The sequence below is a fragment of the Adiantum capillus-veneris genome, chromosome 30, assembly GCF_014529385.1.
Source record: "Adiantum capillus-veneris isolate H3 chromosome 30, ASM1452938v2, whole genome shotgun sequence".
Lineage (NCBI taxonomy): Eukaryota > Viridiplantae > Streptophyta > Polypodiopsida > Polypodiales > Pteridaceae > Adiantum > Adiantum capillus-veneris.
Genome location: NC_140960.1, coordinates 81,486,476 through 81,558,564, shown reverse-complemented (window position 1 = coordinate 81,558,564; position 72,089 = coordinate 81,486,476). Strand labels below are relative to the sequence as shown.

The window sequence follows — 72,089 nt, the reverse complement described above, 5'->3', positions numbered from 1 at the left end:
ACGCACAAATCTCCCACCTGTGCAGAGAACACCGCACACAAATGCTGAGTGCAACACGCAATCTCTACCTAGATTGCATAAATGATGCGCATAAAACTCCTGGGAAAATTTTGCCAGAGTTTCGACGCACAATGGCTATCAACACAAAAGAATGATTGTCTTGCAAGCTCAATACAATGAGCAATCAATGCGCATCAAACTACACTCAACATACATGCATAAGCTTTGCAAACCTGTGTCCAACAAATGCTCGCAAAGAGTACCACAGGTGACCATACATGTCATCCACAACCAACCTCTGCACTTGCTCACAAGATCTACTGCTCACCACATAAGCATACATAGAGCATTACCCTCTCAAATACCATGTATGCAAGCCACAACACTGCAGAAGAACCACTCAACTGCAACTGGCAACACCTGTGGGAGTACTAGACTCAACCTGTACCTGGGAGTCAAACCCGATCTTGTAACACCTGCAAATGCTCACAATCGAGCAAATCAAACCAATCCACCTCATATGTGCTTGCTACCTGCAGTGTGCACGGGTAAGCTGTTGCAACAAAGAAAACAACAGAGCCCAAAACTGTCATGAAAAACAGTCTCTGTGTTTTTAATTTCAGACCCACCTACACTCCGAATCAAAAAACAATTCCTTCTACAAAGTCGTAGAGCTTAAAGCCAGCTCCGTTTTGAACCAAAAAGTTTTGGAATCGGAGCTTTGTAGCTCAAGTTATGAGCAAAACAGTAGACTGTTGTCAAACTGCCAAAAACTGAACGACTTTCTTATGTGCTTCTTTGAGCTCATAGAAAGGCTCAAACTCACTTCCCACCTCGATGCGTGAGCTGAATGCATCAATCTCACAATGCTTCCATGTCTATGGAAGCTCCAAGCTCCAATCTGTCTCCGATGTAGCCGTTGCAAAGCTTGCCGAGAAGAGGGAAAATGTTGTACACAATGGGCTGATCTGTAGAGGAACTGTGGACTGATCTGTGAGCACTAGGAAGCTCCTGAGAGCTCTCCTGCAAGCCTCTGTATGGCTATCCACAAGCCTCCTCTATTTCTTTGCTCAGATCTGTGACCTCTCCGCCATAGCCGACGAGTTCATCGCAAAGCCGTCCATCTACGCTCTCACACCTGTCGCTCTGATACCAATTGAAGGGGATCGGAGAGTACCACAGACGGAGAGTGAGAGAGAGAGAAGGAGACAAACGACACACAAATATGGGTGGGGAGACTCAAAGAGTGAGCAGCCCCCTATACACTTATGCTATGTATAAGGTATACAAGTCAGGCTCTGGGCGGCCGGGCAAGGCACAGGCGCCTATACCCCAACAACATGCCCCCCTTCCTGATGTAGATTCTGTCCTCAGAATCTATTGTGTTGAAGCTCTTTCGTGAAGGTGGAAGAGCATTTGAGATGAATGTCCTTAGCTTTCTTCAGTCACTACAAACTCAAACAAAATTGGCACATTAATTGCATTCTTATATACAATTAAAAAGCATATGCAGTTGTAGACAGAAAAATTGATTGGTAACAGAATACTAAACCATTTGTCAGCAATAAACATCAAATTGTAATATAATCAACACATAAAGAGTTGTAAAGGTAAAAAAACTAAACAAGGGTGGGGTTACTAATTTTAACGTTCGAAAGGGACTAGAGGTCAACTATTAATACCATGGGCAAGCTTCTCAATTTTCTCTGTCAATTAAGCTGTTTAATCGCGAGAGCCAAGTATTTCATGTCTGAGGGCTGACTAAAGGCTATACCTAGAAGTCCTTGTAGTTAAGATACGATAAAAGGAATTGCTCATGAAATCATCGCCTGATTTATTTCTTTTTCTTTGACCCCCCAAAGTCTTTTCACATTGATTCAATTTTGATGTGTGTGCTTATTTTGTATGCCTTGGATTTTTTGCTTTTCAAAGAAAAGCACCCACACTGGGAACCTCTAGGGCTCTAGTACCATAGGCGATACATGTGAGTGAAGTACCAAATCAAGCTGAGATTTCTCTTCCCGCTTAAGATTTTACATCGTGGCACTTTGATTTATTTATTTTTTGTTCGTTTTCAGCATTTTAATTTTGTAACTTTGGGGGGTCATATAACACTGTTACCATCCCCAGGCTCATCACATTAGTAAACTCCCTTTATAATACTTAAGCTAAAGGTCAAGAGGGACTAAGCCCACTAGAAAGCCCTAGTACATTGCACACAATGCTGCCTAAATCGGATTAAGAACCTAAGTAACCATTGATTATTAGGAAGGCATTCCTCATGGTATTAAGAGAAGACCTCTAACGCCTAGCTTGGTCAAACTAGTTTAGTTGGACTGCTTGATTTTTAAACCTAGACAAGTGATTATGACAAAAAATTACATTGAATTTAATGTTTGGTACTAAGCAAATGTGTTGAATATTATGCTACCAATCACAATTAAAGCAAGCAAACATGGATGCAAAAAAGATAAGGGGCAATGCTAATGGACAAGAAACACCTGTTTGTGTTGATGATCGCACTTGATTTGAACAGTTAACGAGAGAAAGATTCCATGAAGGTCCAAATTCTAGCAACAGCAACACATTCCTGTACACAGTAGGAAACACAAAGAATACCTCTAGGAGGCACATGAGTGGGAAGAGGTACCAACCCTTATTGAACACAATTACCCTTATTGAACACATTTAAACAACATAAGGAACCCTAACCTAATTATTTGCACTCCCCCTAAAGAGTCAAGGGAATAGGATATTGTAGAGATTGGGGGGAACCCTAAGGCTAAACCCCTATCCTCGTCATCGAGAAAAACAAAGTCATCATCCATATGTGTCATCTGTGTAATCATGTAAATTGCCTTCATCATTAAGGGCACCAATGTTTACTAAGAAGGTCACTAGACGTCTATAGTCATCTTGGTCAAAAGGGTAGGCTTGTGCAATGGGAGAAATGCTCTCTACTAAGTATGGATCAATCGTGTTCAAGAGACGTATCAGCCATTCTAAACTCGTCAAAATTTCTCTCACATGCTAGCGTACGTACCAAATCCCATTCACAGGCAAGCACCGGAAAGACCATGTGAAACACTTATGAAAAGTAATGAGGGTACCTCTCAGCCAAGGAAGGAGTGGATGACTCTAGCGTACTAGCCATATATGTACACACAAATAGATGATGGTTAGAGTGCAAATATTACAAGGGTCGTGTCAAAAGGTCGTGTCCTTGTGCATAATGTGTTTTTATAATTTTGTGTTATGTATAGAACTCGTAGGTTTCCAGATTTTTGTTTGGTGGCTCTTGCTCTTTTACTTTCTTATTTTTGTTTTTTGTGAGTATAAGGCTTTATATATACATTCCACAGGATTAAGAGATTGAGAGGTCAGGGAGGAGGCTTAAGAGGAAAAGCAAGTGAATGATTGATGCCAGCAAACACTCCCCCCTTCCTTGGGTAGATCATACCTTTTGGAACGGTATCATCACCTTTTCAAACCACTTGTTCCAAGTTGTTATGGGTGAAGGCTTTAACCAATAGTTTTCGACCGCCCTATGTGTTTCATCTAGTTGCAAGGGTGATAAGGTACTCTCCCATGATTTTATTTGCAATGTTGTTGTAGGTGGTGAACTTACAACGGGAGGTGCAAACTCTTCCTTGTTTGTATGGATATGTACAATGGTAGGTGGAGGTTTTGTCAAAGCTTTTATTTCCGTATAGGAACTATATGAAGAGCAAGAAGCTTCATTTGATTTCCATGTTCCTGAGCTAGGTGGAACAAATCGTTCTTTCTTTGGTACCCAAACTAGCTCTCGAGCGGGTATGTAGCATTCCGTGATTTTTGTTTTTCCGCAATTGTAAATTTGTTTTGGAGCTACAGGATTGGGCTCACATGGGTCAAGTGACAGATAAGAGCACAATTTACGTTTTGGCACCCAGATTTGATCATTTCCTTCATAGTATCCTTGGGATTCCAACAGTTTTTTACGAATCCAACGCAACATTTCTTTACTTTTCTTAGGGTGAGTGGGACGTCTCTTACCAGGCTCCCGTCTTTTAGCACTAGCTACGGTCGCTAAAGAAGCTTTAGGGACCCACTTGTATGTTTTCTTTGTTATATTAGGATGGGTCTTGTGTGGCTCAAGCTTTATTTCAACTACAATAGTTGAAGCTCTAGAGAGTTGTGGGCTATGGGGACATATGGTTCAACCTCTTGGACATGCAATATTTTGGGTTTTAATTACCTTAAGAGGCAATATCGCAGGGACTATGGCTTGAGTGAGACAGGTCTAAGAGTTGGTTTCTGCGTTGTGACACCCCCAGTCCCCCAATCAATAGTGCATTTGGTGGCTATCATCCACGTGCGTCCTAGGTTTATATTACCCTCCATAGTTCCAGCAGGCATGACCAAAAAGTCTTGAGCTACAACCCCATTGTCATAACTGACATAAGTGTGCCAGATTCCAAAAACCGTAGTTTTTTTCTTGTTGACACCCTTGACTTGGATAATACTCTCAGATAGAGGTGGCTTTCCCAACTGACACCATACTCTATATGACAACATATTATATTTAGCACCCATGTCCAATAAGGCGTTATATAGCACTTTTCTAAAGGTGCTATTTAGCTCAATAGGGTATCATAGAGGTGTGTCAGAGTCCAACCAATCATCCTCTATTGGAATGTATGTGTAACTCCAAGGTTGGCCTCTCGTTGGCGTCTTATGCGTTGTTGTCGCTCTTTAGCCTCAGCTTGAGCTTGTATCTACTTCAATTTTGTTTGTTCCTTGGCTGCCTTCTTTTGATAAATGGCACGTAGCTCCTCTTGGCTTAAAGGATCATAATATCTTTTAAATTTGCTCCCATTGAGGAATCCGATGGTTTCAACTTCATCAAGAGTCTCCACACGAATGGTTCCTTGTGGGGTGATTTCACATACTCTATATGGTCCTTTTCCCGCATATTTCAACTTTTTCTTTTTGTTACGCACTCCATACATAAGGACTTTATCACCAACATTGATATCCTTGTTCTTTAGATGACAGTCAAACCATTTCTTCCTCCTATCTTTCTCCACAAGTGCGTTTTGCACAGCCAATTGCCTTTCTTCATCTAACCTCTCAACGATATATAAGCGCTCAACTAAAGGGTTACCATCCCAACCTTCTTGTGAAGCTACGTGCAGACTAGGAATTACAAACTCTCATGACATAACTGCTTCTTGCCCATACCATTTTGAATGGTGTACAATTAATAGCCACTTTGTAAGAAGTACGATAAGCCCATAGAGCTGAAGTCGTCTTCAAAACCCAATCTGTGCAATGAGCTTCCATCGTCTTGGTCAAGATAGAGATTAAGGTCTTGTTGGTACTCTCAGTTTGGCCATTTGCTTATGGATAATAAGGTGTGGACTTATGGTGAGCTATCATGAAGTTGGTAGCGAGTTCTTTTATCACTCCATACATAAAATGAGTGCCATTGTCACTCACAATTTCAAAGGGACAACCAAATCTTGTAATAATTTTCTCAAAGAGAAACTTGGCAATTGACTTTGCATCTGCCTTACTTGTCGCCCTGGCTTCCGCCCACTTTGTCACATAGTCAGTGTGGAAACGATAATATATCGAGATTGAGTGCTACGAGCTGCCGGACTAATTGGGCCTACAAAGTCCAAACCCCATTTTTCAAAAGGTAAAGTCACTTTAACAGGATGTAAGGGTATCTTATTCTTTCGTTGTGTGATCTTGTAATGTTGGCATTCATCACATCCTTTTGCAAAAAGTGATGCATCCTTGAATAAGGTAGGCCACCAATAGCCTGATTGCAACACCTTTCTAGCTGTTAGTTTCCCTGAGAAATGTCCTCCGGCTATACCCATGTGGGCTGCTTGCAGTATGTACAAATACTCATCCTCACGAGCACAACATCTAAGAATATCGTCCCCCTAGCCTGTAGAGAGTTCCTGCAATGAGAGAATAAGGTTCACATTCTTTTAACAGTTTTTGAGCTACATCCTTACGAAGCTCTCTGGTTGGAAAATCATTAACTAGAAAGTTCACAATTTTCTCACTCCATTCAGGCATGCTCTCGACTAGGAATAGAGAAGTATCAGCCAATTCATCATTGACTCCAATAGGGGCTTTACCATTGGGTATGCGAGACAAATGATCCGCCATGACATGTCTTTGACCAGGTCTCACTACAACGGTAAAATCAAACTCAAGGAGAATTTACAACCATCGTGTAATTCTTCCCGTGGAACAAGGTTTATTCACTAGATACAACATGGCTTGATCCACATAGAAAACAAAATTGTTGGCAAGAAGGTAGTAGCAGAATTTCTTTACTACATAAATCATAGCTAAACCTTCTTGCTCTTTAGTGGTATAGTTTCTCTCGGTATCATTCAATTGACGACTTGCAAAACTAATGGGGTAGTCTAGTTTATGTTCTCCTATTTGAGCTAGAACACACCCAATAGCAAAGTTTGATGCATCAATATGCACATGGAAAATTACACTCCGATCGGGCACTCGTAGAATAGGACTGCTAGTCAAGGTCTTTTTCAATGACTCATAAGCATGGTCACACTCCGCAGTCCAGTGAAACTCAATAAGAAGTTTGTACAATGGACGAGCTATCTTGACAAAGTTTAAAATAAACCGTCGGTAATAACCAACATGACCTTTGAACTCCTTTATAGTTTGTAGGTGGTGGCAATTCAACAATGGCTTTAATTTGCTCTCATCTATGGAAATCCCATTTTTGGACACTATATGCCCTAAAATGACTCTATGTTTAACCCAAAATTGGCATTTGAAAGGGTTTAAGGAGAGCGCTACAATCTGCATTCTCAAAAACTTTTTGTAAGCATGATGATGTTCTTTCCAAGAGGAATAAACACAAAGGTCATCTAACAAAGCTTCGCAAAACTCCCTCAATATATTCTCTAAAAGCAGTGTTTATTAATCTTTGAAAGGTAGCAGGGGCATTGGTTAAGCCAAAAGCCATAACATGAAATGCGAACACTCCAAATTCGGTTATAAAGGCTGTTTTAGCTTGGTCCTCTAGCGCAATTGTGATTTGATTTTAGCCAGAGTACCCATCTAAAAAGCTATAAGCTTCCTTCCTTGCAACTCTTGCAAGCACATGTTCTGAATATGGCAAGGGGTAATGGTCCCTCTTAGTGGCAGCATTGACCTTCTTGAAATCCACGCACACTCTGAGTTTCCCATTCTTTTTTGGCACAATCACTATTGGAGGCACCCATCTGAGTGCTCAATAGGGTATATGAATTCACATTTCACAAGCTTCTCAATCTCTTCTTGAACAATCTTTGCATATTTAGGATTCATTGGGTAGGGTCGTTGCTGAACTGGTTTAGCCATGCTATTCATGGGGATTGTGTGTTGCACCATGCAAGGTGGAACACCTTTCATATCATAATATATCCAAGCAAATATATCCCTGGATTCCTTGAGAAGTTCTTTAAGTACACACTCCTCAGTCTTTGTCAAATCTTGGGCAATGAAAACAAGTTTGGACTCTTCTCCTGGGTCTGCTAACTCTATTTCCTTAACTATCACTGGACCGTCATAAACTCCATAGCTTCCATCGATATTTTTTCTTTAAGCCTTTGAATACACAACCTTACGTTCCTCTATGGTGTAGGATTTGAAATGTTCAGGTGCAAGGTGTAAGTTTGTGGGGTCCTGTTGTTCTACGGACTGTGATCTCACTTTCGATTCCTTTTGTTGTTGAGCTAACTTTCGATTTTGTCGTCTCCTTACGATACGGTTCAACTTTGGCTTCTCTGTAGCCTCTAGTTGTGCGATGTCAACAATGGGTTGTGGACTACACCACATAACGCTTTGAAGGTATTTACCCCAGTTATCTACCAACTTCTGGTGAGCATCACATGCCCCTATATAATTAAGCCATTCTGCGATAGATTTCTTTTCACTTATTCTAGCATGCACATTTGCTCGATATCGTCGCCTCTTATATCTCTTACTCTTCTTGTTTAATTCTCGATTACGGCCGATCTCTAGTGAAGAGTCACTAGATGAATCATTACTTGTGTCTTCTGCTCCCTTGGATAGATTGTCATCTAGGTTACCACCACTGGGCCCTAAATGGTTTGTCCCCACATTTTCACTAAGATATAACTCAGATTCTTCGTCCTCAGAGTCAATTTCAATTGATGATTCTAACCCCAAATCGTGTAGGCTATAGTCTTGTGAGATGCTATTGTTCCAATGCCAGTCAAACCTTCATCTTGTAGGTCATCAAAAGCTATATGCATTGCTTCTAGCATATTTAAGCGTACGAGTGGTGGCATTTCATCCCCCTCATTACCCAGGTCGTCCCCCTGTTTCCTCAAGTGTCTATGGTTGCTGCTAAGTTGACCCAATCCACATTGTCTGACTCAATCATCCCAGGTAGTACATCCATATAAGGAGAAGCTTCCCCAACATCAGTGTCCATTTTACATGTGTAACAATACTGCAATGGGGCTGAGTGAATTGTGGTATCAGATCTATGATCAATTATAAACCTGTTTCCTAGAGGATGTACTCGACCAATTACAAGATCCACTCGAATGACAGAATCTTGGAACTGCAAGTAGACATGGTTTTTAGACCAGTCATGCACCATTTTTGCTTCCCTCATGAAAGGACGTTCGAAGATCATCTCAAATGCCATAGTGTGCTTGGATAAATCCATAACAATGAAGGTATTTCTTATTTTATGTCCAAAGACCTTGATCTTGAGATCTTCTAGCATCCCAATAGGTTTGACAATAGACCCATTGGCCATCTTTACTACTATGGTTGTGGTCCTAAGGTGAGGTCTTCCCATAGTTTCCCATCAATTTTTAGTCATAATGCTAACCCCGGTGCCACCATCAAGGATTCCCTTCACAGTTAATCCCTTGGTAGTGATTGGTATGATTGCATTGGATTCATCTCCCTCAAAGTATTGTCCCAACTTGTTAACAAGTATTTCTACAACAAGGTTCTCATCTAGGTTGGGTTGTGGATCTAATCGTTCCTCCTCTATTGGCATCTCCCTAGCTCCATCCATCTGTGCAAATTGTGGTAGCCCGACCTTCAGTTCTCCATTGAGGAAATCTCGAAGAGCTAAGAATAGCTTGGGGTCTCCATATAGTTTGGACACGATGGTGGTTCTAACTTTTGAAGCCATGAAATCCATCAATTTGGCAATATTTAACGGCACCTTTTGGGCATGAGTCCCTTGACAGGGGAAAGATGGGATCTCCATTTCTCTGATAGGGTCAGGTAGTCCCTCTGTAAACATTCTTTCCAACAAGAAGTAAGTACGCCCACTTTCCCATGACTTTTAGTCACTTTCTTCTTGGATGACACTAGGTATGGCTAGGGGTCTATGGACTTTGTGAGGGTGTTGTTGCGTAGGGAAAAATGTGTCTGTAATCTAGATCTGCCTAGGTGTTGGTTCTAGATCCCTTTGGGTATCTTCTACCAAACTCCTTAATTGATTGACTCGCTCAATCTCCTCTGTAGGGTTTGGATAAGTTCCCATCTTTTTCTTGGATCCTGGCCATTGTGGTTCATGACAATCTTCCTTGTTGGTTTCTTTCTTAGTGGTCATTTTGGTCTCCATAATTTCACCTGAGTCAGAATCCTCTTCAACGACGTTCATATATACGGGGTCGTCACCAGTCCCTATGGTGATCTTTAACTGGGGTCTGACTTCGCTGCTTTTTGCGATCTTTTCCTTCATGTTTTCTTCTTCTTCTGAGATTGGGCAATTGGGGACGTGTCTCTTTCTTCAAGAATATAATTTTGTTTTCGGAGCATCGATCGTGTGAGTACGTTTACTGGTACCACATGTGTACTTTGTGATGGCTCCTCGGTAGCCTCAATCAAATTTAATGGCGTGATCTTTGGTGCATTTGGATTATTCGTACATTGGGCAATCAAATGATCTATGCCACATTGATTACACACGAGTATCAGCATTGTAGATGTACTCGCTTGATTGGTTTTCATTAGTGTGGTGTTCTTTTGTAGCCTAATAGGACACTCGACCACACGATGTGGACCTCCACACTCATAGCATTGAAGAGGTGGTCTCTTGGCAGTGTAATTGATATTTTGGCTTCGTGCAGCAAGAGCAACTACTTGATAGACAGGTTTGACTTGTCCCCAATAGTCCTCCATGTAGTATTGTGGACTTTCTTCAAGCGCATCAATCCCATAGGCAATATTAGGGTCTATATCTTCCTCACAGCCTTCCAAACAAGCAATAGATTACTCACAACCCACTTGATTCACAGACGTGATTCTCGGATGTGGTGGTTGCGGTCCCAACACTGGAGGTGGTAAGGGTGTTGTTTGAACAACATTTTGGGCCCTAGGGACCATGTGTTGTGACGTTTGTTCAAGAGGTGGGGCCGACATCAATGCAGGCACTCGAGGTGTGTCTGTCCATGCTAAGGTTGGTCTATTGGCCATCGCACGCTCAAATATTATGCAATCCTTAGCTTGATGACCATACCTCCCACATGCATTGCAATTCCCATTGAATTTTACTCTAAAAGTAGGGCATTCACTGGTACTATGCGGACCATAGCATATTGAGCACCATTGTTGCTCCCTTCTTGGATACATATGATTGTTTTGCGGAGCACGATTGTCTCTAAGACTCTCTTGAATGGCCTTAATGAGATTTGTTAAAGTCATCTTAGATATCTTTGGCTCCTTAGAAATAGGCTTTAGGGTCATTGGCTGATGCCCCGACGCTTGCGAGCTAGTAGATTTAGGCTCAACAGACACTCTTTCTCCTTGAATCATTAAATTATGCTCCAATTGGATGGCAGTACACTGCAACAAAAACAAAGGTCACAAATTCTTCTCAACAAGCCAGACACCTTCTTTCTCTACCTTTCCTACATTTCATAATGCACCACAAAGCAGCATAGAGTGCTATTCCAGCTTAATGCAGGGCATTTCCCCAACAACGGCACCAAAAATGTGCGCGTTTATCGCTGTTACCATATACATGTGGTAGTGATGTGTGTGAACACACTAGGACCGCCGGGGCATTTTTTCCCTCTTTAGGAGGTTTTTTCCCCCGTGCATTGTATATACGCCCATCACTCTAGGGCTATCTATCTTTCCATTGCGCACTAAGTAACACACTCTCTATTGTGTGCCTTGAGCTTCCTTCGTCTTCTCCAAGCTGTGTGTGTTTCTCTGCAACCCTAATTCCAACAATTGGTATCAGAGCAGGTCACGTCCTCCCGGGCTTAGTCGCCAGCTGCTCCAGCACACGCCTGCTCACTTTCTCCGATTTCAGTGAGCTTTGGCAAGCGTTCGCAGGTCGACAAATATTTTGGGTGAACTCGAAGAGCTCGGTCTGCTCAGAATTTTGATTGGGGCTCATTTCGGCCTCCGTTTCCACTACAGGCAGTACTGCACAGGCTATTTCGTCATTTTGTGCAGATTTTCTGTCAGTGCCGTTTTCTGCATAACAGGTGCCTTATAGTCTTCTACGGTTTGTGCTATATAGCACAAGTTGTTCCCGCTCCATTTCTCCTATTTTCGGGCAGTTTTCACATCAGGTGCAGCATTTACCATGGCTGACAACAACAACACAGATGTGTTCAAGATGTTTGCTGCTGAGGACAGGTTGGATGGGGACAACTACCCTATGTGGGCTTATATGATGCAACATGTTCTTGTGTCAAAAGGTGTCTGGAACATTGTGCAGGGCATTGATGTACGTCCTGGTTCTGAAGATGTAGGCGATGTTGAGGATGTTGCAGGTCTTGCTGCAAGGATTGCAGCTGTTAGAGTTGTTTTGCCTACAGCAGAACAAGCTCGTTGGGATGTTAAGGATGCGCAGGCTCATGCATTGATTGCGTTGTCTGTGAAGCGCACCATTATTCCTCACATCCGTTCAGCAAAATCTGCAAAACAGGCTTGGGATATTCTAGCAAGTCTTTATGCAAGCCGCAATGAGGCTAAAATTGCTTTGCTGCGTAAAGAGCTAGAGTCGAAGATTATGCATGAGGAAGATGATATGGACACTTTCCTTGCTAGTGTCAAGGATATCAATGAGCAACTCATTTCTGCAGGTGAAGTCATTTCTGACAGTTCCCTTGTGCAGACTGTTCTTGATGCCTTACCAGATTCCTACCATACTTTTGCTAGTACTTGGAGACTGATGACCCAAGGAAATCCTGAAGTTGTCAAGTTTGATGCATTATGCACATTGCTGTTGCAAGAGTCACTTTCTAGAAAAAACAGGACTAGGCAGCGTGCAGTTGAACAGGCTTTTATTGCTTCTCAAAGAAAGGGTGGTAACAGTAATGCAGCCACTTCTTATGGTTCTGCTGCGAGTGGCAAAAATTCTGTTCCTAATGCTTCTACTGGCAGCACTTCGTCTGGCAATTCTGGTGATAAGGGCAAAAAGAAGATGCGTTGCCATTATTGTAAAGCCAATGATCACTTGATCAAGTCGTGTCCTAAGTTGAAGGCCAAAGAGGCTAAGAAGAAAGAGGGTGGTTCCACTGCAAATGCTGTTCCACTACAAATGCAGCCATTGTTGAGTCTTCTGTGAAAGGAGATTGTGATGCTGATGTTGATGCAGAATGGGCTTTTAGCGCAGAGTGCACTTACAATCCTGCTGTCCATGATGCATGCTTGTCAGTTGCTGCAGATTCACATGTGTGGTATTTCGACAGTGGTGCTACAAAGCACATTACCTCACATCGTGAATTGTTTACCTCTCTCGAGTCTGTCCCTCATGGGAATTCAGTCACTTGTGCCAACAACGCCTCTTATCCAGTTCAGGGAGTTGGAAAGATTGTGCTCACTGCTGCTAATGGCAGTTCCTTCACACTTGTTGATGCACTTTATGTACCTGGGATCAAGAAGAATCTATTGTCTGTATCCGCACTTGCTAGACTTGGACTTGTAGTCAAATTTGTGGATGACAGATGTACAGTTCATGATCTCAGTTTTGGTGATGAAATTGTTGCATCTGGGCTTTTGTGCCGTGGGCTGTATAAGCTCACTTTGTATGACAAGTGTGGACAAAATTTTGCAAATGCTGTTGCAGATTCAAGGGCTATTTCAGATGCAAAACTTTGGCATGCACGTTTTGGTCATCTGAATTTTGCCAGTTTGCTGCGTTTGCAGAAAACTGATATGGTTGCTTCTTTGCCGCCTCTTGAAGCACCTATCAAACATGTTTGTGAAGGCTGTATTCTGGGTAAAATGCAGCGTTCTAAGTTTCCAAAGGATGGTTCAGTTAGGGCTACATGCAGGTTGCAGCTTGTGCATAGTGACGTTTGTGGGCCCATGCAAACTCCGTCCTTGGGCAATTACCTGTACTTCGTGACTTTCATTGATGATTACTCCAGGCATGCGTGGGTATTTCCGCTTAAAGCGAAGTCCGAAGTTTTTATGTGCTTCAAACAATTTTTGGCTATGGCTGAAAATGTCTCAAAATGTACTATGGGCACCCTCCGTTCCGATCGAGGGGGGGAGTATATGTCTCATGAATTTAATGCATTTCTGGCTAGTCGTGGGATAAAACACCAATGTACAGTGCCTTATACACCTCAGCAAAATGGTGTTGCTGAGAGGAAAAACAGGTCACTAACGGAAATGGCACGATGTATGGTCAAAAGTCAAGCTTTGCCGCATTCTTTTTGGCTTGAGGCCATCATGTGTGCCACTTATGTACTTAACAGGTGTCCTACGAAAGCTTTGCAGTCTATTACTCCATATGAAGCATGGCATGATAGAAAACCTTCTATTGAGCACATGCGTGTTTTTGGCTGTTTGGCATATGCTTTGGTGCCACAAGTGCAGCGCAGAAAATTGGATGATAAGGCTGTCAAATGTATTTTTGTTGGTTATAGTGCTGAAAGCAAAGGTTACAGGTTGTATCATCCGCAAACAAAACGTATTTTGGTTTCACGGGATGTAGTGTTTGTGGAAGATTCTGTTCAACCCTTGCTGTCATGTACTAGAGACAGTAATGTAAGCTCACTGGACATTTATGACACTTTGTTGCCTCTTTTCAGTGGTGGAAATACGAATGTAAGTTCCAATGAGGCAAATGTACAGCCTATGGGGGTTTCTGAAAATGTTTTAGAACAGCCTATTACTGATGCAGATGTACATGATGTACTTGATGAGGAAAGGGCTGAAAATGAGCAGGCTAGAGGTATGCCAAAATGGCTGGTGCACACTTTGCGTGACAGTAAATTGGATGCACCTTTATCTAGTCGTACTCGTTCAGGCTCTCGCCATGCATCTTATGCATCAGATTGTTATGCTTTGGCTGTGTCTAGTTTACATGATGTTGAGGAGCCTCTGTCTTTTGATGAAGCACAGAATTCAGAAAATTGGATTGCTGCCATGAAATCAGAATATGATGCACTTATAGAGAATGACACATGGACTTTATGTGATTTGCCTCCTGGCAAAAAGGCCATTGGTACGAAGTGGGTTTACAAGTTGAAACGCAAGCCGGATGGTGAGATCGATCGCCATAAGGCTCGACTTGTTGCAAAGGGTTATGCACAACAAAAAGGCATAGATTATGAAGAGACTTTTGCTCCCACTTGTCGTATGACTACTGTGCGTTTTCTATGTGCATTGGCAGCTCATTTTGGTTGGGATGTACATCAATCAGACATTGTTACTGCTTTCTTGAATGGTGACATATTTGAGGAAGTTTATGTAACGCAGCCTCGCGGTTTTGTCATAAAAGGACAAGAGGACAAAGTGTGCAAATGTAAGAAGGCTTTGTATGGGTTGAAGCAATCTCCTCGTGCTTGGTATGAGAAAGCTGACACTCATTTGGTTAAACGAGGCTTTCGTAACAGTCCAACAGAAAGCACATTGTATGTAAAGCGTGAGGATGATGTATTTCTCATTGTGGTTCTTTATGTTGATGATTTGCTGATCACTGGACCAAATGAGAGACATATTGCTGAATTTAAGGCTGATTTGAATGCTACTTTCAAGATGAAAGATTTGGGGCTGTTGCATCATTACTTGGGTATACAGTTTAAGTAGTGTGATGGTGGTATTGCCTTGTGTCAGAAAAGTTACATAGAGACATTGCTATGTAAGTTTGGACTTGAGGATTGCAAACCTATTGCCACTCCCATGGAAACAGGTTTGAAGTTGAGTCTACATGATGCTGGCGATCCTGCTGATGTCACTCTTTACCAAACTGCTGTTGGCTGCCTCATTTATGTATGCAACACGAGGCCAGATATTCAGTTTGCAGTCTCGCAGGTCAGCAGATTTATGCATAGCCCAGGGTCTAAGCATTGGCAGGCTGTCAAGAGGATTTTCCGCTACCTTAGTGGCACTTTACATCTTGGCTTGTTTTATCCCAAGGGGGGATCATTGCCGCCAGACTTACATGCTTTTTCGGACTCAGATTGGGCTGGTTGTTTTGACACGCGAGTGTCCACAAGTGGTTTTTGTTTCATGCTTGGCAGTTCATGTATATCATGGTTGAGCAAGAAGCAACCTACTGTGGCCACTTCGAGTTGTGAGGCTGAGTACAGGGCAGTCTTCACAGCTACGGTTGAGTGTGTATGGCTCAGACGCCTTATGGCTGACTTGGGTGTTGGACAGGACACTGCCAACACTATCTACACTGACAGTCAGAGCGCATTGGCAGTTGCGAGGAACCCAGTTTTTCATGCTCGCACAAAACACATTGAGGTGCATTACCACTATGTCAGGGAGAGGCTCTCAGCAGGAGAGATCAGCTTGGCTTATGTGCCAACACAGGACAACCTTGCAGATCTTTTCACAAAGGCATTGTCTCGTGAGAAGCTTGAAGCTTTCCGCAAAGCTTTGGGCTTACTCCCCTTTGTGGACTGATTCTGTCCTCAGGGCATGGCACTTCCCTTTACTCATGTGCCAGCTCTCGTTCACCGCATCACTCCAGGGGGGATTTGTTACCATATACATGTGGTAGTGATGTGTGTGAACACACTAGGACCGCCGGGGCATTTTTTCCCTCTTTAGGAGGTTTTTTCCCCCGTGCATTGTATATACGCCCATCACTCTAGGGCTATATATCTTTCCATTGCGCACTAAGTAACACACTCTCTATTGTGTGCCTTGAGCTTCCTTCGTCTTCTCCAAGCTGTGTGTGTTTCTCTGCAACCCTAATTCCAACAATCGCACGTGTCAAAGAAAGGGACTTGCCATACACTGTGTGCAAGCCACAAATGGCTGCAAGCACACAACCAAATTAATCTAACAAGATCAAGAGAACAAGGGTGTGTCACTGACCGCCCTACGCTTGCCTTCGTGGAGGATTCCTCATTGCGAAGAAGAGGGAGCTACCGCCGTGCCGCGCTCAACCGCCTCACCGCCATCGTGTCGTTGCAATGCTTGATCACTCTCTCTCTCTCTCTCTCTCTCTCTCTCTCTCATACACATACACACAAGGAGATAAATAAGAAGATAGAGATGGAGCAAGAGCACTCTCCAATTGCACAAATGAGAGAACAAGTGATTTTTAGGTTTATGTGACTTTTATATGAGCTTTTCCATTCACACTTGGGCGCCCATGCTTAGCCAACCAACCCTTGAATGTTCTAGTTAGAGTGCGCCTCTCATCGGCTATCACTTATACCCTTTTCTTATTGGATCGAGAAGCCCGGTCCTTGACTCAAAACAATGTAATGTCCGTGGATGTTTACTGGTCCGACGCCTATTTGCCAAGGTCAGTACCAAGCGATAGGTGGTGTCGGGCAGTCTCCAAGCCTCGTATTCGCTCGATGTTGACTACACTGTCGCATGTCATTTCTTTGACACCAAGGTCAACACCAAGCAATAAGGAGTGTTGGGCAGTCCCCAAGCCTCATATTCGCCCAGTATTGACTCAACTGCCTCTTATAATGACTTTGACACCAAGGTCAACACCGAGCGATAGGTAGCGTTGGGCAGTCCCCAAGCCTCATATTTGCCCAGTACTGACTCCACTGTCTGACTTGTTGGTTAACACAGATCCACTGCCTTATTTATTTATGACAATATCTTATGCAGACACGCCTATCCTATTGAGATAGTGTTAGACCAGGGAACTCATTTCATTAATGACACAATGGAGATCCTAATGGAGATATTTTTAGTCAAACACAGGAAATCAACATGGTATTATCCCCGATGTAATGGCCAGGCTAAAAGCACCAATAAAAGAATCAAAACAATTCTCACTAAAATCGTTTAAAAGGAACCACATCAATGGGATGCCAAACTTCAAATAGTGTTATGGGCATATCCCACTGCTTACAAGGTCAACATCGGAATGACGCCATTTAAGCTATTTTATGGAACAGAAGAAGTAGTGCCAATGGAACTCGTCATTCCAAGCTTACGATTGGCAGTTGAGCATGAGATAGATTTTAATCAGAATCTGAACTAAGGACTGGATGAATTGCTACAACTAGATGAGATAAAACAGAGGGCTTTATTGGAACAAGAAGTGGTGCAACAAAGAAGGAAGCATTGGAATGACAATAGGATCAAGGTCAAAGAGTTCCAGAGAGGTGATTTAGTACTATTGTACCAGTCCAAACTGGGACAAAAAAGCCAAATTTGAAAATAGCTAGATTGGATATACTTTAATGGGATAGTAAGACTCAGATATTTGTTGGGTTTAATGTTGCCTAGATTCTACAATGGGGCCACAGTCAAGTTATATTTTTCCAGAGCAGAAGAGGTTCCAGTTAAAACAGTACCAGAACCATAAAAAGAACTATTGGACTTGTTCTATATCAGGCCTATTATGCAACCAGTAGAGGAGTCAGCACTAGTATCAATTTTAGCCTTAAAACTAGGATTAGCAATTCCAACACTAGTACAAATTCCAACCGTCTGACCAGTTCAATTCTGATCACATACAACCAATTCTGATCACATACAACCGCACCATTAATATCACCGACCAGTCACAAGTGGGAAACACACCAAATCCCAAAATGAATCTTGCCAGTAATGATCAATTGGACAAGATTATGCATGTTTTACACGTCACAAACATAGCGCATAGATCAAGGGTGGGCGGCGAGTGGAGCATTCATGGCAAGGATACGTATAACTATACGATGGGTTCGCCCATCAACATTTTACTCGCAACATCTAATGCCACTTGCTTCTCAACCTGAAGAGCACGCTTTGAGTTCACCGACTGCTTCATCATTTGCAGACCCAAACTCCTTCGACAATCACCATCCCCGACATGCCTCGTTACTCTTTCAACGATTCATTCACAACAGCTACCACAATTAAGTCATCTTCACCAAAAACCTCTTTGTCTGAGTCGTGTATTGGAAGAAAATTGAAGTCACTGAGCATGCAAGAAACCCTTGATAAGATGACAATAGAATCAGAGAGCCTTAAGGCATCTCTTGCAAAGTCTTTGGGAGTGGTTCAACATATTAAAATAGCTAAGTACGTGTTTCAAGAGAACAAGCAAGCTTTGCTCAAGTTATGGGGTCTAGAAGTCATTGTTGAGGCTGCGGCACTTCCATTTGATGGAAAAATTACACAGCAGGTATTGGCTTCATACCAAGCGGATAAAGGTACTACCGTTGTCAATGGAAATGAGCTAGATCTAACACTTGGAGAGTTGAAACATGTTTTCAAACTCCCAAATGGTCAAAAAACCACACCAGCAATGACCAATGTAGTCAACCAGTTTTTGAGAGAAGACGACCAAGCCAGGAAGAAATGCAAGGATGGTGCTCAAGGCATTCCAATAGCAACACTGGAACAAACTGCGGTATATCGATTTATTGCTGAGACCATCAGTTGAAAGAATAACCCAACTTATTTGCGAGAGCAACTGTTTGCGATGCTACTGGCCAAGGTTCAGAACCTAGAAGCCAATATCAACATCACACAATTTCTATACAATAGTGTCATACAGTAAATGCCAAAGCCAAATCTAGAAATTTGTTCAAGGCTTCATACGTCTGGCAATTTGCGTATTGGGAAGATTTGCTACCAATACCTTTGGTCGCTCAAACAATCTGGGACAAAGTCTTTACTTCCTGAGCAACCAAGATTAATGTGGAATCATCTGATGAGGATAGGGCTGATAGGACTGGTCCACACACAAAGAAGGGTACAACAAAGTTATCTGATGACAAACGGAAAGGAAAAGAGTTGGTTGGGAAAAAACGGTCTCTCAGTGACATAGCCACCGGATATGCAGGGAAGAAGCCAAGAAAAGTTGAATTGATCAAAGGATTCAAAGTCAAAAGTTAAAAACTAGATGGCACTGATACCACTAAAATAACCACCATTAAAAAGGAGAAACCTACTGAACAGATAATCATCACAATGGAGCAACAAGCAGTCGGCAGAACTGAAGAAGGCAACCAGGCAACTGGCAGCAATTCAGCAATTTACCAACGGTAAAGTTGGACCATCTATAGAGGACCATCTATAGCACCCCTTAAGGGAAAGTTGATCATGAAGAAACTTGATCGGGCTGCTTTACCATATCCTTATCCAATGACCGTCTATGAGACAGACCAGACTGACCCAGAGGTCATCACTCAAGGGTAAGGCGACCATCCAATCTAGATGGAATACCATTGTGAATTCCATTGGTTAGATGATGGAACCTCCGGCTTCTACTTCTAGTGCTGATACAACAAGACTTCAGGATGAACTTCATCAGACCCGAGCTGAGTTGAAGAAGCTATGGAGGAGAATGCTGACTGGTCATCTAAAAACGTGGCCCGACAGATAAAGGACCAACAACAAATAAGAGAGATGGAGGGACGTGAGAAGAATATCTACAAGCTCGCTTAGGAAAATGAATAGTGGTGGATTCCAAAGAGGAAGTTCAATGATATGTTGTTCGCTTTCAGACACTTCTAGAGGTTAAAAGAGCAAACTACAAGGACATGTACAAGACACATCAATTGATGAAAGAGCCCATTTTCCAAAAGTACATTTATCACCGTCTGGTGTAGATTGTGGACAAGAATGGAGATTTGACTCTTAATGTGACTGGCCTAGAGATTTTTATTGAGACAACTCAGAGCTCCAAGAGAAAGCATCAGTACACTACAACGTTAGCCAATAAAGCCCTCATGGAATATCTAGACAATCATGCAAATTAGGATGAGGAATATGAAGAGGAAGATGATGATGATGATAAAACCCAGGACCATAACCAACAAACTCAGGAGAAAACTAATGATGATGACAATGATGAAGATGGATCGGGTGGCCACAACTGTTGTTCAACAGCGGGGGTTCAGCAATTTGGAGCAAACCTCCAGATTCGGCTTCCGAGAGGCCAGCTAAAGACCACACCCCACTGGCTGGAGAAATTCAAACTCCACCTCAAGAGACTGGAGGACACGAAGGCTAGGCAAATCACAGTCAGAATAAAGGGAAAGCGATGTTGTGAGACACTAACTATGAATCAGACCATAATCATTGTACGGAACTACTGGCATTAAACAAAAGACTGTGGAAAGATAAGAATCTGCAGATCCAATTTCTAGAGGATGATTCAATCTACTCGGATCTGGAGAGATTCTAGATGCTTTATGTTGGAGCAAGACGGATAATTACAAATTGGAAGTCAGCCAGTCATCCCAACCAAGCAGTTTGTCAGTTACTTGCACATCTTGCATGTGTCCAAGTACTGGAAATAATTCCAAAATGGGACCTTACCAATGATGATAGGGTGGTTAATCTAGCTGCTAAAGACTTGATCACAACAGATCTTAAGTCACTAGGTCTTCAAGTGGAAATGTTGTTTGGTAATACAAATGCATGACAGATATTAGGCAGCAAATGAAAGAGATGCTCATTCAGATGCAAAGTGTAGGGTTGTTCTAGATTTGAGGGTCAAGGCCTTATTGGAAAATCATACAGCTAGCAGTAGAGGACCCAAAACTAGAATGACTCTGTGGGAACAGGAAACACACCTGAAGGCTCTTTACCACTTAGTAAAGGTTACCAAGAAAATGATGCAGTAGGAGAATCATACGGTTTTGAATTTCCTAGAATTTGTTCTTGATTCTCCAGCACTTCTATATGCCATCCCATCCAAAGAAGCTAAATTATCTCACTTCTTTCTAGCTCTCTGTCCGCCTCATGCTGAGCCAGTAGATTAGCAGAAATACATTGAGATAGCCGATGGGCTCAAAACCTGGTATGAAGAGGCGACCATGGAATGGCTGGCATGGAATCAAGTACTATAGGATTCACTTGAGAAGATTGTGATCAATGAACTATTGGGTGACCTTCATAGGTTTCAACTCTTAATGGGCCACTGGAAAGTTCAAATCAAAAGGCTCAGTAAGATCACAAACCAACGGTTGTAGTTGAAAATTGAGGCCTGTAAGATTCCAAAAAGGGAACTGGCTAGCAAGGCAAGCTCTGAACCCCAATTCAAAGAAATGGTTGAGATGTTGTTCGAAGCTCGCATTAATGCAACTAGCCATTACCTCAAGGACGGATGCACGCTGCTTCCTATTGTCACAAACTGGTCATAGCTCGACTGACAAAAGGAAAATGCACTCTGTATGATGCTGATACCAAACCTAGAATCCTTTGAGGCCCTATGAAGTGGAAATGAAGACTGCCAAGAAGGACTAGCTATAGCAAGAGGCACTATTCAGTCTGATTCAGAAAGAAAATGCTGGGACCCCTATCTCTGAGGCATCCTAGGCACCAACCAAGAGGAAGAAGGCACTTGAAAAGAAGAGGGTTCGTTGGACAGACACTAGGTGACTTAATTGGTGTTCTACTACTAGCCTTTTTCAAGATGAAGTAGATCTAATGGTTTCAACATAGGCACCTTTGGAGTCCTATGCTAAATAGGAGGGCTTGATGCCCAAATACAATTGATAAAAAAAGCAATTGGGAAATGTTGTTGGGAAATTGGAAAACAGTCTAGAAATTGTTATTTGGAATTTTGGTATATACCAAAATTCAAGAAAGGAGAGGGGGAATGTAGAAGGCGGGAACCACCTCTAATAGGACTAGCGGATATTAGAAGCTTCCAGAAGCAGTAAGCATGGAGTTACCACAATAACTAACAGTGCACAGTCAGTCAAACACCAGTCTGGGAGCCTATAAATAGGACCCGCTATTCATTTTTGGGAACTTTTGTAATCATCTTGTAATAACATCTTGTACTATCGCACTCTCTCTCTAACTCCAAAGCCGCTTACTGGAATACTCTGTACTTTCAGTGTTATTACCAGTTTTTCCATGAGCATATTTTTTAATACATTTCCAATTTCTGTGTCTTTCGTCATTTCCAGTTTCATTTATGTTTTCTAGTAGTTTGAAGTCTAATCTAATCCTTTTGAGTCTGACATCTCTCACTCTAGTACCAACCTCGAATAGTTGTCTCAATACAACCAGTTCATTCCAACTAATAAGAGTGTTTGGTTTCAGTATTCCTTGAAGTGAACTACTCTGAAAATTCATTACCACAACCTTTTGTCTATGACATGACTCCCTTTCCCTTTCTCCTCTTGTAAAAGAGACTACAAATCACTTCCATTGACGAGGCTATTGAATTCCATAGATTTAGAGGGCACTAAGGTGACTGGGGGTAGCGGGATTCTCTCTCTCTCTCTCTCTCTCTCTCTCTCTCTCTCTCTCTCTCTCTCTCTCTCTCTCTCTCTCTCTCTCTCTCTCTCTCTCTCTCTCTCTCTCTCTCTCTCTCTCTCTCTCACTCACTCACTCACACACACACACACACATGGGTGGCTAGCTGCAGGGTCTGAGCTACAATGCACACAAACGTGATGAAATGTTCGAGCCTTTGATTCAGGGTGCGAGGAAAGCGGTGCCATAACTCCACCCCTTGTGGTCAAACTCCTTCGACGCTGCAATCAAGGAAGAGTTGATGCGTAGATGAGCACCTCCCCCCCCCCCCCCCCCCCCCCCCCCCCCCCCCCCCCCCCCCCCTCTCTCCTCTCTCTCTCTCTCTCTCTCTCTCTCTCTCTCTCTCTCTCTCTCTCTCTCTCTCTCTCTCTCTCTCTCTCTCTCTCTCTCTCTCTCTCTCTCTCTCTCTCTCTCTGCACCTATGTGGCTGGGGCTTCAAGGAACACCGCCTAGAGTAAGCATCTTGTGCCATGTGGCTCGAAAAGAGGTCGAAAATCCTCCCCCTACTATATATAGTATAAAAAAATTAAGTGTTCGCCCCCGTGTGAGTGCAATATCACCCAAACAACCTGTTTATCCCTGTCCGGGTGCTTGTGCTTATGCAAAGGAAAACTAGTCTTGCTTGGTGGGCATAGCTACATAACATCTAATAGAACGTAATAGGACATAGAAAAATTAAGCACTAAAGTAAACAAGACTGTCACTAACTTGCCAACGGTGGCACCATACGTTGAGAGAGAGAGAGAGAGAGAGAGAGAGAGAGAGAGAGAGAGAGAGAGAGAGAGAGAGAGAGAGAGAGAGAGAGAGAGAGAGAGAGAGAGAGAGAGAGAGTTGTAGCATCATACCTTGCAGTCCCTACTCTCGTATATCCTCGAGTCTATTTGTACTAGTACTGCCGACAAATTGGCTCAAGCGCTATTTTTATTACGAGCGTGGCTCCAAAGAAACAAGAAAATGGTTAAAGCATCAATGAACTGCAACAAAAAATGAAGTGCTTTACTGACCTGCAATGCTGTATTGGTGCTTTTCCATTGTCCAATCTACATGCCGATACTTGTCAAGCTTCAAAAAAGCGATGTGAATAGTCAAACATATCGTCTTGCAATGAAACATAACAGACTGAAAGTGCAAAGTATATAGTGCGCGTCATGCAGAAGTGCCATACAACAATATGGTGGAGAGTTGGCAATGTGGTCTCTCCATAATTATAAGAAACGGAAGCCGTGCCCTGCCCCGTAGCGTTTATGTGTTGCACCAAGCAAACACATAGACATGGGGAATTGGATGTAGATAACGAACCTTGCAGTGTTGTCGAGATGGAGTTGTGCTTGTGCAATCAAGATGTCCAGTGTTATGAGTATATGTCCTCTCTGACAGACACAAAACACATATTAAGACAAAACAGAAGATGTAGGATATTGATAAAGCTTAACAAGTAAAGAGAAGTAGATCTCACTTTATGTTCTATGTCAGATCCACTACATAAAGAGTTATGCATGCTTGTATTCATTTTAAATTTTTTCAAGGAAAATTGGCTTGTTTGGGTGGGCAGAGGCATACTACTTACGCTCCTTTGAGATGTGTTTTATCCCCTGCAATGGGTTGCGGTTTAGATCACGCTATATGCAGCAAGACTCAATTATAAAAGGTTTTTGTCATATCTATAGTCCAACTGGGTGTCATGCAAGTGGCCTCAACGGGCTTGTGGTTGCTAAGCCGCATGGCCTTCGTTAAGCTAGAGCGTATTGAATCCTTTGCGTCTTGAGAATTGAATTGGTTATTTTGTACAAGGGCCCTAAGTTTTGGTATTCGAGCCAACTTTTATCTAAGTGCAATGGTTATGAGGGATACATTTTAAGTTTTCGGCACCTCTGCCATGTGGCTCCATGGGAGGTCGTCCAAGAAATCATAATTTCTCAACAAATGATTGTGGCTGCGTACATTCCTTCTTGAATCACACATGTGAACTAGTAGAACAGAAAGGTATCACCTCAAATCGAAGCGATGCATCATTATCATCATCACCGGGGTAAATTGTTAGTATATCGATGCAGCTTTATCTTTAGCATCAGGAACTAATTGTCTTCATGCTTGTGCTCGTTCATAGTTACAAGCCTTGAACTTGAGGCTTCGCTTCTGATCACTATTAGCTTCTCTCTCTCTCTCTCTCTCTCTCTCTCTTTGTTGTAAGCTGCTTCGGTTGGCAATTTTGTCCTTTTGCAGGCTCTATGTATGTCGATGTGGCTTCATCTTTAGCAACAGGAACTTGTTTGATGAATGTTCAAGGTTCAAATCTCAACCAATCATAAAACTACATATTCCCCACTTATTTAAAGTAGTCCAAGTCAAAATGAAAGAATCGGTTTTTTGTTTGTCTGTGGGGTGCGTTGAGCCTTGGGTGACCGAGGTTATCACTTTCGTTGCTATGTATGCCCTCTACCTGAGCATCGTATGTCCTTTGTGCATTAAGCTTAAGAAAAGCTGTCCCTCCGTCCACATAAAGGGGTCAAGCTGCCATCAACAAAAAAGAGTATAGCATGCGCTGCCACCTATGGCTCGCGCAAAGCACAAAACCTATGTAGCATAGGTTGTCAGCTTGGCTCCACATTTTCACTTTGTACTTATCCCATGCCTTGGGAAGCACATCGAGCCTTGCCACCTTTGCATGATGGGCGAAGTCTTGTATGAGGAGGAAGTTTCCGCCCACATACAAAAACACATTGTCCTGAAGGCCGCACTAAAGTCTTTTGCCATGTTCGATATTGTTGGCATGTAGCCTTTGAAGAAATCCAAGACACAACCAAGGCCATTGACCTGTTGTTGACCGACATTGAACTTCTCCACGGGGGTCTCGAGCTCCACGCAATCCTTGTGAACCGCCAATTTAATCTTCAAGGTCTCGAAAACCGCATCTGCCTTCAGTTGAAATCTGAGCGATGTAGAAAAGGTCCAAAGTAAGGTCCCCACAAATCCTTATGGACTTGTGTTTTTTGCAGCACTCATATCAACAAGAACCGGGATGCTAGTGTACTCGCCTGCAAAGGTGCAACAGTTAATTGGGCTAGATCAAACTCAAACAAACAAAGGTTGAGTGTGTAAGGCCTTACCCACACGTTGTCTGGGCACAAACTCTCTTATCAATGCCGACTTCCCAGAGTCTTTGGGGCCGGTTAACAATAGCAGCACGGCCTGGGCTTCGTGGCACCAACAAAGCGTTCGTCTCGGCAAGCTTTTCACGATGGTTTTTTTACTTGGTGAGCCAAAGGACCTTTTTGCTCTATCTGATCGCACAAGCCACCACGTGGCACGTTTTCATTCGTAGCTTTTCATGCTAGCAAAAAGCTAAGACACCCAGCGAATAGCGTTCGCAACCTAATTATAAGCCTCAGTAGAAACGTGCAGCTCGCAGGCAGCAGATGTAACGCAGGCAGCTCGCAAGTTCCAGAAGAAAAGTTCCCCAGAAGCAGCAGGTTTACAGCTCGCAGGCAATGCAGGTAACGCCAACTGATCATCAAATTAAAATCTAATATTGTCTGTTTCAGAAGCAACAGGTTTGTCTGTGAGATGGAATGGGAGAGCCGTCTCCAAAGAAGAGGAAGCGAGCGAGCAGTGCATCAATAAGGAAGGTGCTCAGCTACAGAAAAGAGACGGCGCTGGTGAATCTGACAGAGGACCAACGAGCGGCAACCACTGACGGGGTTTTGCAGTTGTGGAAGCGCGGACTATTTAAGACGAATGTTAATGGAGGAACAAAATGACGAGCAAGGCAAATAACGTAGCGTGGCAGAGAAAGTAGGTTTGGACAGAGATAGCGCAAGCAGCATTTAAAATCAAGGCCGCATAATATAGAAAGGGAACCGAGAGTGGGTCATGAAACCGTAGGAGAGTGAGTCATGAAACCACACGTTGATGAGCGCTAGCGAGATTTGGAAGGAAAAAGCGAGCAGTTGTTTGCAAGGGGTGAACTGCAACACAAGCTAGGGTGGTTCTGAGGAAAGCTGAAGTGAGGGAATTCATTAGGGAAGGCCTTTCTCTAAATGCAATCACCTATGCTTGTGAAGGCATATTGTGGCCTTGTGGAAGACCTTCACATGCATGAGGAGTTCATGTTGGGATTGATGGTCAAGGACTGTTGAAAGAGCATGACTTGCTTGGCAGTGCTTTGGCCGATATGGAGCTTTGGTGCACTTATATAAGCACAAAAGGTTTTTGACAAGCATCTGAAATGTCATCTTCTGCTGCTGCAGCACATTGATTGAAGGATATGCCAACCATGGCTGTGGCAACAACGAAGCTACACATTGTTCTTAACTTCTTCCTCCTAAAAGCAAGACTGCAGTGTTGGCTACGGTAACACCTCAAGCTATATGGGTATTGTGCCTAGCCTGTACGCCAGCTCTATTTGCATGGACGATGAGGACTAAGAGAGGGGTCACAATACAGCAGTTCAACCACGACTTACACCAGTACAACCCTACACCGTCTATAATGTAGAACATAAGTTATCCGTACCTCTCTTTAAGTTTAATCTATCCCTTGGATCTTTTGTATTTCTATCAACGTGTGTTTTGTGTGTGACAGAGAGGACATATATTCACATCAGTGGACGTGTTCATTGTACAACCACGACTCCAGCTCAACAACACTGCAAGGTCCATTACTTGCATCCAATTTTCCAAGTCTATGTGTTTGCTTGGCGCAACACATAAACGCTACGGGCCAGGGCACGGCTTCCGTTTCTTATAATTTTTGGAGAGACCACAGTGCCAACTCTCCACCATACTTTTGTATGGCACTTCTGTATGACATGCACTGTATAATTAGCATTTTCACTTTGTGCCTGACTGCAAGACGAAATGTTTAACTATTCACATTGCTTTTATGTAGCTTTCAAACATGGTCCTCCGGCTAGCACAATTGGATGACACCCGTACTACGATTATTAGGTCGGTCTTGCAGTTCAATTTTAATAGTGTGTTGATGCTTTTGTATTTTTTGAGTTTGCGAAACCTTCCTTAAGTTTAGTTTAGCCACATGTTAGAACACATAACTCTCTCTCTCTCTCTCTCTCTCTCTCTCTCTCTCTCTCTCTCTCTCTCTCATGTTCTATGAAAAATAAAGAAAAATTGACTATGCTTAATTGAAAATAAGATGGGTCAACGGTTCAGAGACTAAATGTTCGATATTATTAGGCAGAATGATAATCTGCAAACAACTACCAAAGTAGGTTGTAGGTTAAGTTGTAACCCTTTTGCTCGATTCAAATACCCTTTTTAGTAGCCCTTGGTTGTATACGGAGCGCTATGGGACAGAACTTGCTTCTTCCCAAAGCTCATCAAGTTCCAAGTTGAGCTATTACTGGTGCCTATCAATTGGTTCTACTCATATGCTTGTGTTCCACAATAAACTTGAAGCAACAAACCAGCTGTGCTCTAAAATTTATTAGATTATGTACAACAAAGGCCCACCAAGCAAGACTAGTTTATAAAAATTTACCGGCCACGTGGCATCTGGTACCAGATAGAGCACGCATATTGCTACCATGTCACACCATGAGTCACACACCGATTAGGTCACGAGGAGAGGTCTCCAGCGGATAAATGAACCCACTGCAAAGCCTACCTCCAAAGCCTCTGCTCGTGTTGGAACTGCTGTAGCTCTCCTCCCACCCAACAACTCTGGCCGACTTTCTAACGACTTGTAACCTTCGGAACTCTCCGATTCGGCCAAGATAATGAGGTCTGGGAAGAAGAAGCTGCGAAAAGCAGAGTCCTACAACTGCAGGTTTCATGTCATTCAGTGGCTGGGACTTCCACATCAACCTGGACATAAGCTTCTGGCTTGACAACTTGGCAAAGCTTAAGGACAGGAGTGGAGTGGTGCGAATGCTTTATCGGAGCAACTATGACTACATCGAGGTAGTTGTCACTGCAGTCTGTGCTCGACTTACTCTTTGGATGCTTGTGTTACCGTAGTCGAACATACGGGGCAGGTAACATTCTTCACATTGATTATCAGAGAGAAAGTAGCCATTTATTTTGCATACTCATTCAATGATTGTTGCAGATAATTATTGATGCTTTAAATAGGCTGGAAGGAAGCATAGGGGGGCACGGACAATAGGGGTCCATGGCATAGGGGTTTTGAAAAGAGTATTGTGTATAAGATCCTCTGCCATGGCTTTCAAAAGAGTACTTTGTGTAAGATTCCATGGTCTACACAAAGTACTCTTTCTTGAACCTTTGATGCCATGTACCCCTACTGTTCATGCCCTATCACCTTTGTCCTGAATAACCTGGAAGGAAGCATAGGAGGTGATGAGGCACAATGCTCATCTCCTCAAGGAGGTCAGATGTAGATGAGGTAAGTTAACACTGGTTTCTAACGCCTTTCATTAGGACGCTATTCATGCAACAAGGCTTGATGAAAGCCTGGTCACATTTTTTGGCTCTTTTGGTGTGTGTATGTGCTGAGAATGCTGGTCACCTGGTGTCTCTTATGCCACCTGTTCCTTCTCTTGTGGTGTTGTCAATTTGTGCACTGAATGTTGTGGTATTTTTGTTATCTTTGAGTCCTGTGACTATCCTAACAGTTGTGTTTCTGAGATGCAGTAGGCCAATTGCTTCTTTCATTAGAGATGCATAAGGCATTTACCATAAGGCATCGTGGATGGGAGATATTGAGTTTGCTCAATTTTAATGTCCGGTTTCTGTCTATACTTATCCCTGATACCTCATCACATTCAGGATGTATCACATCCCGGATGTGTAGCATTGCTGGATTGTTGGAGCTTTAATTGTCCACCTATGTTGCCGTGCCTTCCCAGAAGGGGAGCAAGTATGTGGCATTGTTTTGTAGAGATAGAGACAGTTACAAGGCATGCAACGTTAGGAGAACAGCAATGGAATTTTTCTTGCAGTTATGGAGCTGTTTCTTATTGCTGTGGCTCGCAGAGAAGTTTAGTTGGCTAGTTGTTGTATCTTTTGCTATTTCACTCTCATGTGGAGTTGTTAATGGAGATATCCCTATGGAGGACTTAGTATGGAGTTCTAGCTTTGTATAGCACAAGGAGTTATGGAATTTCAGCCAATTCTATCTTAGCTAAAAAAGCCATCACAAGCATAGCTACCCGGAACGGGGAGCGGGGAACGGCAACATGCCTGAAATGCCATTCCCTGTTTTGGATACTCATGTCTGAAACACGGGACGGGGATCTGGAACGGAAAATTGGGATGGGAACGGGGAACCGAGACCTGAAAATGGCCATTCCCTGTAACTATGATCACAAGGCATAGCAGGTCGACGCCTCAGTTATACCTTTGTACTGTGTTTCTGATTTTGAATGACAGAGGGGGGATCCACATTTTCCTAGAGGAGAAGTGGTGTAGACTGCAGTCAATGCTGGTTAGTGAATTGACTATGCCAACAATTTAAGGAGGGTATCCTTAGAGTGCCCATTTTAATCTTAGTGGACATGCAGGTATCAGCTACACCTTTGTACCAAGTTGCTAATTTTTGATGACAAGAGGGGGAATTCAGTTCCTCCTAGAGGAGGGAAGTAGTCAATTCTGGTTGGTGAGTTGATTATGCCAACAATTTGAGGAGGTATCCTTTTTTGGACTACTCCATCTCTTCTTCACTAACAGTGACTATGCGTTTTGAGACAGGTTAAATTGTTTCTTAGGTATGCAGGTTGTGTCTGTAGTTAGCAGGGACATCTAGTTCCCACTCTTGGAGGACAACAAAATATGGAAGCTTCTTCTGTGCATGTTTTTTGGAGAGCTTCCATCTTGGGGCGGCACATTCGATTTTTGACGTGCAATAGTTTAGACTGAGCGGTTATCGTATGCGCTTGAGTGTTGGTATTATGTCGTGTGTGGAATGCTTGCTGAATCTTACAATCGTGCTGATGCATGAGCTGAAGCACAAGCTTAAAGGAAAAATGAAGGTCATATGGAAGCAACCCATTGGAGTGAATGTGTTTTTTGACTTGGTACAGAGCTTGGTATACTGTATTGGATAATTTCAGGTACTTGAGTGTCTGAGTACTTGTAAGCAGCTGTTATGTCTCGAGGTCTGCGTGCCACAAATCATGGTTGATTGCACTTTGACTTGCATCTACATTTTAGGGCTATCCCTTTATAATTTGGTGTGTGCTTGCGTGTGCCGCCTGGTCCATCTAGTGCAACGTGTGACATCTCTCTCTTAGAAAAAAGTATTCGTTCTTTAACAATCTTGACCTTTTGGCAAATTATGCATGCTTGCACGAAGGTGTCCACATCTCTCCTCTAGTAGGCCAGACAAAGAATGGCTTGACCGCCTTCACTTCTTTGTCTTGACCGCTTTCACTGTTACATCTTTTCCATGATGACTCATAGCATGCTATGCATCATCTTAAAACCATCCTTGGGGAGGTTGTGTTCATGGTGTTCATCTAACAATTGTTCAAGGATCCTTGCAAAATCTTCATCATTAGCATATTGCCCTTTCATATCATCAAGCTCATGATGATAAGGAATTGGCACAGCTGTAAATTGTGACTTTCTTGGCCATGCATCACCCACGATATTCTTTTTGCCTTCCACATGCACAATTTGAAAGTGGAACATAGTCAAAATATTTATCCATCGTATATGCTTTTCAGAACAAGGTTTGATGGCTAACAAAATTAGCACCTAGGAGGTAGTCCCACTTTTCAGCCTGAAAGTATCTAAATCACAGATACTAGTTCTTTTTCATAGCCTTGCAAAGTCTTTTATTGGCATGTGCAAGATTTTGCTTTTATAGGCTATGACTCGACTATCTTGCATTTGTAACCTGTTGATACTATTGTCATAGGTGTTACATTGGACACATGATTTTCAGAGATCCTGCAAGATGAAGGGAATGATGTTATATGGACCACTAGTTGTAGGTTCATCAAACAAGCCCATTTTATTCTTGCGAGGAAGAAGATAAAATTTGATTAAATGGCACGATTATTCAAATACAATGTGTAAATACCATGGTAATTGTCAGAGATTATTATCCTCACATGGCATGTTCTTTTTGGAAAGGCTTGTTTGATAACATGGACATAATGCTATAAGTTTTCATCCTCATTTCATCCACAAATTGGTGGACAATCAAGAGTGGCCAATTCTACTATTCTAGGCATGCTTTAATGCTGCGTGCTTACTATAAGGGCAAGTGGGATTTGTATTTATCTTTGCTTGAGTATGCACATTGTTACCCTTTGAAATAGCCAAGGCACCCTTTGAAATTGTCAAGGGTGGCAAAAAATTTCCTTCCATTTTGCATACAAAAGATAAGATTTTTGAAGTAGATTGATTTGCAAATATGGATGAAACGTACAAGAAAATCAAGCTCATGTCGGAGAAGATTTAGTCTAAGTTAAAGAAGATTGTTGATCGTCATTGATGTGAACTCTTGTTTTTACTTGTGATAGGGTTCTATTTCGGGTTCTATTTCGATTTGAAAAGGCAAGATTAAAGAAGATGAAGGGGAAGCATGGTTGTCTTCAAAGATCATGTGTCACTATGCCTTTAAAAGTAGTTGACAAGATTAGTGAAATTACTAGTCAATAGGAAGATTCATAATGCATTTCATGTGAGCCTTTGTAAGACCTTTTGTGGGAGAAATGTTGGAGGATATGCTAGTTGAAGATACAGGAGGACATGCTGGTTAAAGATCCACCTGAAGTTGAGGACCTTGGTGAGATCTAGTTGATTTTGGCACATAAAGACAGAAAAGTTGTAAGACGCTATTTGGTGAAGTTCAAGAATTGTTCACCCATGCATGTGAAGTGGATGAAAGAGAGGATTGGTAGAGTCATCAAATGTATTGCAACTTAACCTTGAAAACTTTGGTTTACAACCAATGTATTCGTCAACTCAAAGAACTACATAGTGAATTTCAAAAGTTATGACACATGCTCAAAAGGGGGTGATCTTGGAGCTAACACTTGTCATGTTCACATTGATTCAGTGCAAGAGAAGTATAAAAGCTATATCTGGTAAAGTTGGAAAATCCCAATTCTCAGGTTGTACAACTTTCAACAAATCATGTATAAGATAATGAGATTTTTGTCAAAGATGTCAATTTGCTTAAGGTCTCATTCCACTGTATGCATGTAGATTACACATTGAGAATGAAATTGGACATGAAGACCAATAAGAAACTAGTACATTGCATCCGTTATCATTGTGTACTCTCTATTGTCCTACCTATTGTGAGTGCTGTGTGTGTGTGTGTGTGTGTGTGTGTGTGTGTGTGTGAGAGAGAGAGAGAGAGAGAGAGAGAGAGAGAGAATAGACACAAATGTTGGATATGGTGAAGAGGGGATGATCAGTCCCCCATGACTACCATGAGCAGAAGACCCAATACACAATGGCTTGATGTGTGATCTCTATGAGATGTAGAAGTGGTTATCCCCTCGGTCCCATAAATAGGTGTTTAAAGGGAAGTAGGGCAAGGAATGATAAAAATCCTGACGACCCAATAGAAAAATGATATAAGGAAATATATGTGGGTGTTGGAACATAAGTGGTCAGGCGACCCCAAACTCAAGCGGGCAGATAAGGTACAACCTAGACCAAGGGTGGCCAACTCGGAGACATACTAGTTGTATAAGTATGCCCTAGACTTGTGAAGCAGTAGAGTGGTGTAAGTCTATCACCTCCTCTCAACATGTGATGCTGAACAAATCGCATGAAGTCGAAGATGTAAGGCAAATGATGAAAGATGTCTGCTGCAATGTCCTCTGAAGAACAATACTTTGGGAAACTTTGCGAGTGTAGCAGTAGTCTGGGGTGTCTTGACAGCCAAGAAATCTTTGTGGAAAGATGTCGTCTTGAGCAGTCTAGCAAATTGCTGTACATTGTTGATAAAGGGTGAAAATATTGCGTGCAGGTCTCAAACTGAGTGTGAAAACAACTCCTTGTCATGAAAGAAGTGCCAATAGATGCAAGTGTCCTGCCCAATAGTATCTGTGGTGTCTGTAGTCAAATTGTCTCGAGAAATGGAGAAGCCCAGGAACCGTCATGAGGATGATTTGAAGCTTGTCAATGCAAGATGGGATCGACAGCACCTCAGAGGAAGAAAGTAGCGGCAGCATAACTGAAGAGGATTCTTTCATCAAAATCATGGGGATAAGGTTTAAGCTAAGCAACCAAGAGACCTCTTGCCTAGGCTTAGAAGAGGTAGATCCTCAAGAGTACTAAGGTGTGCAAGACGAAGGAATGCTATCAACCACACTTTCAAAGGAAGAAAGAGAGTTCAAATATGTGCTAAGGAAGTTTCCTAGGCTTTTTGCTAAAGACTATACGAATGTGCATGGAATAGATATGGTTCAACACAAGATCGAGATGAAGCACAAGGTACATGCAACCCAGTGTGGCCAAGTGGTGCAGCTGTGTAAAACACCAGGAAGGCTAGACGTAGTAATCTGCGTCATAAACTCCCTTCGAATCAAGGAAAGGTAGATTAAACAATCTGCTCTGTAGAAGCTATCGCAAGCTGCATTAGTCATCGGTAGACCACCACTGGGTGGTGTCCTGTCAGTAAATAGGGTAATCCAAGATGAGCGGAAAGCCAGACTTATCAGTCTGCGTTGTGAAGGGCTTTGAGAAGAGGTGTGGTCAGACCAAGCTGTTTGCACCATAATCATCCTGTAGAAGTAAGGAAGCTAGATTGAGATGTCATGTGACACATCGAACCCTATGTGTCCATGGACAAGTACACCATGATCAGGGTTCAGTCAATCCAGTCAGTTTAGATTAGAAGTGATCTGACACTTTTGTGAGTCTTCGTAGACCGTGCATGCTCAGTCACTTAGTGTAGATGCATATCCTCTAGTTGCACACAACATGATCATCGGAATTCTCATCAGAATCCATTAGAATCAGTTAGGAGAATTTTCCAGTGCATTTAGTCTACTTTCCCTATTTTTAACATTTTTCACTTATTATTTTTATGCGACTTTCCAAAAAAGTAGTAAGGGCAATTTTGCTAAGTTAATATATAAGCAAATCCAAGTTAGCACTTTCTGGCAGAAGAGGCAGCAGGAGCTCCCAGCTCAACAGGCACCTTCTCAGCAAGAACCCATCAACCCTAGCGGTTTGATCTCCAGCAATACCTCCCTATTTCTGGCGTTTTCAGCATTGCCGTCCTCGCCTTCAACACCAGATCCCTAGCGTTTTGTATAGCGCCAGCACCCCCCAGATCCCTGGCGTTTTTCAGCCCTTGCATCATCGCCAAGTTCCAGCTAGCCTAGCGTTTTTGCTAGCGTTACAAGGCAGTCCCAACGTTTTTGGTTTTTAGCCTCAAATCACATCAAATGGTCAACGTTTTCAGCCCTATTGGACAACAGATTCAGTCCCAGTTGGATGCAAAAGATAGCCATTTTCAACCCTCGAAAACGCGGCCAAAACAGTCATTTTAAACCACCGAAACAGTTTCGAAATTCAGCAGTTAGAAGACCACAGATTTCAGCCCTAAAGTTGTCGTCATCATCGCCGTCGTCGTCACCGACATAGTTATAGGTTGCATGAGTCCATTGCATCGTCATTGTACCACTTTGTACAATCAAAAAGTAGACCACTCGTCGACGAGAGTGGGGCCTTCGGAGGAGGGTTTTATAACGTCTCTGGTGTCATATCTCTCTTCTCTCTCTATCTCTTAGTTTCATACACTTGCACGCACAGTGTCCATTCACTTTGTTCGTGATCATAGCATTTTCCATTAAGAACGGAAGGCTCTATCTTCCATAAGAACTAAAAGGAACCCTTGAGCACAGTTCGGAGCACTTATCTTGAGCAAACAATCATTCCGTTGCACCTAACATTGGTATCAGAGCTTTGACAGTGTTCTGTATAACTAAAGGAAAGAACCACAAGAACCACATAAATTTTTTTTGGTTGTTGAGGTTGCACGAACCCAAGTTCGCTTGGGCGTGTCGATTCCTAATCGTGTTTTGTTGAAGAGTGACATAAATCCCAAGAAAGAAGGGCTTGTCCAACCTCCCCTTGTATCTCTTTTTACTCATTGAGAGCGGACCGTGCACTTAGCGGCCGGCCAATTGACGTGAGGTGGGAAAAAGCAACCTTGGTGTGAGCGCAAGGCCGCCAAGGGGTGCGCCCGCGGAAAAGAGTAGAACTCGGGTGAAGAGAAGATCCTTCTCAAACGCGATTTGCAAGCGAAAGAAAACCTCAAGAACCCAAGAACTCAAGAACCTCAAAACCCTCAAGAACCCAAGTTCCTCGTGAACTTAAAAACCAAAGATCATAGTTCATGGTCGTCATCCAAAGCGGAATGGATATTTCGCATACAGGTGATGAGCATGAGAGAGGCGACGAAGATTTTTCCCCACCAGGAGATTTTTTCGACCCTTCCCCTTCGCCATCTACGCCACGAGTTGTACTAACTCCTATGGAGATGATGGTCAACTCGATGTTGGACATGATAGCACAACAACAAAAAACGAATCGAGTTGTGTTGGCACAACTCGCAAGCAAAGCAGAACAACAAGAAGCTAAGGACCGTGAGGGCGACGAAAGAAACGTAAGACTTGCCGCACAACAAGAAGACAATCGCCTTGCTTTAGAACGCGAATGCGATGCACGAAAAGAAAGAAAAGAACTAAGAAAGGAGGAAGCGGCAGTATGAAGCGCGGCCTCGGAGATAGAGTGAGAGGCTCAAAGAGAACTATGAACTCAAGAATTGGTTCAACAGGTACTTGCCTCGAAAACCGAACCACCCAAAGATCGTGGGAGTTCATCAAGTGGCGCAAGCCACCACGCGGATTCCAACCATCCAGTCACAGAGAAGTTGACTTTCAGTAAGTATGATAGTAAGATGGATGCTACGGTTATTCATTCTTGGTTGCATCACTTTAATGCTTATTTTGCGACAACTAAGAAGACAGGAAATAACAAAGTTTTGACGGTAGCTATGTACCTTGCCGGTGATGCCATCAATTGGTATTACGCATGGTAAGAGGCACAGCTAGCCGCGCACCTAGAAGAAGCCGACGGATTCACGTCCCTTTTCTTCAATTGGGTTGATTTCCAAGACAAGCTCAAGGCGCGGTTTATGCCACCTCAATACCTTGCACGATTGAAGGATGATTGGCGCTCTCTTAAGAAAAATGGTATGCCAGCCATGTCATTATCGTGTTTTGCAGCTAGGCACTCAATTATGAAAATCGAATGATGAGCTCAAAGAGGTTTTTCTCTTTGGATTGGACGAGTATATCAAGTACGATGTCGAGGTGCTCGATCCAATCGATCTCACAAGGCGGTAGCGATTGCTCTCGCACAAGAGATGAAGCACAACAAGGGAAAGCCTAAGGAGAACAAAACTTCCACAAGTACCTTGCAGACTTCTCAGAACCCTTGGTAACTTGGTAAGAAGGGTAAGAATGGTAACTCCTCTAACCAATCTTTCAACAGTCTCTCAGAAAAGAATTCTTCCAATCAATCTAAGGGTACGGCTAACACAATTGCTAAACCTAAGCTTACTCCAGATGAAAAGGTAGCACAAGGAATTGTAGGAGGATACATCACGTCGGAAGAGCAAAGTACTTATTCTAAGGAAGGTCGTTGTTTTCATTGTCACATTAAGGGTCACATAAAAAGAACATGTCCTAAGCTTGAATCGAATGAATCTAAAGAATCCACAGAACCCACTTCCTCTGTCAATGCAATGAATGATAACACGAGTGTGCCCCACGTTTCTCCTGACCCTCCCATTCTCTCATTAAATGCTATGGTCGTACGTCGGAGCAACGTTTTGTCATATTGTTTGACCCAGGTAGTATGCATGAAAGGATCAGTCCCTCTCTTATTGAGAGTGTCCGCCTCGAAGTTAGTCCGAGATCTCCTATCGAGGTCTCTGGCTTTGTTCCCGGTATGGACGCTCTCCTCACGGAGGAGTGCCTTGATGTGTTGTTTTGAATTCAACAAGCTGCCTTCACTAGACGATTTGTTGTTTCTCCTCTCTCAGGATGTGATATGATTTTGGGCATTCGATGGTTTCGTGATAATGACACTCTCATGAATTTTTTGGCTAACACTATAACTCTCAATGCAGAGAGTGATTCTCCTATTGTCATTCATGGAGAGGACATTGTTCATTCTCCATTTCTCATTGTTAATATGCAGGACAAGATTGAAAGGATGCAAGAGAAGGAGACTCTCTTAGTCTCTTTTTCCCCACAGCATGACACACAGAATTTGCATGATTATGTGAAGCATGATGATGATTTGATTGACAATGACTTATATGATGATTTGATTGACAATGATAAGCATGATAATTTGAATGACAAGCATGATCAAAATGTGATTTCTCACAAGCATGATGATTTGCATGATCAAGATGTGATTTCACACAAGCATGATGAGTTGCATGAAGAAGATGTGATTGTTCACAAGGATGATGTGTTAGTGGATGCTTTTTCTAGCGAAGCTAACCTCGTTGTAGATTCCATCAATCACGAAGAACAGATATTGGCTTTCGAGTCGAGGTCCAAAGAACCCACACAGGACGATTCGATCATTCAAGAAGAACAGATCTTGGCTCTCGAGCCTAGGTTGAAAGAACCCTCATAAGAAGTTGTTCGCATGATTGATACGCACGAATTGTACGAGTGTTTCATTCGTGATCGTTTCCTGTATTTTAGTCAGCATCTTTATGTGATCCCTTTTCTTAGGCATGACATATTGTTTGTTGAACACGTTTCTTTCATGGATGAGCACGAATGTATGCGGAATTTTTATGAAAAGCTGAAAAGTATGTATGTAAGGAAGTCACATTCCATGTCTCTTCCTTGGCATGACACATTTTCCGAACGAGCACATGAAAGTATGAGCACCAAGCATGGGTATTTCCGTTGTGAATTGCCATTGTTGATTGCTCTAGATCATAAGAGAAAGATTCGATCTCATTGTTTGCATGTGTTTGATGAACGGGTTGTCACTCCGTCTCTATGTTCATCTACATTGTATACACAGTCTTTAGCGTAGACAAGATTTTTTTCCTTCACTTTACATGGAATGGGTATGTTCATAGTTTTGTGTTGGAATTGGTTTCAGGAATTTTCAGCCATGGAGATTCTTGAAGAAGAAAGAAGCATGACTCTAGACGAAGTTGAAGCAAGGAAGGAGATTCAAAAGACTTTGTGTCGTTTTCGGCGCGGTCCAAGGAAGCAAGCGTTGCAGACCTTAATGAAGTTCAAGTACCGCACGATCCACACATCAGAGTGGGCCGATGAAGAGTCCCTTCCAGGATTTCGGATGCTATTGGCGGTCTCCCTGGACGTCATATAGTTCGGTATCAGTACCTCACTTTGAAAAGGAGGGGATGTCACGTGACACATCCAACGCTATGTTTTCGTGGACAAACTACACAATGATCAGGGTTCAGTCAGTCCAGTTAGTTTAGATTAGAAGTGATCTGACACTTTTGTGAGTCTATTTGTAGATCGTGCATGCCCAGTCACTTAGTGTAGATGCATATCCTCTGGTTGTACACAGCATGATCATCGGAATTCCCATCAGAATCCATTAGAATCAGTTGAATTTTCCAATGCATTTAGCCTATTTTTCCTATTTTTGACATTTTTCACTTATTATTTCAAGTGACTTCCCAACAAAAGTAGGTAGGGCAATTTTGCTAAGTTAATATATAAGCAAATCCAAGTTAGCACTTTCTGGCAGAAGAGGCAGCAGGAGCTCTCCGCTCAACAAGCACCTTCTCAACAAGAACCCATCAACCCTAGCGTTTTTGGTCTCCAGCAGTACCTCCCCATTTTTGGCGTTTTTAGCATTGTCGTCCTCGCCTTCAACACCAAATCCCTAGCGTTTTGCATAGTGCTAGCACCCCCCAGATCTCGGGCGTTTTTCAGCCCTTGCATCATTGCCAAGTTCCAGATAGCTTAACGTTTTTGCTAGCGTTACAAGGCAGCCCCATCATTTTTGGTTTTCAGCCTCAATTGCATCAGATGATTAGCGTTTTCAGCCCTATTGGACAGCAGCAGATTCAGTCCCAGTTGGATGAAGAAGATAGCCATTTTCAGCCCTCGAAAACACAGCCAAAACAGTCATTTTCAGCCACCGAAGCAGTTCCGAAATTCAGCAGTTAGAAGACCACAGATTTTAGCCCTAAAGTCGTCGTCATCATCACCGTTGTCGTCACCGACATAGTCACAAGTTGCATCAATCCATTGCATCGTCATTGTACCACTTTGTGCAATAAAAAAGTAGACCACTCTCGCCGACGAGAGTGGGGCCTTCGGAGGAGGGTTTTACAACGTCTCTGGTGTCATATCTCTCTTCTCTCTCTATCTCTCAGTCTCATACACTTGCACGCATAGTGTTCATTCACTTTGTTCGTGATCATAGCATTTTCCATTAAGAACGGAAGGCTCTACCTTCCATAAGAACTAAAAGGAACCCTTGAGCACAGTTTGGAGCACTCATGTTGAGCAAAGCACAAACAATCATTCCGCTGCACCTAACATGAGAAGTTTGCGTTGTGAAGCACCTCTTAGAAGAGGAAAAGCCAGGCCAATTTGTTTGCACCGTCTTGCCTGTATCTCCTGCCTCCAATCCTCCGGTGTTAACCAAAATAGAATCCTCGTCAACAACACCTCCAGACCGCAACTCAATGTGGCTCTCAATGTAAATGAGGTAAATGAGCTGGGAGTGGCCTGTAGCCCAGGTCGAGGGATAAGTCTGCTATAAGGTTATCGAGGGTGAGTGTAAGAAACTTGACGGTAGTAATCCAAATGATCAAGAGTGTAGAAGAGCAATTGCACTATCATCCAAGCCAAGTTCTGGGTGACTCTGACTGTAGTTGCGTAATGCTTGATCTCCCCCATCTCGTGGGTAAACTCTCCAAGAGAGTCCAAAGCATTGAAGTCCCACTCCAAGTCTGTAGATCTAAGCAATAAACATGCCAAGGAGAGATCCAAGATCCTCTCCCTAAGTCCATGTAGATGCTCCTCTGTAAGCAAGTGATCTGACATGTCAAGGTCAAGTGTTAAGTGTTTGTCCACCAAAGATGGTGGTGTCTTCTCTGGGAATGTTGGAATCCCATATGCCATGAGCATGGCCATATCTCGTGTGAACTCCTCTAATAAGCGCATAGGTGTGTCCATAGCAAACTACAAGTCACCACCCCCCGTGGAGTGTGCAACTGTCCAATGATGGCTGGAATCAATGGATGTGCCAAGGATCGTACATCCGTAGATGATCAAGCCAATGTTGAAGATACCGTGTACTGTAGCAGTCACTGAGAGACCGCACTGACCACCACCGGATGATGTCGTGGCAGGAGGTAACTGTTGGGTTAAAGGTTCAAATGATCCCTTTTATGTACATTTTAAAGGTTACTAACCTTTGGTCAAGTTCACATTGAACTTGGCCGCTAACTTAAAAAATGGTCCTATACTTTAATAAAGGGAATGTGAGCCAATTTGCTCACTTACTTGTTCCCCTTCAAGAAACGTGTTGCGCTCCCTCTCCCTCTTCTTCTTCGATTTCTAGCGCTCCTCCTGTGCAGAGCTGTGCCTCTTCTCCAAGCCTCAAGCCCTGCACTTCTCCTCAATTTAGATGCATAAAAAATACACTTGCAAAAACCTGCGTAAATTTGAAATTTGTTGAAAACACCTGTTTTGGGACCTGTTTTTCGGCAATTTCTTTGTTTTTGGGTAGCGGGGACCTAGTAAAGATGTTCTCACACCTTGATACAAAACCTGTATTTTGCTGTCATAACCTGTAATTTGTTGATTTTGATCTAATTTCAGCATGTTTTAGGTCAATTTGACTTGCCGGAAGTTCTCTAGTGTCCGGGGACGAGTCCTCTGGCGATAAAATTGCAAAATCTCGCGTGAAAGTTGACCTTCTTGGCTGAAAATCAATGTTTGCAGGTTTGGAAGCAAACTCTAATTTGACTTGATACCAATAGATGAGCGCGTAGCAGTGGGTGCAAGTGATAGAGCACGAGAAGTGTAGGGCTTGAGGCTTGGAGAGGAGGCACATGTCTACAGAGGAGGAGCTCTAGAAATCGAAAATGTTTCCCGTGAATTAGGTAAGATCATAAGCAAGAAGATAGCTTTCAGCTTATCATCAAAAGGAGGCAAACCTGAATCTTGTAACTGCGACAAAGTACCTGTAAACAACGACAAGTGCTCTGCAGCGCTCTTGGACTCATCTAGCTGCATGCCAACAAGTTTTCGCATCAAATGCACTTGGTTGACATGCGTTGTATTCTCATACATCACCTTTAACTTCTCCCACACATCAAAAGCATTTGTGAGACCTTTCAAATCAATGACTGTTTCATTGGTCATGGCCATTTTAATATATGTAACTGCCTTCCTGTTCAGGCTAACCCATGCTTCGTTCGACATATTCTGTGGCTTTACCTGTTCAAGTGCCCCTTCACAATCCTTAAGAAATAGGATTCCTTGGATCTTGTCTTTCCAAAGGTCGAAACCTATTCCATCGAACCTCCTAATCTTGAAGAGATTCTTCACATCCGAAGAAGATGAGGCCATAGATGCACGAATAAGAGAGCTACTACGCTAAATTTTTGAGCAAATGCACAAAAACCGAAGTATAGCCCCACAGAAGTGTGTACTACAGCTCCAAATGGTCACAGGAGAAATTTGGGGCAAAATAGGTCAATTTAGGCACAAAAAACAATTTCTGAAATTTATGCGCAGGAAATTTCAGAGAGTGAATTGTGCTCAAGAACAACAATTTTAGTTGTTTTTAGCCTCACAGAACATACATAAGGCTAATGCACAACCTTTACAAGCATGTATGAGCAAAAGCCCCAATTAGTAGCATCAAATTGCACAAAATTGAGCCACAAATGGTCATACATAGCCAAAACTTGTCAAATGTGCGTAGATTCCAATAATTTGCACTTTCCTCAATTTGACTTTTGATGGTGTTAGGGGTTCTATCTTGAATGAGGAAATCAGGAGGAAAGCAGGTGGAGAGGGAGATAACTCTGCCAACATGGTTAGAGGTAGGACAGAGAAGAAGAATGTCTATGCACAAAGGAGTAAGAGTAAGAGTAAGGAAAGGAAAATGCTAGCAAAGGCAAGGGTGATGTGACTTGCTATCAGCGTGGCTGGAAAGGTCACAAGAAACCCGATTGCAGGTACTACAAAGCCGAGTTAGAACGGAAAGAGAACGGCGGAGACAAAAAGAAAGAGAAGAAGGAAGTTAAGACAAATGCACAGGACAACTCAAAGGACAAAGAGAAGGTCAATGTGGCTTCTAGTGTTGTGATTGAGGAGCTGTCAAATGTAGAGGACATATTGTGTGCCACTTTGTCAGATGATGATGCTTATGACCTTGATGACTCTCTTAATGTTCATTCACAAGACATGCAGATCATCGAGAGTGATTTTATTCATGCTTTGTTGACTGTCAAAGATGCATTATCCCAGACTTGGATAGTTGATTCCGGTGCTTCATTTCATGTGACTCCTATCAAGGAGTGTTGCTCTGCTTTTGATGCAGGCAATCATGGCCATGTATACCTTGGAAACAATCATGCATGTTCCATTGAGGGTATTGGCACATTGCATCTCTCTATAGATGGCACAAATGAGCTTGTCTTGCATGATGTTAGATACGTGCCAGGAATCAAGAAGAGTCTACTCTCTGTTGGTCAGATGGATATGCATGGGTACAACATCTTATTTGAGAGAGGATCATGGAAAATGACTAAAGGCTCAAGGCTGATTGTAAAGGACACAAAGAAAGGGACACTTTACTGCATGCATGGAAAGGCCGTGTTGGGCAAGTTTATTGCATTGGTTGAAATTAACTCACATGGAGTTATGGCATAAGAGGCTTGGCCATATGAGCCAAAAGGGCCTTTCTAAGCTTTGCACTTTGAACAAGCTTAATGCTAAAGGCACAAAGCTTGAATTTTGTAATGAATGTCAATATGGCAAGCAAGTAAAGCGTTCTTATTACTCCGGTGTCTCTCGTAAATCTTGTGTGCTTGAACTCGTACATTCTGATGTATGTAGCACGCCTATTAAGTCTATGGGAGGTGCATGCTATTTTGTGTCCTTTGTTGATGATCATTCTAGGAAAATTTGGGTTTATTTGCTTAAATCTAAGGATGAAGCCTTTACTGCGTTTAAGAAATTTCATGCATTTGTGACCACCCAAACAGGTAGAAAGCTGAAATGCTTGCGTACGGACAATGGAGGGGAGCTCACAAGTGTTGAATTTAACAAATTTTGTGAAAATTTGGGCATTAAGAGGGAGCTTACTGTGCTATACAACCCCTCTTCTAATGGTGTGGCTGAAAGATTCAATAGGACACTTTGTGAGAGGGTGAGATGTATGCTGTTCACAGCTAATCTCTCTCATGAATTTTGGGGAGAAGCTTTGAAAACTGCAGTACATATATGCAATCGATCCCCTCACACGTCTTTGAAAGGTGACATTCCTGAAGAGGTTTGGTATGGCAAGCCTGATTCATATGATCACTTACGCATTTTTGGTTGCGAAGCTTTTTGCATATTAGACATGAGTTGAGAAGCAAACTAGATGCCAAGTCCATTAAAGGCCTTTTCATGGGATATGGTGAAGAAGGCGAAATGGGTTACAGATTTGGTTACCTCAACCCAAAAGGGTTGTGCGCAGTCGGCGGATGTAGTTTTTAATGAGGCAAGGCTGCTTCAAAACAATTGTGCCTTAAAACATGACCATAAAAGGGCCAAATTTCAACATGACCAGCCACCTGTTAGGTCTATTCTTGACCCTCAGGATGCACCATATATGACTGAAAATGTAGATGATCCAGTGGTGTTTGAGAGCCAGAAGATGTTGGGCAGCAAATTGAGGCTCCTGAAGGGCATTTGCAGCCACGAAACAATGCTGAAAATGGTGCTGAAAATGATGTACAACAGTCCATTGTTGATGATTTTATCATGCCACCTAATGCAGACCCATTACCGGATAATGTGGATCATTGGGTGAGGCGATCTACTTGTCCAAGACGGACTGTGAGTAGATATGACCCCTCTTTGCATTACATTATGTTGACAGATGAGGGCGAGCCTCTTACGTATAAAGAGGAAAAGACATGTGAGCACATCGACAAGTGGAAGCTTGCTATGCAGGAAGAGATTAAAGCTTTGCATGCTAATCATACTTGGGATTTGGTAAAATTGCCCAAAGGAAAGAAGGCTATTCCTAACAAATGGGTGTATAAAATCAAAATAGTTGATGCAAAACCCAAGTATAAGGCAAGGCTAGTTGCAAAGGGATATGTTCAAACCAAGGGCATAGACTTTCAAGAAGCGTTCTCTCCTATAGTGAAGATGACCACTTTGCGTGTATTGTTTGCCATAGTGGCTGCCCTTGATTTGGAAATGGACCAAATGGATGTACATACCGCTATCTTGCATGGTGATGTGGAGGAAGAGCTTTACATGAAGCAACCCGAGGGTTTTGTTATTCCTGGCAAGGAACATTTGGTATGTATGCTCAATAGAAGCTTGTATGGGCTGAAACAATCATGTAGACAATGATACAAGAAGTTTGACCGTTTCATGCTCAAACATGGTTACAAAAGAAGCCATGCAGACCATTTTTTGTATACCAGACGTGATGAGGATGGCAGCCCTATCATTCTTGTGCTCTATATGGATGATATGTTGATAGCTGCAAAGAAAAGAAGCACTGTTGATGCTCTTAAAGGGCAGTTGAAATCTGCATTTTCAATGAAAGACCTTGGGGCAGCTGAACATATACTTGGAGTGCATGTTAGAAGGCAAAGGGACCAGCGCATATTTTATTTGTCGCAAGAAAAGTACATTGAAAAGGTGTTGGACAGATTTAACATGGCTCAAGCAAAGCCTCTTGGCGTGCCATTTCAGCCATATGTCAAAATCTCCTAGGATGATTGCCCCAAGTCAAAGGAAGAAGCCAATGACATGCAAAGTGTGCCTTACGCTTCAGCTTGTGGTTCACTTATGTATGCTATGGTTGCTACTAGGCCTGACATAGCCCATGCAGTGGGAGTTGTGAGCCGGTTTTTGGCTAATCCAAGCAGGTTGCATTGGGATGCAATGAAGTCCATTATGAGGTACTTGAAAGGGACTAAAAACAAATGCCTCTGCTATGGTAAAGGACCATTCGAGTTCAAGGGATTTTGTGACTCTAACATGGCTGGTGATGTGGATACACGGAAATCCACAAGTGGTTATGTGTTTACTCTTACAGGAGGTGCTGTTTCATGGTGTTCTAGATTTCAAAAGATAGTTGCATTGTCTACTAGTGAGGCTGAATATATTTTAGCCCCATTGAGGCTTCCAAAGAAGCCATTTGGTTAGCGCGTCTACGCAGCGAGTTTGGTTTGTCTGACAAGGCACCTATGCTTGGTTGTGATAGCCAGAGTGCCATATGTCTGGCAAAGAATGCCATGTTTCATGTACGCACAAAGCATATTGATGTGCGGTAGAAGTGCTTGAGGATGGCCTTATCACATTGGTTAAGGTCCATACATCACAAAATCCAGCAGATGCTCTCACTAAGTACTTACCCAAAGCACAACATCAGCTATGCATACAGATGGTGGGAGTCACGTAACTTAAAGGCTTCATTTATGCCTTTAAGTGGGAGGTTGTTGGGTTAAAGGTTCAAATGACTCCTTTTATGTACATTTTTAAAGGTTACTAACCTTTGTGAACTTGGCCACTAACTTAAAAAATGGTCCTATACTTTAATAAAGGGAATGTGAGCCAATTTTCTCACTTGTTCCCCTTCAAGAAACGTGTTGCTCTCCCTCTCCCTCTTCTTCTTCGATTTCTAGCGCTCCTCCTCTGCAGACCTATGCTGTCTTGTGACACATCCCAACCCTATGTGTCCGTGGACAAGCTACAACATGATCAGGGTTCAATCAGTCCAGTCAGTCTAGATTAGAAGTGATCTGGCACTTTTGTGAGTCTATTCGTAGACCGTGCATGCCCAGTCACTTAGTATAGATGCATATCCTCTGGTTGCACACAACGTGATCATCAGGAATCCCATCAGAATCCATTAGAATCAGTTAAGGGATTTTTCTAGTGATTTTAGCCTATTTTTCCTATTTTTGACATTTTTCACTTATTAATTTAAGTGACTTCCCAACAAAAGTAGGTAGGGCAATTTTGCTAAGTTTGTATATAAGCAAACCCAAGTTAACACTCAATGGCAGAAGAGGCAGCAGGAGCTCCCCGCTCAACAGACACCTTCTCAGCAAGAACCCCTCAGCACCATCAAGCCTTGGCGTTTTCCAGCCCTAAGCCTAGCGTGTTTGGTATCGCCATAGTCTCCCTAGCCCTGGCATTTTGCAGCCTTGCTACATTTCCCAGATTGCCTAGCGTTTTTGCAAATTTTCCAGTGTTTTCATTTTCAGCCTGAAGTGAAGCATTTGCAGCAACGTTTTCAACATTCCATATAGCAGTAGATTCAGCCCTAGATGCATGAAGAGATAGTCATTGTCAGCCCTAAAAAACGCAGCCAAAACAGCAGTTTTCAGCCACCCAAATCAGTCCCAGATTTTCAGCCATAGCTTTTTTTATGGACAGCAGATAGAAGACCGCAGATTACAGCCCTTAATTCGTCGTCGCCATCCCCGTCGTCGTCACTGGCATAGTCCCAAGTTGCATCAGTTTCCATGCATCATCATTGTACCTCTTTGTGCAATCATAAGTAGACCACTCTCGCCGACGAGAGTGGGGCCTTCGGAGGAGGGTTTTACAACATCTCTGGTGTCATATCTCTCTTATCTCTATCTCTCAGTCTCATACACTTGCACGCACAATGTCCATTCACTTTGTTTGTGATCATAGCATTCTCTCATTAAGAACGGAAGGCTCTACCTTCCATAAGAACGGAAGGCTCTACCTTCCATAAGAACAAAAGGAACCTTGAGCACAATTCGGAGCACTCATCTTGAGCAAAGCGCAAACATTCATTCCGCTGCACCTAACATTGGTATCAGAGCTTTGGTAGTGTTCTGTATCACTCAAGGAAAGAACCACAAGAATCATAAGAATTTTTTTTTGCTTGTTGCGGTCGCACGAACGCAAGTTCGCTTGGGCGTGTTGATTCCTAATCGTGTTTTTTGAAGAGTGACAGGAATTCCAAGAAAGAAGGCCTTGTCCAGCGTCCCTTTGCGTCTCTTTTCACTCATTGAGAGCGGACCGTGCACTTAGCGGCCGGCCAATCGACGTGAAGTGGGAAAAAGCAACCTTGGTGTGAGCGCAAGGCCGCCAAGGGGTGCTCCTGCGAAAAAGAGTAGAACTTGGGTGAAGAGAAGATCCTTGTCAAACGCGATTTGCAAGCGAAAGAAAACCTCAAGAACCTCAAGAACCTCAAGACCCTCAAGAACCCAAGCTCCTCGTGAACTTACGAACCAAAGATTATAGTGCATCGTCATCACCCGAAGCGGAATGGATACTTCGCATACAAGTGATGAGCATGAGAGAGGCGACGAAGGATTCTTCCCACCAGGAAATTTTTCCAACCCTCCCCCTTCGGCATCTACGCCACGAGTTGGACCCACGTCTATGGAGGCGATGGTCAAGTTGATGCTGGACATGATGGCACAACAACAAGAAATGAATCGAGTTGCGTTGGCACAACTCGCAAGCAAAGCAGAACAACAAGAAGCTAAGGACCGTGAGCGCGACGAAAGAAACGCAAGACTTGCCGCACAACAAGAAGACAATCGCCTTGCTTTAGAATGCGATAAACCTTCATAAAGACATGCATGAATACATTGACTTCTAGGACAACTCAAGAGTACATGTAGTTAGTTTCCATAATTTTCCTTTCAAAGTTTTTTTATTTTCTAAACCTCTTTTACATGAAGGATGTAGTGATAGAATCCTTAAAGAAAACATTTGTGTCCATAAAAGAGATCTCTTTCACTCATACAAAATCCATGAATTCTCCATTCTACACTTGCAAGTTTGATTTTGACACCAAAACATCAATTTCTCTTAGTTACAGATAGATAAAACCTTGAGATGGATTAACATAAAATTTCTCAAGAAACAAAAATTAATTAGTGTTTCCTAAATGATCGAACATAGATTTTAATTGAATAAAAAAGAAGTCTCCAAAAAAGAGGGTACACTTTTACAATACATTGGAGTCTCCTTACAACATGATGCACTCTAGTAATACATTAAAGTCCCCTTGACATGGTGCACTTTATTAAAATGTTCATCAAATTGGCACATCTTTTCTCCAAGATAAAATTTATATAATGTAATTATACAAATACTGAAAGATACGCATTACAAAAATGAATGAGACATCTTGTGGATTATCGTTAATCAATGCTTTTGCATCGACAAGTACATACCAAGGACATAATTTTTCTCAGAATCATAGTATTGATTCAAAATTGTGTTGTACGTATATTCTTTCTTGTCTTTTGCAAACAACCATTTTACCAACCATGGCATCATTGTTTCTTGCAAGAAGCTTTCAAGTTGCTTAGGTGTTTGCCTCCACATCTTTGGAAATATAAGATATGTCCTTGACATGTTCCACATCACCCTCTATGGAGTGTCATAAAAAATTTGGGTGTTTTTTGTATCTAAATCCTCAAACATGTTCTAAATATGACTCAAATTTTTGTGATAAAACCCTTCTTAATCCTAGCATGATGTTTGGATTCTGACAATTCTTGTTACTCATAAGTATGTTGAACTTGGTATAATGCTTAGGGAAACATTTTTGTATGATGTGTTGTACTCTTGTTAAGTTATAGCAACTCCATATCCATAGCTCAAAGTATTCACTACAAAAATTCAAAAAAATATCTGCATTTGGTCGCATCACATAAAAACTTCATCTTTATTTTCCACAAGACGGATTTGTTGAGCCAAAATTGGCATAGAATCTCCATGTTTTGTTTCAATTGTCTTGAGAAGCAATCCCTCTAGATCCAAGATAAGTACTCTTTTGATGTCTTTGTTGATAGCAAGTGCTAGGTAATAAGCAGGTGGTTGAAGCCTTTGAAAAGGTCTTGGATGAGGTTGTTTGGGTAGTTCAATAGTTTCCTTCAAATCGTTCATGCATATAGCCAATCCATTTTCCTGTAATGAATCTGAAATTAAAAAACAAGAACATTTAATGTCGATGGAACAATGGACGTGAGGTTTATATTGTATATCATATGGTAATATTAGATGAAAAAATCCATCTACCATATACTCATTGCCATAAAGAAAGTCAAATTGAAAACCTAACCTTTTTTATGTTACACTCTCTTAGTCTCAATATCATAAACTTCAACTAGATCTTAAGTCAATTAATAAGTACTACTTGTCAAAGGTATGCTCGAAGTGCATAAGTTCTTAACCATTTCTCTACTGTAGAATGGGTGCTTAGGTATGAAGTCTATCACTTTTCCAATATAAGATCCATTTGGATGTGGAAAGAGAAACTCATAACCACTTGTGGAAGTGATCAAATAAAGTTTAAATCTTGATTCTTGTAACACAAGATTTTGCTTAATGTCTACTCAATCTTAGAATATATAGAATTAAGGTCCACCACTTGTCCAACCTAAGCATGAGACTTTAATATAAGGTCCATGGCCCTATTCTCAATTATGTAATGGGGATTTAGTCTCAAGATTCACAAATAATCTAAGCTAGGATTCATTAAACATTGATGACAAAAACATCATCCATTATCCGTGGTAGAGCCCATGTGGGTAAATCAGCTATGGATTTCAAGGTTCACCACTTATGATTGTTTGTTGCATGGGGAATTTGGTTTGAAGGACCACTGCTTGTCCATGGTTGTAGCATGGAGAGAATCAAAGTGCACCAATTATCCAAGCTAGGCTTACTTTTATCATGAAGAGAATCAACGAGCATCACTTGTCCAAGCTAGGTATAACCTATTGATACAATGCCACCACATGTGAAATCCAAGTGGTGGATCTCCTCTCGATTTCCATTTATTGATAGGATAAGTGGTAGAATTTATTTCTGTCCATGTGTCAATGGAGCCCAACTTGGATAAATGATGGACATTGAAATTGAACCCCCCATACTACAATATATCATAAGTTGAGAAAATGATAGAAAAAAACACTATCCATTCTATAAAATAGCATAGGTGTGGGACTTTATATCTAGTGGTTTTCCTTATAGCTTGGACAAGTGGTGGACCTTTCTTCTTTCTATGCTTCAATATGGCTTAACATGCACAAGTGGTGGCTCTCGCTTCTCTTCACTCTCCATTAGAGCCTAGCTTGACAAGTGCTAGACTTTGAACCGTCCTCTTCATGATACAAGATAGAGTGGATTACTAGAAAAGTAATGGACCTTATAAAGTGGTTTTTTTAAAACTACTGGAGATAGATGGTGGATTTCTGCTTCTTTCTATGTTTCAATGAAGCTTTTCTTGGATATGTGGTGGACCTTTCTCCTCTCTACAATTCAATGGAAACAAGACACAAGAACTCATAGACCATTCTCCTCTCTATGATCACTAGAGACAAGATTCAATGAGTGGGGGACCTTGTATATTAGTCGCTTAGCCATTCTGTTAGAGAGTATAGTTTGGAAAAGTGGTGTATCTTGTAGTCATTCATAGTAAAAACCTTGGAGAAGTGGTAGATTTACTCTCTATGTGTTTTAAGGAAGCATAGCTTGGACAAATGGTTGACCTTACTTCTCTTCAATCTTGGAAAAGTTATGGTATTTACTCTCTGTGTGTTTTAAGGAAGCATAGCTTGGACAAGTGGTGGACCTGGCTTCTCTTCAAGCATCAATGGACTAGGGTTTGGGTAGGTGGTGAACCTACCCACACATAATGAGAAAAATCACTCACTAATCACCCAAGTTAGGTAATAAGTAGGTATTTGATGTGCTAGCCTACAGGGCCTTTGGATATTAACTTCCATTTGCACAAATAAATGATCTAAGTAGGAAACTCAAGTGCTGATTTGAAAGCTTTTCACTTGTCTAAGCTAATATCTAACTCAATCATAAATTTTTGAAGGCCCACCATTTGTCTAATCTAAGCTTTAAAAGAGTCTTACTTGGTTTATGATAGATTCTAACTTTCTCGATGGAGTAGAACTATAGAAAAATTAAGTAATTGATGAATTAATCAAAGAAAAACTACACGAATCTTTGACTTTTTTTCCCAAAATAAACAAGTACATTCTAATGTTAATAAAACTTTAAATTATAATTGAAACGTTTACAAGACAAAAAATAGGCAATCTTAAGAAGCATAATTTTCATTTTCATATGTAGTGTTATAAACTGAGAAGACATCTCTTAAGAAATTGATTAACAAAATCTAGGTGTTTGCTTTGTTAATTTGAGAAAAATATCAAAACTTGTAGCGATTGAGCTCCATCAAGATATACCCTTTGTGAGAACCTGCAAGCAAGAATAAAAAGAAAGATTAATCAAATACCATGGATATGAATGTTCAATCTAGCATGTGTATCAAGGTTTAAGACATTTCAATAGTACCTTAGGGCTTTTTTCTATTTAGCTTTAGAAAATTGTTCTCAACTTTCACTTTATTTATATACGCCTTTGTAATGGTTGCCTTCAATGGTCCTTTTGTGCTACAACCTAATTGCCTAACTAAAGAGATCAATTGTGGTGCCTTTATGATTTCAATGGGTGTACCTTCCTTAGTCAACATTTCTTGTATTTGGGCTCTTCTTATTTCACTCTGGGGCTTGTGTCACTTTCTTGGTACAGTTTTTCCTAAAGGGTAGTTTCACCTTTGTCATATTTTGCAAGTGGTATTCTTTTTGTAAAGAACACCTTAGCTGACCAAGCATCATTTTTATGCTTTTAATACTCTATGATTTCTTTGTATTCTTTGTTATTTGTTACCTTAGGTTGTCCATAACGATTAGAAGCAATCAAATTGCGCACATACCTTTTCTCATAAAGCTGAAGCAAGTAGGGAAGCATCTCCCCCAAGAGCACAATGTTAACCATTTTTTCACCATCAAATTGTGGTGGAAAAATGCATTTGTTTGCAGGTGAAATACATCCTTTGTAAGGAGAGTCATCAATAAACACTGTTCTTTGTGGATCACATTCAAACCCAATGGCAATTTTGGCCAAAGGCTTGAACATTGCCTCAACATTTGGATTGTCAGGTCTAAATAATTTTTGGCTTTGAGCTATGTAGAAACCTTCTTGATACCAGATTGCAAAGAAAGGTAATGTATCTCCAGCTGAGTTGTTTGGTGCTCTAAGGATTTGAAGCACATTGTCCCTAGTAGTTGTTGACTAGATTGTGCGGGTGAAAGCATGTTAACGTGGCATGCTTTTTCATGTCCCAGACAATGCTAACTAGCACAATTTTGACATATGCTAACTAGGACAATAATATGAGCTACATCTCCAAGATCTATGACGTATGATACATCAATAGAAAGCTCTTGAAACAAGGAATCCAAATGTACAACCTCCGATAAATTTTGATATTATTTGTAAACATTTTACCGGTTGCTCAACTTTTCTAAGGTGTGCTAACTTGAAAATGCTAACTAGCACAAAAAGCGCGACAGGTTAACATGCTTTCCACAACATTAAAATTTTGTAATATAGTCGTCAAGAATTGTATGCAACCTGGCCTAAGTGTAATGTATATTTTTGAATCTATCTGCATTGACTTGTGGTGTGAGGATGACTGAGGAGAACAATTCAATAATAGACCATTTAAATCCAATATAATTGTAAGCATGGATTTCTCATCATTTATACTAGATAAAGTAACAGCAATTGGAAATGGCTCAGGAGTAGACATTTCTGCCTCTTTTGAAGTAGGTTGGATTGTTGGAGCACTGATTTCTTGGTCCGCATTACTGCAAGCTTGCTCAAGCTGTACATCACTAGACTCTAGTATAGAAATATCATCCATCTTGGGCACTTCAGAAATGAGAGAATCAATAGATTCTACAGTTGTTGATTGATTCATAGGGGCTTTGTCAATCCCAATCTTTGAATATAAGAAATCACACATAACATTGGTTTCTAAAAAATCACTAGAATTCAACTCACCATTTTAACATGTAGAGCTCCAAGTAACAAATATATTCAAGGTAAAATCAATATTAGAATCCTTGCAACCATTGTTAGCATTGGTACACAAGGCACCACTTGTATAAACTACAATCTATTGTGGCAAACTTGTCCAGTCTACACTCTATTAAATGTTAGTACTTAAGTGAATACTAAAAGCTAAAACATGTTCAAGAACACACGGGCACAAGGTCCACCACATGCCCAATCTAGGCTCCAAGAAAAACCTGTTCAAGAACACACATGCAGAAGGTCCACCACATGTCCAATTTAGGCTACAAGAAAAAAAAAAATCTTTGGCTTAGATTTGGATTCAAGGGTCACAACTTGTTTAAGCTAGCTAGCTTCAAACTATACCAAAATGTTGCAAAGATGTCCTTCATATTCAAGGTAAAATTTGTCAAAAGAAGAAAGTAATATTAGAGTCCCTACCACTTTTTCAACCTAGGTATTGATTAATTTTTTAAAAATCTTGAGTAGAGTCAAGATTCTATGTTCAAGGTAATCAAATAAGTTAGAAAACACATAAAGCATAACAGCACGCTAGATTCTAGCTAAACATAAAGTAAAAAACAATTATATACACTTAAGTGTTGAGATTCTATCAATAAAAAAATAAAATTTTAGATGTATTTAAGATTTTCATCAGCATATAATACTTGAAAATATCAAGTAAAGTCATAGTCAGCAAACAACTCTTCTCTTGCTGTAACCCGACAAATAGTCTCAAGGCATACATAGCCATACTCTCCTGATTTGATGTGCGAAGATGCGTATTTGTATCAAGGTGGAAAATTTGGATCAAATGTATAGCGTACATTTGGCTGGACACTTGTATCATAAGAACTATTTATATAGCCTGACACATTTCCTCTTTTACGCAACCAAGAATGTATGCTTGATCTTCTACTTCTTCATAATTTGGATCTTTTAGAAGAAAATATTTAGAGGCTCTTGGAAATATTTTGCATATCCTTTTCCACTCTTAAAATCTATACTTATGCCCTCCATAGTTTAGAATAGCCACACCACTTTCAGGACAATATGCACAAATAACCCATAACCAGCTCCTTCAATACATGAAAGTCGTACTTCAAAATCCATTCCATTAATATAAAAAAGCACATTCTTGGGAATAGGAAAAGTTCGTGTCTCAAAAGGATCTTCATTATAGAATAGTGTGAAATACACCTCATTAATATCTCACTTAACTCCTTTGTATTTGCAAAAAAAGAAAAACATTATGCATAAATACAAGGGCTACATCAAAGGATGATAGTATTATTGGTATGTCCACCATATGGAAGACTGAGAGTGTCTCTTACATGGGGCCTCAAAAGGTTTCAAAAAATAAATCTTTGAGAAACATAGCACACCATGTCTCCAATATATTGCTCATTTGAAGCATAGAGAGAACCAAGGTCCACCACTTGTCCAAGCTAGACATTGAGCATTGATATAAGGTCCAATAACTATCTAAGAAATCTATAGTATCTGGTAACATGGGATGCATTGATGCAACAAAGGTAGCCTAACCTCTTGGTCCATATATGTTTTCTTGTAGACTAGGGGGATAGTTTCAAAGTCATCACTAGTCAAAATTAGGCATAGGACATTGACACAATGCTCCATCACATTTGCAACTTATCTTCTCTAGTAGCATGGGTGTTTTATCTCAAATTTCACCACATCTTCAACATATACTCTATTGTAGTATAAATATTTTGGTTTGTAGGTCCATCACTTGTCCAAACTTGGCTTGTTGATGTATGGAGATTATCAAAGGTCCACCAGTTCTTCAAGCTAGACTTATAACACAATTTGTGGGTCCACCACGTGCACAACATATGAGGGGCTATAACATGCAAGGTCTTACTTCAAGGTCTACCATCTCCTCTCCAACGCTAAGGTTCCATTGAAGCATGGAGAGAAGCAAGGTCAACCACCCAAGCTAGTACTTCTTTTGACCACTTCAAAAATCCATGATATGTTGTCCATGGGATTCACCACTTGTCCAAGGTAGGTGCTCCATTGAAACATGGAAAGAAAAAAATATCCACCACTTGTATAAGCTAGGCTCCATTGAAACATGGAGAGAGCGAACTCTACCACTTGTCCGAGCTAGGCTCCATTGAAACATGAAAAACCCATGAGATGTTCTACATGGGTGGTTTTGTTTCAAGGTGCACCAGTTGATTGATATAGTATACTTTGCAACATTTAGATAGGTCAAACTCTGCCACTTGTCCGAGTTAGGCTCCTCTAAAACATGAAGAGAAGCAAGCTTCACCACTTGTCTGAGTTAGGATCCACCAAAACATGGAGAGAAGCAAGCTTCACCAACCTTGGCTTGATGTATGGAGATAATCAAGGTTCCACCATTTCTCCACGATAGGTTTATAAAATATTTGCAAGGTCCACCATGATATGTTGTACATGGAGATTTTTTCTCCAAGGTCCACCTGTTGTCCAAGCTAACTCTAATGAAACATGGGGATAAAAGCAAGCTCCACCATGTGTCCAAGTTAGGCTCCATTGAAACATAGGAAACCATTTGTCTAAGCTAGGATCCCTTGCAACATGAGCATAAGAAAAACCCCACCACTTGTCTAAGCTTTAGACAACCATGAATGATATTGTTTCTCACCCATTGCAAAACCCTTGATGTGTTTGTACATGGAGAATTTTGTTACAAGGCCCACCACTTGTCTGAGCTACCTCCAAATTACAATATTATTTCTCACCATTTGGAAAATCCATGATATATTGTAGATGGGGGTTTTTTCTCCAAGATCCACCACTTGTCCAAGATATTTCTTTTGAAACATAAGGTAGAAGCAAGCTCCACTATGTGTCCAAGGTAGGATCGATTGAAACTTTAAAAACCACTTATCCAATTGAGGCTCCCTTGAAACATGGAGGGAAGCTAAGGTTCACCGCTTGTCCAAGCTAGGCTACATAAATAATGTGTGGCTAAATCCAAAGGGCCACCACTTCTCCAACCTTTAGAGATGCAAGGTGTACCAAATGCATAAACTAGGCATGAGAAAATACTAGAAGATCATTTGTGTAGGCTATTATCTTTAGTAGCAACCTCCACCATGTGTCCAAGATGGGCTCTATTGAAACAACCCTAAACAAGGTATATGTTGTATATGAGGAGTTTTGTGTCAAGGTCCCCTACTTGTCCAAGCTAGGATCTATTTAATTAACCATAAACCATATGTATGTTGTACATGGGGAGTTTTGTTTAAAGATCCACCACTTGTCTAAGATAAGCTCTATTGAAACATAGTGTGAAGAAAAGCTCCATCACATGTCCAACCTAAGATTCATAAATAGTATTTCATTTAGTTCAAAGATCTAACACTTGCCTAATCACTAGAGAGAGGTGGAAGGAAAGCTAGCTACCTAATTCTAGGAATGGAGATTTTTGGTCTCAAGAATCATGAGACATGAAAAGAAGATAAGTTCCACCACTTGTCCAAGATTGGATCAATTGAAACAAGGAGAGAAAGAAGCTCCACTAGTTGTCCAAACTGGGGTCTTTTTCAAGGTCCATCACTTGTCCAAGCGAGCCCAATTTCAATTGAATCATGGAAGCATCTAAGGACCACCACTTGTCCAAGCTAGGCTCCATTGAGACATGGAGAGAAGAATGATGCACCATTTTTTCAAGCTAAGCTCCATTAAAACATGAAAACCCATATATATGTTGTACAAGGACAATTTTGTTTCAAGGTCCACCACTTGTCCTAGCTAGGCTCTATTGAACGTGGAAACCTGGGAACTGGGAAAACTGATGCAATACACCACTTGTCCAAGCTAACCCTATTGACAAGGGATGGAATCAAGCTCCACCATGTGTCCAAGCTAGGATCCATTAGGACATGAGAAACCACTTGTCCAAGCTAGGCTCCCTTGAAACATGGGTAGAAGCAGAGATCCACCACCTGTCCAAGCTACAGACAACCTTGAACAATATAGCTTCTCACCAATTGGAAAACCATGGTTTGTTCTACATGAAAATTTTGTTACAAGGCCCTCTACTACTTGTCAAAGCTTTCTCCAAGATACGATACTGTTTCTCGTCATTGGAAAAACCTATGATATGTTGTACACGGAGAGTTTTGCTCCAAGCTCCACCACTTTTCCTAGCTAACTCTATTGAAACATGGTATAGAAGAAAGCTCCGCCATGTGTCCAAGCTAGGCAACATTGAAACATGGGAAACCACTTGTCTAAGCTAGGATCCCTTGAAACATTAGCATAAGAAAAACTCCACCACTTTTTGAAACTAGGGACAACCGTAAATGATATTGTTTCTCACCAATCGGAAAACCCTTGATGTGTTTGTACATGGAGAGTCTTATTACAAGGCCCACCACTTATTTAAGCTACCTCCAAACTACAATAATATTTCTTACCACTTGGAAAATCCATGGTATGTTGTACATGGGGGGTTTTGTTCCAAGCTCCACCACTTGTCCAAGGTTGTTCTATTGAAATATAAGGTAGAAGCAAGCTCCATCATGTGTCCAAGGTAGGATCCATTGGAACTTGGAAAACCACTTGTCCAATCAAGGCTACCTTGACACATGGAGGGAGACAAAGATTCACCACTTGTCCAAGTTACTCTACATAAATAATGTGTGGCTAAATCCAAACGACCACCACTTTCTCAACCTTTAGAGATGCAAGGTGTACTAGATGTATAAACTAGGCATGAGAAAATACCAAAAGATCCACCATTTGTGTAGCTTATTTTTTTTGGTAGCAAGCTCCACCATGTGTCCAAACTAGACTCCATTTGTACATGGAAAGTCACTTGTCCAAGCAAGGTTCCCTTTAAACATGAAGAGAAACAAAGCTTCACCACTTGTCTAAGCTAGGGATGACATGTTCAATGTGTAAGTTTATATTAAAAAAAATATTGTTTCGTACCAATTGGAAAACCAATAAAATGTTGTACATGAATAATTTTTTAACAAGGCCCATCTCTTGTCTAAGCTTCCCCCAAGCTACTATATTTAGTTTTCACAATTTGAAAGTCCCATGATGTGTTGTACATGGGGGATTCAGTTTCAAGCCCCACCACTTGTCCAAGCTAACTCTATTGACATGTGATAAAAGCAAGCTCCACCATGTGTCCAAGCAAGGATCCATTAGAACATGGCAAACCATTGGTCCAAGGTATGCTCCCTTAAAGCATGATCATAATCAAAGATCCACCACTTGTCCAAGATAATAAAAACCTTGAATAATATTTCTTCCCACCAGTTTCAAAATCATGGTGTGTTTTACAAGGTCCACTACTTATTCAAGCTATATCCAAGCTATGATATTGTTTCTCACCATTTGAAAACCCATGATATGTTGTATATGGAGAGTTTTTCTCCAAGGTCCACCACTTGTCCAAGCTAACTCTTTTGAAACATAGGGATAGAAGCAAGCTCCACCATATGTCCAAGTTAGGAACATAGGAAACCACTTGCCTAAGCTGGGATCCCTTGCAACATGAGCATAAGAAAAACCCCACCACTTGTCCAAGATTTAGACAACCATGAATGATATTGTTTCTCACCAATTGCAAAACCCTTGATGTGTTTGTACATGGAGAATTTTGTTACAAGGCCCACCACTTGTCTGGGCTACCTCGAAGCTACAATACTATTTCTCACCATTTGGAACATCCATGATATATTGTACATGGGGGGTTTTTCTCCAAGATCCACCACTTGTCCAAGATATTTCTATTGAAAAATAAGGTAAAAGCAAGCTCGACCATGTGTCCAAGCTAGGATCGATTGGAATTTTGAAAACCACTTATCCAATTGAGGCTCCCTTGAAACATGGAGGGAAGCTAAGGTTCACCGCTTGTCTAAGCTAGTATACATAAATAATGTTTGGCTAAATCCAAAGGGCCACCACTTCTCCAACCTTTAGAGATGCAAGGTGTACCAAATGCATAAACTAGGCATGAGAAAATACTAGAAGATCATTTGTGTAGGCTATTATCTTCAGTAGCAAGCTCAACCATGTGTCCAAGCTGTCCATGTGTAATTCTAATGTAAGAAGTATCTAAGATGTACAGCCTATGATGGTTGTAGAGGTTTCATTTCAAGATTGTGAACACTTATCCACCTCCACTTGTCTAACCTCAGCTCCGTTGAATCATGAAGGAAAGAAAGGTCCACCACCAAATCTAATCTAGGATCCTTTTGAGGATAAGAAACACTAGCTTTCCTAAATATGCATGGGGGAACCTCCACAAAGCCCATTATTTGTAAACATATCCTATGCTCCAACATGTGGAGTTTTATTCGAAGGTCCATTCTATGTTCAAGCTAGAATCCATTTAAGCATGGAGAGAAGTAAGATCTCGAGGTGTCCACTAGGAAATATGTAAGATAGCACGTGCAAATGAAATAAGGGATTTATAATTAGGTACATCCACAAAAAAGTGTACTTACATAAAGAGTTTTTTTAATTGAGAAAGTAAAAATTTTCATACATAAGGGTTAGTTTTTTTAACAAAAATTCATATGTAAGGGATACATATAATACTTGAAAATTCCTCTTCTTTGCAGTGATATATGAAATTTTTACATAGTGGACTCCCCGGGAGTAAGATATACCTTATTCCAAGATAGGATCCATTGAAACATGAGAGAAGAAAGGTTCACCACTTGTCCAAGCTATACGTGGGTAGTTTGGTTTCAAGGTACTTCACTTGTCTAAGGTGCACATCATTGAAGCATGGAGATAAAGAAGGTCTACCACATGGCCAAGATATGCTCCATTGAGACACAAATGGAAGCAAGATCCACCACTTTTCCAAGCTAATGTAACAAATTTGTGTAGTTTTACAGTCTACCAAAATTGTCTGAATTAGACTCCATGGTAGGTCACCACTTGTCCAAGCTAGGCTTCAATGTAGCATATGAAGGGGATATTAATACGAGGTCTAATACTTACAAAAATCAAGCTCTTAAGCCATTAAGTTTAGGTTAGTCTTATATTTTCAATCTAAGGATTCACCATTCAAACATTAAATACTTGATATGAAAAAGATAGACTCAAGCAATACTATATATAAAAAAATTTAACACTAAGAGTATCAAATTATCACAATGAAAATTTAACACTAAGAGTATCAAATTGTCAAAACAAAAATTTTAACATGTACGAGAAGTTCAAAACATACGTTTCTCCATTTCAAATAGTCCTCCAATGATAAATGACGCTCTTCTTCTTCTTCTTCTTCTTCTTGTGGAGAAATCTCCTTTTCACTAGGCACATTGTCATCTGGTTGCAACGTGGATTGCCACTCTTCTATTAAGCATGGGCCTTAGCAAAGTTTAGAAGCTTGATTGCTAAGGTTGTTTGCTCCTCCACTCTCTCAACCAAGCGTAGGACTTCTTTTTTTTTGTTGTAGTCCTTCTTGTGCAACCAAGGAGCCATCACCAAAGAGATCAACAAGCTTGCGGTCTTCAAAACAATATGTATGGATGTAGTGCTTGACCAAAGCGCTTTTTTTGGCTTCCAAATATTGTAAATTTGACATGTCTTCATTTGATACTTGAAGCAATGAACAATCAATCGGCATGTGATGCTCCTATGATCTTATTCTTAATTCTTCAAAAGCATTACCTTGTCTCAAGAAGGAAACAACTGCTAGGAACTAAATTGCTCTCTTACAAGGAGCTAATGGAAAGTGATGCAAGGCACCACAACAATGGTAGCTCAGATTATCTCCCAATCTTTGGAATGCACATTGCAAAATTTAGTGAAATCCACAAATGCAAGAAAGAAAAACCCAGGATCTGTTGACCCTCCAACAATAGCCAATATCCCATCCAAAGCATTGCTAAATGCTCCTCGCTTCACTGCAAACTGTCCCTATAGTGTTTTGCCAAGTCTAAAACACATAAGCTGATAAGCATTTCGTTGTTAGAGTGGCACTTCAAGGAGAGATTTCCTTCCATCTTAGGTTCACTACATATGTAAACCATGGCAAATCTCTAGACTCAATTTTCTACTTTTGAAGTTGAATTGCCCATTGCATATATTTTATTGCTTCATCTGGAAAAGCTGTTTTCTTTATTCCACGCTTCAAGCTAGATTTGAGCCATTCCTCACATAGCATCAAAATTGTTTTATAAACTGCATCATTGATGTTTTATACATGTTGAAAACTTCTTCCCAATTTGTACATGATGATGCCACATTCAAAGCGTTGAAGCCCTCAAGAAGCGCATCTTGAATTTTGTCTTGCTTGCCCTTGATTCGATCATGCATATCGTTTACATCACCATCTTTTTCACTCTTTGACAATAGAATCTTCTCATCTTTGATTCCTTGTTGAAAAGTCTTTACCTACGATTCATCAAGACCACAAAGGAATCTAAATGTAGTTTGTGGGGATTTCTTGTTCTTGTCCTCTAGTATTTCAATGATTTCTAACCAAGAATCATAAAATTCATCAGAATATGTTACCATGTGCACTTGTTTAGCAATCTAACTTGCTCCTACATTTATTTTTGCCAATCAAAGAAAAGCCTAAAAAGAAATATAGCCATAATTAAAATATTAAACATCGTTTAAAATATAAAGACTACAAGAAAGGAAAAAAGTGACTTACATACCATCCAACACGAGATACATGGACCTTGCATCTCTAAAGGTTGGACAAGTAGTGGCCCTTTGGATTTAACGACACATTGTTTATGTATCCTTGCTTGCACAAGCGGTGAACCTTTGCTTCCCTCCATGTTTCAAGGGAGCCTTGATTGGACAAGTGGTTTTCCAAGTTCCAATGGAGCCTAGCTTGGGCACATGGTGGAGCTTGCTTCTACCCTGTGTTCAATAGAACTAGCTTGGACAAGTGGTGGATCTTGGAGAACCCCCCCCCCCCGTTATAACATATCGTGGATTTTCCAAAATGGTGAGAAACAATATTCTAGCTTGCAGACTGCTTGGACAAGTGGTGGGATTTGTAACAAAATTCTCCATGTACAAACACCTCAAGGGTTTTCCAATTGGTCAAAAAAATATCATTGTTGGTTGTTGCAAACACATCAAGGGTTTTCCAATTGGTCAAAAACAATATCATTCATGGTCGTCTAAATCTTGGACAAGTGGTGGGATTTTTCTTATAATCACGTTGCAAGGGATTCTAGCTAAGACAAGTGGTTTCGTATATTTCAATGGAGCATAACTTGGACACATGGTGGAGCTTGCTTCTATCACCATATTTCAATAGAGTTAGCTTGGACAAGTGGTGGACCTTGGAGCAAACCTCTCCATGTATAACATATCATGGGTCTTTCAAATGGTGAGAAACAATATTGTAGCTTGGAAAAGTAGTGGACCTTGTAACAAAAGTTTTCATGTAGAACATACCATAATTTTGCAATTTGTGGGAAGCAATATGATTCAAGGTTGTTATTAGCTTTGACAAGTGGTGGATCTTTGATTCTAATCATGCTTCAAGGGAGCCTAGCTTGGACTAATGGTTTTCCATGTTCTAATGGATCTTTGCATGCACACATAGTGGAGCTTGATTCTATCACATGTCAATAGAGTTAGCTTGGACAAGTGGTGGAGCTTGGAACTAAATCCCCCATTTACAACACATCATAAGACTTTCAAATTTTGAAAAATAAATAATGTAGCTTGGGGGTAGCTTGGACACGAGATGGGCCTTGTAGAAAAATTATTCATGTACAACATATTATGGGTTTTCCAATTGGTAAGAAACAATATTATTCAAGATATAAACTTACAGGTTGAATATGTCATCCCTAGCTTAGACAAGTGGTGCAACTTTGTTTCTATCCATTTTAAAGGGAGCCTAGCTTGGACAAGTGGTCTTCCATGTACAAATGAAGCCTAGTTTGGACACATGGTGAAGCTTGCTACTAAAACAAATAGGCGACACAAATGGTGGATCTTCTAGTGTGGTATTTTCTCATGCCTAGTTTATACATATGGTACACCTTGCATCTCTAAAGGTTGGACAAGTGGCGGCCCTTTGGATTTAACCACACATTATTTATGTAGCCTATCTTGGACAATAGGTGAATTTTCCTCCCTCTATGTTTCAAGGTAGCCTCGATTGGACAAGTGGTTTTCCAAGTTCCAATGGATCCTAGCTTGGACACTTGGTGGAGCTTGCTTCTACCTTATATCTCAATAGAACTACCTTGGAAAAGTGGTGGAGCTTGGAACTAACCCCCCCCCCCCCCCCCCCTCCCCCCATGTACAACATACCATGGATTTTTCAAGTGGTGAGAAATAATATTGTAGCTTGGAGGTAGCTTGGACAAGTGGTGGGCCTCGTAGCAAAATTCTCCATGTACAAGCACATCAAGGGTTTCCCAATTGGTGAGAAAAAATATCATTCATGGTTGTCCCTAGCTTCAACAAGTGGTGGAGTTCTAGCTTAGTCAAGTGGTTTCCCATGTTGCAATGGTGCGTAGCTTGGACACATGGTGGAGCTTTCTTCTATCCCATGTTTCAATAGAGTTAGATTGGACAAGTGGTTTCCCATGCTGCCTAGCTTGGACACATGGTGGAGCTTTCTTCTATCCCATGTTTCAAAAGAGTTAGCTTGGACAAGTGGTGGATCTTGGAGCATAACTCTCCATGTACAACATATCATGGGTTTTGCCAATGATGAGAAACATTATCATAGGTTGGAGGTAGCTTGGACAAGGAACGAGCCTTGTAACAAAAAATTTCATGTAAAATACACCATGATTTTCCAAATGATGGGAATAAATATTGTTCAAGGTTTTTTATAGCTTGGACAAGTGGTTGATCTCTGCTTCTACCCATGTTTCAAGGGAACCTAGCTTAAACAAGCGGTTTCCCATGTCCTAATATAGCCTAGCTTGGACACATGGTGGAGCTTGCTTCTATCCCTTGTCACTAGAGTTAGCTTGGAGAAGTGGTGGATCTTGGAACTAAATCCACCATGTACAACATATCATGGGATTTTTAAATCGTGAACAACAACAGTGAAGCTTGGAGGCAACTTGGACAGGAGATGGGCCTTGTTAAAAAATTATTCACATGCAACATATTATGGGTTTTTCAATTGGTAAGAAACAATATTGTTTAAGATATAAACTTAAAGGTTGACCATGTCATCCCTAGCTGGTGGAGATTTGTTTCTCTCCATCTTAAAGGAATCCTAGCTTGGACAAGTGGTTTTCCATGTGCGAATAGAGCCCAGCTTGGACACATGGTGGAGCTTGCTACTAAAGATAATAGACTACACAAATGATCTTCTCATATTTTGTGATGTCTAGTTTATGCATTTGGTACACCCTGCATCTCCAAAGGTTGGAGAAGTGGTGGCCCTTTGGGTTTAGCCACAGCTTGGACAAGCAGTGAACCTTAGCTTCCCTCCATATTTCAAGGGAGCCTCAATTGGATAAGTGGTTTTCAAAGTTCCAATCGATCCTAGCTTGGACACATGGTGTAGATTGATTATACCTTATGTTTCAAATTAAATATCTTGGACAAGTGGTGGAGCTTGGAGAAAACCCCCCCATGTACAATATATCATGGATTTTCCAAATGGTGAGAAATAATATTGTAGCTTGGAGGTAGCTTAGACAAGTGGTGGGCCTTGTAGAAAAATTCTCCATGTAAAAACAAATCAAGGGTTTTGCAATTGGCGAGAAACAATATCATTCATGGTTGTCTAAAGATTGGACAAGTAGTGGGGTTTTTCTTATGCTCATGTTGCAAGGGATTGTAGCTTAGACAAGTGGTTACCTATGTTTCAATGGAGCCTAACTTGGGCACATGGTGGAGCTTGCTTCTATCCCCATGTTTCAATAGAGTTATCTTGGACAAGTGGTGGAACTTGGAGAAAAACTATCCATGTACAACATATCATGGGTTTTCAAATGGTGAGAAACAATATCGTAGCTTGGAAATATCTTGGACAAGTAGTGGACCTTGTAACAAAAGTTTCCATGTAAAACACACCATGATTTTGCAAGTGGTGGGAAGCAATATTGTTCAAGGTTGTTATTAGCTTGGACAAGTGGTGGATCTTTTCTTCTGATCATGCTTCAAGGGATCCTAGCTTGGACTAATGGTTTCCATGTTCTAATGAATCGTTGCTTGTACACATGGTGGAGCTTGCTTCTATCACATGTCAATAGAGTTAGCTTGAACAAGAGGTGGATCTTGGAACTAAATATCTCATGTACAACACATCATGGGAATTTCAAATTGTGAAAAATAAATATTGTAGCTAGGGGGAAGCTTGGACAGGAGATGGGCCTTGTTAAAAAAATTGTTCATGCACAATATATTATGGGTTTCCAATTGGTAAGAAACAACATTGTTCAAGATAGAAACTTATAGGTTAAACATGTCATCCCTAGCTTAGACAAGTGGTGAAGCTTTGTTTCTCTCCATGTTTAAAGGGAGCCTAGCTTGGACAAGTGATGGAGCCTAGCTTGGACACATGGTGGAGCTTGCTTCTACCTTATATTTCAATAGAACTAGCTTGGACAAGTGGTGGAGCTTGGAACAAAACCCCCATGTACAAGATACCATGGATTTTCCAAATGTTGAGAAATATTATTGTAGCTTGGACGTAGCTTGGACAAGTGGTGTCCTTGTAATAAAATTCTCCATGTACAAACACATCAAGGGTTTCCCAATTGGTGAGAAACAATATCATTTATGGTTGTCCCTAGCTTCAAGTGGTAGAGTTTTCTTATGCTAATGTTTCAAGGGATCCTAGCTTAGACAAGTGGTTTCCCATGTTTCAATGTTGCATAGCTTGGACACATGTGGTGGAGCTTTCTTCTATACCATGTTTGAATATAGTTAGCTTGGACAAGTGGTGGAGCTTCGAGCAGAGCTCTCCATGTACAACATATCATGGGTTTTGCCAATGATGAGAAACAATATTGTAGCTTGGAGAAAGCTTTGACAAGTAGTAGCAGGCCCTGTAACAAAATTTTTCATGTAAAACACACCATGATTTTCTAATTTGTGAGAAGAAATATTGTTCAAGGTTTCCCGTAGCTTGGACAAGTGGTGGATCTCTGCTTCAACCCATGTTTCAAGGGAGCCTAGCTTGGACAAGTGGTTTCTCATGTCCTGGAGCCTAGCTTGGACACATGGTGGAACTTGCTTCTATCCCTTGTCAATAGGGTTAGATTGGACAAGTGGTGCATTGCATCATTTTTCCCAGTTCTCAGTTTCCCAGGTTCAATAGAGCCTAGCCAAGAAAAGTGGGGGACCTTGAAACAAAACTGCCTTTGTACAACATATATATGGGTTTTCATGTTTCAATGAAAAATGGTGCATCTTTCTTTTCTCCACGTCTCAATGGAGCCTAACTTGGACAAGCGGTGGTCCTTAGATGCCTTCATGATTCAATTGAAATTCGGCTAGCTTGGAAAAGTGATGGACCTTGGAAAAGACCCCAGTTTGGACAACTGGTGGAGCTTCCTTCTCTCCATGTTTCCATTGATCCAAGTTTGGACAAGTGGTGGAACTTATCTTCTTTTCATGTCTCAATGATTCTTGAGACCAAAAATCTCCATTCCTAGATTAGATAGCTAGCTTTCATTCCACCTCTCTCTAGAGGTTAGGCAAGTGTTAGATCTTTGAACTATATGAACTACTATTTATGGTTTTTAGGTTGGACATGTGGTGGAGCTTTTCTTCACACCATGTTTCAATAGATCTTATCTTAGACAAGTGGTGGATCTTTAAACAAAACTCCCCATGTACAACATATATATGGTTTAGGGTTGATTCAATAGACCCTAGCTTGGACAAGTGGTGGACCTTGACAAAACTCCTTATGTACAACATATGTCTATTTTAGGGTTGTTTCAATAGAGCCTAGCTTGGGCAAGTACAACATATATCTGCTTTAGGGTTGTTTCAATAGAGCCTAGCTTGGACAAGTGTTGGACCTTGAAACACAACTCCCCATGTACAACATATTTATGGTTTTTTCATGTTTCAATAGAGATTAAATTTGAGAAGTGGTAGAGCTTTTGTTTTCGTTGTTTCAATGGATCCTAGCTTGGATGAGTGGTGGATTTTATCTGCTCTCCATGCTTTAATGGAACCTATTTTGGACAACTAGTGGAGCTTGGAACCAAAATTCCATGTGGAATAAAACCATCATGGGGTTTTCATGTTTTAATGGAGCTTAGATTGGGAAAATGTTTAAACTTGCTTCTCTCCATTCTTCAATGGAGCTTGGCTTAGACAAGTGGTGGAGCTTTGCTTCTTCCCATGTTTCAATGGAGCTTAGTTGACAAAAAGAAAATCCTTGATGTTGAAAATAGCTGGGGTTTTCCATAATTTAATGGAGCATAGCTTGGACAAATGGTGGAGATTTCTTCTCTTCATGTTTCAATCGATCCAAGATTGGACAAATGGTAGAAATTATCTTCTCTCCATTCCCAATGATTCTTGAGACCAAAAATCCCCATTCCTAGCTTAGATAACTATCTTTCTTTCCACCTCTCTCTAGAGGTTAGACAAGTGTTGGATCTTTGAACTAAACAAACTTTTATCTATGACACTTAGGTTCGACAAGTGGTGGATCTTTTATTCACACCATGTTTCCATAGAGATTAGCTTAGACAAGTGATGGATCTTTAAACAAAAATCCCCATGTAAACATATATCTGGTTTTTCCATGTTTCAATAGATCCTACCTTGGACAAGTGGTGGACCTTGCCACAAAATTCCCCATGTAAAACATATATCTGTTTTTTCCATGTTTCAATAGGGCTTAGATTGGACAAGTGGTGGACCTTGAAACAAAACTTCTCATGTACAACATATATATGGTTTTTCCATCTTTCAATAGAGATTAACTTTAGATATTTTTGTTGTCATTGTTTCAATGGATCCTAGCTTGGATGAGTGATGAATCTTAGCTAATCTCCATGCTTCAATGGAGCCTAGCTTGGACAATTGGTGGAGCTTGGAACCAAAACCCCATGTGGAATAAAACCATCATGGGGTTTTCATGTTTTAATGGAGCTTAGCATGGAAAAATGGTTAAACTTGTTTCTCTTTGTCTTTCAATGGAGCTTAGAAAATTGGTGGAGCTTTGTTTTTACGCATGTTTTGATGGATCTAAGCTAACAAAAAGAAAATCCTTGATGTTGAAAACAGTTGGGGTTTTGCATGGTTTAATGGAGCCTAGCTTGGACAACTGGTGGAGCTTGCTTCTCTCCATATCTCAATTGATCCAAGCTTGGACAAGTGGTGGAACTTATCTTCTCTCCATGTCCCAATGATTCTTGAGACCAAAAAACCCCATTCCTAGCTTAGATAACAAGTGGTGGATAATGCTTCTCTCCATGTTTCAATCCTAGTATGGACAAGTGAATTTTTATCATACAATGATGTATAGGTTAGACACATGGCTAATTGTAAGGCCAACCGTTTTGTTTTTCTAAAAAAGATAGGTTAGAGAGGTGGTCAATCTTCTATGATTTCCACATGTCTATATTAGACAACCAGTGTCCTCCCAACTCTCTATGTTGTTTAGAGTTTTGAGCATGGACAAGTGGTGGACCTTGCTTCTCTCTTCCCCCTTAGTTAGTTAGTTTACAAACTTACTATATGTACTTTCTTGGATCATCTAGCTTGAACTAGAGGTAGAATATGTGTTATAATAAGAACTGATTTATTTATTTTTGGTTTCAGGAAGAGATCGCTCCAAAAAGAAATGTTACAAGGTTTCCTGTCTCAATTGACTATACTTGCAATGATCTTAGGAACTGGTATTTGGACATACATGGTCTAGAGGGTGCACAATTTCATAAGGTGCATCTTTTCATTGCAAAAAAGGAGAATGATAGTCTGTTTGAAGATGTTGGACAAGTAGTGGAAGCATCCATCTCTGCAGTTGTTGATAGTCATCCAGAGGTGAAGTGTATTGAAATTGTAGTTCCAATGAATCAAGAATTTCAAGTATCTCCAAGAGAATATGCATTTGCACGCAAGTCTCAAAATAAAGAAGAGACCATGTACTCTTGAGGAGTATAAACTAGGCCTACTACTTGTCCAAACTAGGTCCACCACTTGTCCAAACTAACTCTATTGAAACATGGGATAGAAGCAAGCTCCACCATGTGTCCAAGCTAGGCTCCATTGGAACATGGAAAATCACCTATCTAAGCTAGGTCCCCTATAGTCCAAGCTAGGCTCATTTGAAACATATATTGTACATCATATGTTGTACATCAAGGTCCACCACTTGTTCAACCTATATTTCATTGCTTTGTGTACAAGGTCCATCACTTGTCCAACCTTCAATTCAAATTCCCCCCTTATTTCAAAAAAATTTACCCAATTTTAAATTTTACCGCTGAGATTTAAAATATAACGGCCAATGTTCTTTGATTATTCCGCCTCAATTCAAAATTTCCCACCTAGAATTGAACTGTGTTTGATGTAGCTATCCCGCCTAAATTCAAAATATCTAGAAGCTAGCTTTGTTCTATGTAACTATCTCGCCTAAATTCAAATTAACTCACCTCAAATCACCACTTGTCCAACCTATACACAAAGAAGGATTGAATATACAAGGTGTTGTTTTGAGGTCCTTATAATCTACTTGCCTCAAGGTCCACCATTTGTCCAACCTACACAAGAGCCACTACTTGCACAAGCTATATCCTGGAGAAAAATGCCAACATGTTTAGCCTAGATTATCAAAGAGGGAGAAACTTCTAGTGTATATATTCATTCAAAAAAAGTGAACCATTTCTTTATATCCCAATTGGATTCCATTTTTGTTTATATGTATTAGTCTTTGTTTGCCCACATTTCAACCATTTATGTCCAATAGACATAGATGTAGACACTTGGTTTATCACTAAATCTTGAACTAAATCCTGCTCCTCTGCAAACACAAAGAAAGACAACACATACTAACTCGTATGAAAAACTCACTAAGTTGCAAGTGCGCATATGTATTAAAAAATGCACACATACTTACTCTTGACAACTTGAATCCCACTGGCCCAGGACTTTGCCAAATCAAAGATTACCATATTACAACCCGGCTTGACACACTGATCCCTGCTTTGTAACAGAGCACTGAAGCACAAGGGATGACACTGGTGTCGGCACTCTAGCATGAAGGTTTTGACACATGTGTGCACTCCAAGGGCTCACCGCATGCAACACACATACCAAACACCGTGATCACATTTACCGAATCATTAACCTGGGGCCTAGGATATAACAGGACCTCTTCCCAAGCCTGATATCAGACAACATCTCCTTCACAAATAGAGTATGCTCTTGACCTTCCTTCCATTTTTTCTCCAGAGTGTCATACTCAGCCTGTTGACAACCGGCGGTCCCAATTGGTTTCAAAAACTACCATACCGAGACTGGTACTTCTAAGTATTGTACTACCAAACAGAACCCAAACTACCAAAACCACCAAAACTACCAAAAACTACCAAACTCGGGAATCAAATAGTACCAAAAACATATAAATACCCTCAATGCAGAACTAAACTACCCAAACCTTACCAAAACTACCAAAAACCACTTTTTGCAGCACTTTCAAATAGTACCTAAAAGTACCAAAACTACCAAAATCAAACTACCAAAAACCACTTTTTGCAGCACTTTCAAATAGTACCTAAAAGTACCAAAACTACCAAATCAAGCTACCAAAGCCACTTTTTGCAGCACTTTCAAATAGTACCTAAAAGTCCCAAAAGTACCAAAACTACCAAAACCACTTTTTGTAGCACTTTCAAATAGTACCTAAAAGTACCAAAACTCCCAAAACGACCAAAATCAGACTTTCAAATAGTACCAAAACAACCAAAACTACCAAGACTACCAAAGAAACACTTTTTGCAGCACTTTCAAAAACTACCTTCAAGTACCAAAAGTACCAAAATCAAACTACCAATTACACTTTTGCAGCACTTTCAAATAGCACCTAAAAGTACAAAACTAGCAAAAATACCAAAGCTATCAGAATAAAACTACCATAACACCTTTTGCAGCACTTTCAAAAAGTACCTTAAAGTACCAAAACTACCAAAAAGTACAAGAAATACCAAACCATAAGACAGAAGAAAACCATAAACTACCTAGAATAAAAACAGTTCTACCATAAGTACCTAACACTACCAATCCCACCAAACCAAGCATAAACAGTTCTATCAAAGGTACCTAACACTACCAATCCCACCAAACCAAGCATAAAACAGTTCTACCAAAGGTACCTAACACTACC

General features: G+C 41.1%; 1 long non-coding RNA gene across 4 annotated transcripts; it reads left to right on the top strand.

Annotated features, from left to right (window-relative positions):
• The first annotated feature begins 28,235 nt into the window (after positions 1-28,235).
• Positions 28,236-39,952, top strand: LOC147418292 (uncharacterized). Of its 4 annotated transcripts, none has more exons than XR_015187338.1 (3): positions 28,236-28,675; positions 28,750-29,046; positions 38,778-39,952. It is a non-coding gene; the product is annotated as an uncharacterized LOC147418292 (long non-coding RNA). The 4 variants fall into 4 exon arrangements; XR_015187340.1 differs by lacking the exon at positions 38,778-39,952 and adding an exon at positions 32,132-32,875 and having other exon boundaries at positions 28,239-28,675; XR_015187339.1 differs by lacking the exon at positions 38,778-39,952 and adding an exon at positions 31,522-31,830 and having other exon boundaries at positions 28,239-28,675.
• Positions 39,953-72,089: the final 32,137 nt, after the last annotated feature.